The following is a 72,089-nucleotide window of genomic DNA, read 5'->3' on the forward strand; positions in this document are numbered from 1 at the left end:
TTGACTTTCCAAATACATCTTAAATAAAAAAAATGATTATACGTTCTTAAAAACACATCGAGTGTGTTTGGACACTAGTTACAAAATAATTGAATGAAAAAATATTTACGAGGGTAGTAAGTAGTTATAAGGAATTTTATTTCTTTGTAATTATAAGGATACATATGACGTGACGTTACCGTTTTATACAATTTTTTCTCAATCCAAACATATCGCAATTACATTGAAATTGTTGGACAAAACACATTAGCGAACAAAAATATATATATAAATAAAAAAGATTTATATATATAATAAATGGAATAATTTATATTTAAATTATCAGATATGAAAAACCAATAAATAATATAACAAAAAGCATAAAACAAAAAGAAGAAATGAGTTTTATTAGATGTTGAAGCCTGTTTTACATAGTTTTCTTAAGACAGATTCGGCCGCTCCTACGGTACTTAGAGAAATGTTGGTCGAATGTCTCCTAGGATACAACAACACGATGATCGAAGTAATAGTACCTCTGCAGTGATCAACAAACAAGCGATGCCTTTTTCTATCACTGAAATGTTGGAAATTATAAAGAGGAAAAGAGAAGAATTTTAGAGAGAAAATAATCTCGGTGTGAGAGAGTGAGATTAAGCAAAAAATTTTGAAGAAGTCTTAGCCTTTTATAGGCATTCAAAGTGGAGGAATTTTTGGAAATATTGATGTATAAGGAGACAAAATCTGCATTAAATGGGCAATTAAATCAATTTGATTAGAATCAAATCAAATCTGAGAAAAAAAATTAAATTTCATGTTTTGCATTAATATTCATAAGCCAAGCCCATATTGGTCCCAACACTTCGCATCGCCCACGTTGTACTAGTGTGCACCAACCTCAATGAGTTTAAACTTACACCCCCTACATACGAAATAAGATTCCAAGCTTAATCATTTAATTAATTTTTAAGTGGGTTCTCATATATATACACATTTCACACATAGTATTTAATCAATGTGGGATTTAAACTTTTCGTTTCCTCAACAAATATTTCCGAGTAGCTTACTTTGAGCATCAATTTCTCATTCGTCACTCAACCATTTTGAGCATATGATATACCGTTGTAAATGTCTCATGGGCCTTTGCATTAGTAATTGTTTGAATAGAATTGGGTAAAGTAGATGAGATTTAATTAAACTTAGATAAGGTAGCAAGTAATACCTGGTAGGAACAATGGGAAAAATGGTTTCTCTCCCCTTGTTGTCAAATTAGCACATGTGGATTTTGTTAAATTAATATTCCCACATGTGCTGTCTTAATCCCATGTGGGAGTATGATGATCCTAAGCCACTTTTGACAGCACAAACAAGACAACATCAACCAGTCCGTTATCCACCCCCATTTCCATGTCCTTTTCTTCACTCACTTCCCCTATAGATTTATTATATTTAATAGTTAAAACGTATTGAACTAAATGGGTTTACAAATTAAAAAAAAGGTTAAAAATAATAATTAGATGAATTTTAAATAGAAATCGAGTTAAGAGAATTGATTCTACATATAAAAGAAAGATTTATATCCGTTTTTAAATTAAATGAATTACTATATTGATTAAGATGTGTTATCCAACAATTATATTAATATATTATAAATAATCGTATGAAACAGAGGGTTATTTTCTTAGATATTTATATAATTTTGATACATAAATAGTTCATGTATTTTTATTTTATTCCGTGTTATATTAATATTGTCTTTAATTTAATCTGAGTTAGGGTGCGTTTACCGTTATCTTTTAGAAGCATTAAAGAAAAAAAAACACTTTTGAAATAAAAATATTACTAAATAAGATATTTTTAATTTTTTTTCAAAAATGCTTATGAGATAAAAAAATTTAAAAAAATTTTTTTAGTCAAAAACAGAAGTAAAAAATTTTATTAGTCAAAAGTACCTTTTAACTCAAAATTATTTTTAAAAAAATTGCTAAACTAACTTTAATAACGAGTATATCAAAGCCTAAAATTTTGTTAGTTATATATGTGATGTATTTTTTTTAATTTAATGTGAAAGCGATATCTTACGTACTTTTGTTCTTTGGTATTGGCAAACACTAACCTGGGCCTATTTTAAAAGGTTTGCCCTCTTTATTGACCATGATCCCTTATCACCATCCCCCCCCCCCCCACAACACACATGTATATATAAATACCCTTATGTTTCACCCACCGTGAATTAATCTTGTATGCTTTAAAGAGAAACCAAGCCAGTTTTGTTGTTAAATAATCCTGAGTGGTTGAAAATGGGGAATAGTTTGGGTGGGAAAAGGAGTAGCAAAGTGATGAAGATAACTGGGGAAACATTCAAGTTGAAGACACCAGTGACAGCTGAAGAGGTTGTTAAGGATTATCCAGGACATGTTTTGTTAGAATCAGAGGCGGTTAAACGTTATGGTATTGGAGCAAAGCCATTGTTTCCATTTCAGAAACTGGAACCCAACAGGCTTTATTTCTTGGTAGAGTTGCCTGAGGAAAGGGTTCCAAGGAGGGTTCGATCGGGTTTAAGCATGAGTGCCTGGAGATCTGTGTCAGATCTGTCACTCCTCAAACACAAAAGTGGAGCAGTGAGGGTTAAGATGAGGATTCCCAAGGCGGAAGTGGAGAGGTTGATGAAAGAGAGCGAAAACGAGGCCGACGCTGCTCACAAAATCATGCAGCTTTGCATGGTGAAACCACAGCTACTGCATTGGAAGGGTGACCATGGAAGCGCCGTGGCACAAGGTTTCAAGGGCAGACAGGTTTGTTCTCACCACCAATTCTTCCTCTTTTCATTAGCTTTGTTTGTTTGTTTGTTTAAGGCTATGTTTAGCATTTTCTCTGAAAAAACTCTTAAGGTTGTTTTCACACACTCAATAATAAATATTGGGTGCGCTAATACAATATATTATATTTTAAAGAAAATAATATAGATTTAAATTTTAAAGATAATATTATTGAAAGGAATAACCATAAGTCTCATATATAAACAATAATAAAAATATTAAATTTGTTTTCCTATAAACCTAATTTTGTTGTAAACTAAACTCTCTATAAAAAAAATGCTAAATGAGCCTAACTCATAACAGTTGACATTTATTTAGTAATGTTTATCCGTTTAGTTGCAAAGTGTGAATGGTATGACGTAAGGAATGGGAAGAAATTAAGGGATATTTGGAAGTGGGTGTACCAAAACAAAGCACACTCCTAAGTACAAAAATTACAATAGGTTTAGGACGACTTCATATCATTAACTAATGAATCGGGCTTTTCAATGCATTTGATCACATCTGGATATTCGCTCTACAACTAATTACATGCATCTCTTATTTGAGATTTCTTTGTGTCATGTAAATTTTTAGTATGCCATATTAATCATATTTAAAATCATCACATATCTCTTTATACTTTAGGTGATAAATTTTGGATTTAATTTCTTCTATTTCAACTTTCAAGACGTGCATGCACGCATATTATTTTATTAAAACAGAAATTAAAGATGAAGGTGAAAGTGAAACACCCATACCTAATGCAAAATAAATAGTTAAAAGCATCAAAACCTTACATTATCATGTTGTGTTTCTTATTACCTCGAAAATGGTTCGTATTTTCAAACTGAAATATTTGATTCATGCAGAGAAGGGTGAGTTTCGCGCCAATCAATGAAGGAGGGAGCCAAATCCCGGTAAATTCTAAATAAATAAACAAATCAGAGCAATGGAAGATAAGGGTTCATTCATATATATTCAATTTTTCGCATCCTCCCCAACCTCACCCTACATTTTCATTCTCATATGTACATACATTAAATTCATAAGCTATGATCAAGCTTTTCTTTTTGGGAATTTATGAAAGAGCTTAGAGTGAGAAATGTAACCTTTGCTCGGAATGATTATGGAAATCTTGTGAAATCATTCTATGTATTTTATTATGCATGGAATGAGATTTAAAAATTGAAATAAATTAAAGAATTTTATTTGTAAAATTCGAGTTTCTGTTGTAATAAATCCTTTATTTTTCTCTTCAATGAAGCTATGTCGATTAAACTTGATCTTGAATGACAAGTTTATTTGATGTGGCTAGTGCCAATGGTAGTGGCCACTTCGACTAATATTGCGATAGGATGTTACTTGCCATATACGATGTTACTTGCCATATACGAAGTTAACAATTTATGAAATTAAATATTTGGAGTTTAAATATTGTTGATGATGTGAAGAATGCAAGCCCCTCTATAAAGATCAATCTATTTGAAACGACATATCTTGAAAATTGGGCTGCATTAGATTAGATCAAATAATTGGATCCATTAGATTGTGAAGATTGGATCGAGATAACATTAAAGTTATATCTCCAAACAGCCCACTTTATATTTATGTTTATTATTATTGTTGACACCATTTTTTTGATAAAACGGGGTCGACTTGGATCTTGAAAATAAAAACGAAAGTGGGAGTCGCCACCAATCTTTTTTTGATGAGGTGTGATCGGGTCACCTCAAAAAACGATGGTTTTAATAGACGATTTGCTTTTATTAAAACAATGCTTTTTGGTCTGCGAAATTCAGAAAAACAGGTTCGGGAGTCGGTTACGTACGAGGAAGGATTAGCACCCTCATAACGCCCAAAAATTGGTACCTAGTTGATTAATTAGTGTCTTAGTATCGAAGATTGAAAACTTTGAAGAGTTTTAAAAATACGATCCTAAAAAAAAACTCAAATAACATGTATTGAAATTTAAGATTCTCTTGTTCAGAAGGGATATCACATCCAGCACGTTAGGACGCGATACTTTAAACCATCGAAGCCAAGATCACCTTATGGTTTCAAAAAAAAACATACTTTGAATTTTTAAGACGATATTTGGCTATTTGGTCAAACGAGAAATCGAAACCCAGCACGTTAGGACACGCTTTCTCGAATTTCCAAATGAAAAATATTACCTTTATTAATTTTTTTTTAAAAATCCTCATATCGAGAAAATAACATGTCACATCCAATGCATTAGGATACGACGTATCGAATTCCCGATATGAGAATACATGTCGAAAAATTTACTTATTTGAAAGACATTCGATTATCTTGATTTTAGAAAGAAATCATACTCCGTAAGTTGGAATACAATTTTCTTAATTTCTGAGATTATTTTAAATTTTTTGTTAAAAAACATTCGTTTATTTGAATATATTGAGAATATCGAAACTCCGTAAGTTAGGGTACGACCTTTTCAAATCAAAATACGAAATTTTAATTATTTTAAAGTCGCAATTCATGGATCAAAATAGAATTAATCTAACGTGAAATGCTAGAAATAAACATGGTATTAATATGCGTAACAAAACGATAATGAATACGGTAATGCAAATAATAGAAAATGCAAATCAATCATACCATAACAAGTAAATAAATGAATAGTTAGGACATTCTTTTAAAATAATAATGAACATATACGCAAATAAATAAATAAACATCGAGTAAAAAAAAACACAAAAAATAAAAATATTTGTGTATCTATATACATATTTTAAAATTAAAATATAACATATATATAAATTATAAGATATAGGTACATATATGTATTATAAAAATGTATAGATGTACGTATAGTTTAAGATTATAAAATATATAAAAGAATATATGTATGTATATATATATTTTAAAGTTATGAAATATATAAAAAAATATATATGTATGTATAAATATATATATATATATATATAAAACATTAAATATATGTACATATGTATGTTAAAAAATGTGTATGTATGTGCAGGTATGCATTATAAAAATGTATGTGTATATATATTATAAAAATGTATGAATGTATATATATAACAAAATTTGAAATTTAAAAGGTATAAATGAGTAAATAATAATAATAATAAAATAATAATAAAAGAACAAAATAAAAAAATAAAAAATTAGGGGACAGATTTTAAAATGAAATAAAAAGATAATAAAGGACTAAAGTAAAATGCGCGTCAAGAAGGAGGCACTAATCGCGCAATATCCCCATTCCTTATACGCATCATTTTGCGCGGGACTAGATTGGAACAAACATGGAAGAAATGGGGTCAAAGTGAAAATATTGAAAAGGACAAAACGACCGAATTGAAGCCGAGCACCAAAGCAGAGGGACCCGCAGCGCAAATAGCCCATTCGGCCTTGAAAATGCTCGGATCCTCCGCTAAACAGGTCGGGTATTCGGGTCTTATTTGAAACGACGTCGTTTTGGCTATCATCACTTAAGCCCAAAACGGCATCGTATAGATACCCATATAAATAGCCAAATTAAAACAAAAAAAATCAACCCCCATTTTCAAAAAAAAACTCTAAGGATCTCTCAAATCCTCTCAACCCATCCCTCGGCCAGGACTCCGGCGAGCACTGGCGGCGACTCCGTCTCATCTCTTCCGTAACGCCACCGTGCCGGAGGGCCAAAAGTGACCAAAACCCAAGTTTTCAGAAGATCTCCTTTTTTTAAAACAAAATAAACCCGATTTGGGTGTTTTCAAACTAGAAAATGAAGGGAGAAATAGAAAAGGGTCTTTCGGCTTCACTGCTTCCCTTCTCGGTGAAGCCCCGAATGAAACCCTAGGGGTTTCCACAACTCGGCCGAATGGACAGAGGCCCCCAACGGTGGCGCACGTAGAATGAGAGGTACTTCAAAACCCTTTTCTTTTATTTCACTTTTTGTTTATTTATTTAGTACGCGAAAACCAAAATAAAAATAAAAAATAAAAAAAATAAGAGAATCGAACAAAAAGAACATAAATATAAGTTTCCCTTCTGAAAATCAGTATTTTGTTTCTTTTTATTAATGTTTGCCGAAGCCGAAGAAGAAGATACATTGATATTTCATGGCTTTTTATAGTCGATTTACAGAACTATTCATTTCTTCCTTTTGTTTTTGTCTATTTGCTATTTGTTGGTTTCTGTCTTTTTCTTGCAGGTGGTCTGACACGCGTGGAGGGCCAGCGATTGGCGATCAGCAGCAGTAGGCATGCGAGGAGGCGTGTGGCGCTGGGGCTGGGCAGAGGCAGGAGCGGTGCCCTAGGGTTTGCTGAAATGTTTATGTTGTGGGCCTGTTGGGCTAGGTTTTGGTTAGATTTTGGGCTGTTGGGTTTGGGTTTAGTTAGGTTTGGGTTTTAATTTTTGTATTTGGTTTTGTTTGGGTTTTATTGGGCCCGGGCAAAAATGGGCTCTTACAACTGCCCCTTTTTGCTCATTTTCGTGTAACAAGAATAGAGCAAAGACCTTAAAAGAGCCAATTTTGCCTGGCTTTGCCTAGTCTTGACTTCTTTAGGTGCTTTTATTCTTCAAAGCCTCCATTCTAGTCCACTGCATCTTATTGCTTTGATCCACTTCACGGCATCTTTAGAGAGATATGTCTTCAATCTACTCTGCTGTAACTTCATGGGGATGAGGTTTGTAGTTTTAGTCTGTTCCACTGCAACTTCAGGGAGATAAGACTTGTATCTTCAACCTACTCCACTACAACTTCAGGGAGATAAGGTTTGATATGATAATATCTAATTCAACCTACTGCAACTTTAGAGGTATATGATTCATCGTTTTAATCCGCTCCACTGCAACTTCAGGGAGATAGGATTGGTTTCAGTCTGCTCCACTGCAACTTCAGGGAGATAAGACTCGTTATCTTCAACTTGCTTTACTGCATAAAGTCTGATGTGATCTGCTCTATTGCAACTTTAGAGAGATAAGATCTATCATTTTAATCCGCTTCACTGCAACTTCAGGAAGATAGGATTGGTTTCTTCAATCTGCTCCACTGCAACTTCAGGGAGATAAGATTGGATACGATCTGCTCTATTGTAACTTCAAAGAGATAATATTTGTGGTTTTAATTCGCTCCACTGCTTAGGAAGATAAGACTTGATGCGATCTGCTCTACTGCAACTTTAGAGAGATAAGATCTGTGGTTTTAATCCGCTCCACTGCAACTTCAGAGAGATAGGATTGGCTTTTTCCGTCTGCTCCACTGCAACTTCAGGGAGATAAGACTGGATGTGATCTGTCCTACTACAACTTCAGAGAGATAAGATCTGTGGTTTTAATCCGCTCTACTACAACTTCAGGGAGATAGGATTGGCTTCTTTTGTCTGCTCCACTGTACCACCAGGGAAGTAAGATTCACCGTTGTGGCTTCAATCTTTTTAATTGCAATGTCGGGGAAGCAAGATTCGCCGTCGCAGCTTCAATCTTTTTAATTGCAATGTCGGGGAAGCAAGATTCGCCATCGTAACTTTAATCTGTTCCACTGCACCACCAGGGAAGTAAGATTCGCTGTCGTGGCTTCAATATTTTTAATTGCAATGTCAGGGAACAAGATTCGCCGTTGTAGCTTCAATCTGTTCCACTGCATCGCCAGGGAAGTAAGATTCGTTGTCGTGGCTTCAATCTTTTTAATTGTAATATCGGGGAATAAGATTCGCCGTTGTAGCTTCAATTTATTCCACTGCATCGCCAGGGAAGTAAGATTCACCGTCGTGGCTTCAATCTTTTTAATTGCAATGTCGGGGAACAAGATTCGTCGTTGTAGTTTCAATCTGTTCCACTGCATCGCCAGGGAAGTAAGATTTGCCATTGTGGCTTCAATCTTTTTAATTGCAATGTTGGGGAACAAGATTCACCATTGTAGCTTCAATCTATTCCACTGCATCGCCAGGGAAGTAAGATTCGTCGTCGTGGCTTCAATCTTTTTAATTGCAACCTCAGGGGTATGAGTAATTCCATTGATCTGTTATTTAGGGAACATGACCTGCAAAATCCATTTCATGGACCAATTTATGCCTAGTGTTTAGGATGTCATGATTAGAATGAATCAAATGCGCCTAACTAGATATGTATGAATGATATTCGTATGAGTGTAGAATGTCATGAGAATGATCCCTTTTTTAATGCTTAGGTTGTCATTACTCGTTGTTCATCAAGGTTTTATTACTGACGTGTTACCATGCCCTCTTGTTGAGCTGGTATCTTTGTAAAAAAAAAATAGTCGTAATTTAGACTATTCTTTCACAAATGTCTCTAACCATTAGGTTTGGTTAGTTCTAAACAATAGTCCTGTTTCAGGTCTTCATATTTTTTAGAAGCTTTCAGAGTAATATGCAGAACTCCTTCTGCTTGAATATTTTCAGTCCATTAATCGTTACCTCAATGAAAAAATCTTGGAAAATATTATCAAAATGGACAAGATGAAATTTTGTCGAAAGCAAAACTCGAAATGAGTGAGTCAATCAATATAGCAAATTTTGCTAGAATACAAAATGAGAATAAATTAATCAAGATGGCGTATTTTATCAAAAATACAAAAAAATGAATAAAATGGAAATAGGTGCCCCAGATATTGTAGCATGAGCTTCTCTGCCCCAAACTTCTTGAGGACCCTTTTGAACTTGATACGTGTTTAGAAGTCCTAGAAGACTTTGTTGATGCCCCAAGATGTGCATCTATCCTTCTTATTAATTCAGAGAGAGGACAAGACTACCGCATGCCCCACATTTGATAAAAATTTGAACTGCCCATTCCTGGGTTTTCAATTCAAAACCCCTTTGGTCTCAAGGCGCCCTTTGCGGGTTTTCACGTTGGCCTCTCCTTTTTTTTAGGCGAAGTACTTTTTCACTGAATCTGAATTCACAGGATTAGGTAGTCTTTTCCCGTCCATCTCAGTCAATATCGACGCTTTCTCAAATAAGACCTTCCACATAAGGTTCTTTCTAGTTTGGCATCCACTTTCTTCTGAAGTCCTTTTGTATGGAAAGGATCTTCTTCGATATTAGGTCCCCCTCATGGAATTCTTTAGTACGAACCTTTTTTGGTGAGCTCGCATCATTTGTTGTTGGTACGTTTGACCATGACGAATAACTTTCAACCTTTTCTTATCAATCAATTTTAATTGATTATATTGGGCCTAGATCTATTCTGTTTTATCCAACCTCAGCTCTGACAAGCCTCGAAGGGTAGGAATATCAACTTCAATGGGTAAAACTGTCATTATTCCATATGCCAATGAGAAATAAATTGCCCCGGTAGAGGTTTTTTTGTTTTATTTTTTTGTTTGTTTTATTTTTTTTGTACCGTTCATTTTGAGGTAACATGGTGTTAGTCTTGAACAGACTGCAAACTTCTGATATCATGCTGTTGTTCAAATTTAGTGCATTATCTGATACGAGCCCTTTGGCATTCTATACTGACATATGATTTCTTTTTCAAGAATTTGCTGACTGTCGAATTTGTGACATCGGCATATGAAGCAACCTCTACCCACTTAGTGAAGTAATTGACGACCATAAAGATAAGTTGATGGCCGCTAGAATCTTTTAGCGCGATCAACTCAATGACCTCCGTGCCCCACATAGAGAAAGACCATGAAAAAGTCATAACATGAAGAGATAAAGGAGGCACATAAATCTTGTCTCTGTGAATTGGGCACTTGTGGCGTTTCTTGGTATAATTGATGCAATCCCCTTCTGTGGTGGACCAGCAATACCCTAATCTTATGATTTTCTTGGCCATTGCGAAACCATTAGCATGTGTTCCTCAGACACCCGTATAGACCTCTTCCAAAATCTTCTTAGCCTGAAAAGCGTCCACACGTCTTAGTAGCTCAAGCATATCTTGGTTCGATCATGCGAAAACATCTTTGAATTCTTGGAGTAACTCAATGACGTCTCGCTTTGTCTCTACGGTGATACAGGCTCTGATCTTCACCTTTTTCTCTTCTCCTAAGCTCACGGTTTCTAACTAATTTTTGTAAGGTAGGATCTGTTTTTTGACTTGCTCTACCCTCCTTAACAAATCAAGAGATAAACTACAGTCTCGATCATCTTCGAAGTCTTGAGGTTTCTCTAGACACATATCTTGCTCAAAAGAAAGTTCTGAGTCAATAGCAATGTCGCTCATATAATTGATATTTGGAGACCTATTCTAGGGACGAAGGAAGACTCAAAGAGCTAATGAATCAAAGGGTAATTATCTGTATGGTATGAGTATGAATGGAAATGGAATGAACAAAAGAATGTTTGCCAAGACAAAATACGAAGATGCATTTTATTGAAATAAAAAAAATAGTGGACACGCGCCTTTTTCACAAAAGAAATTTCTATTGCTCCCAGGCTTAAAGCAATATATTACTCTGAAATGGTCCTAAAAATTACAAGAATCTCCTCCACAGTCCAGTTATTTAGAACGCCTCTAGGGATATAGAAACAAATTTTTGATAGTTTTTTTTAGTTCATTCTTCAAAGGCACAAACATCTTTCCATCGATATCTTCAAAGAATTCCAATTCTTTATCATCCATCTAGATCCCTACTAGATTTCTGAACTCAATGTACTTTTAGATTTTAGGAAAATTATTGTATGTACTGAAATGTAATGTTAATGAATGAAAAGATGCATGCAATGAAATGTAATGGCAGATGCATAAATGCAGAAAAAGAGATGTTGATTCTGATTCAATTCTATTAGAACAACTTTTCTAGAAAACAAGTCCCTTTACATAAAATGGATATTTACATATACAACCCTGTCCTAACACTCAAAGTAGAGACATCGATCCTTTTCCTCAAATCTGTATGTTAAGATTGAATCTTGAAAACTCTTCAAAGGGGCACCTCCTTTATCTGTTTTTGCTTGATCTGAGCTGCGACCCATTGTTCATTCATCCTCATAATGCTCATTGGCTTCTTTAAGAAAGTTGGCGTTAGCGGCTCTCGAATAGTCTTCTTCAGCTTGAGTCTTCGGGCAATGAGGCAAAGTCGTGTACTCATTCATCAGACTATCACCCTTCTCTCATTACGTTTTCTCGGACCATATTCGGATGACCGAATTGTCTTTTATTTTATCAAGAAACTTATTTTATTATTAAAATCTCTCTACTTAGATACTTGAACGTGAATCAACACCTCTCTTCTATTATGAAAATGCAATGTAGTCATAACCAAAACAAAAGAAAACATGTTAGTACAAAGCAAAACCAGGCGAGAAAGAAACAAAAAGAGCACCTATTTAGGTGACCGCTAGGGGTTTGAAGTGATTCTATCCATGGTAGGCTCTTAGGTTCACTACGTGCAGTTCGGCTCTAAAGTAAATGTACCTGAACCAGCATATTCCTCGATCCTCACCCATTATAGGCTCATATGAACCAAGTTCAGTTCAGGGGAATACATTTTCCTATGGCTGCACGGAGATAAAAATCTCACGAAGACATAAGTACGGATGTATCCCGAAAGTGATCCGCTATCCTGCACGGAGGTGAAGACCTCACGAAGGAAATAGCCTCTCACTCCCACTTAAAAGGATATAATCAAGTGGTTATGCAATGTAATATGCAGAAGCACATCAAAAGTTCACATCAATAGAGTAATTACAAACCGAAGTAATGATAATCGTAACAAAACGGATGAAATATAACAAAATAATTACAAATTTAAACCAAGTTTTCAGGTGACCTCTAGGCATTCGGTGTGGTTCTACCTAGGGTAGGCTCTTAAGGCTTATTATATGCGGTTTGGTCCTAAAGTAGGGGTACTCGAACCAACAGATTCCTTGATCCTCACCTATTATAGGCTCATACGGACTGAGTTCAGTTCAGGGGAATACATTTCCCTATGGCCATGCGGAGATGAAAATCTCACGAAGACATAGATACAGATGTATCTCGAAAGCGATTCACTATCCCACACGGAGGTGAAAACCTCACGAAGGCGTAGTTTCTCACTCTCACTTAAAATGGTAAGATCGTACGATCATGTAAATGCAATATGCAAAAACTATATCGAGACGTAAACAAATAAAGTAGATATAATAAAATGATGTAGACTACGTGCAACAAAATGATCGTAAATTTGAACCAAATTTTCCATTTTCGGCCAAAAGACGAGAAATAATCAACTCGTGGCTTGACTCTCTTATTTTGGTTCCCCAGTGGAGTCGCCAAGCTGTTGACACCATTTTTTTGATAAAACGGGGTCGACTTGGATCTTGAAAATAAAAACGAAAGTGGGAGTCGCCGCCAATCTTTTTTTGATGAGGTGTGATAGGGTCGCCTCAAAAAACGATGGTTTTAATAGACGATTTGCTTTTATTAAAATAATGTTTTTTGGTCTACGAAATTCAAAAAAATAGGTTCGAGAGTCGATTACGTACGAGGAAGGATTATCACCCTCGTAACGCCCAAAAATTGGTACCTAGTTGATTAATTAGTGTCTTAGTGTCGAAGATTTAAAACTTTGAAGAGTTTTAAAAATACGATCCTAAAAAAACTCAAATAACATGGATTGAAATTTAAGATTCTCTTGTTCAGAAGGGATATCACATCCAGCACGTTAGGACGCGATACTTTAAACCATCGAAGCCAAGATCACCTTATGGTTTAAAAAAAAACATACTTTGAATTTTTAAGACGATGTTTGGCTATTTGGTCAAACGAGAAATCGAAACTCAGCACGTTAGGACACTCTTTCTCGAATTTCCAAATGAAAAATATTACCTTTATTAATTTTTTAAAAAAAATCCTCATATCGAGAAAATAACATGTCACATCCAATGCGTTAGGATACGACGTATCGAATTCTCGATATGAGAATACATGTCGAAAAATTTACTTATTTGAAAGACATTCGATTATCTCGATTTTAGAAAGAAATCGTACTCCGTAAGTTGGAATACAATTTTTCGAGATTATTTTAAAAAAAATTGTTAAAAAACATTCGTTTATTTGAATATATTGAGAATATCGAAACTCCGTAAGTTAGGGTACGAACTTTTCAAATCAAAATATGAAATTTTAATTATTTTAAAGTCGCAATTCATGCATCAAAATAGAATTAATCTAACGTGAAATGCTAGAAATAAACATGGTATTAATATGCGTAACAAAACGATAATGAATACGGTAATGCAAATAATAGAAAATGCAAATCAATCATACCATAACAAGTAAATAAATGAATAGTTAGGACATTCTTTTAAAATAATAATGAACATATACGCAAATAAATAAATAAACATCGAGTAAAACAAAAACACAAAAAATAAAAATATGTGTGTATCTATATACATATTTTAAAATTCAAATATAACAAATATATATAAATTATAAGATATAGGTACATATATGTATTATAAAAATGTATAGATGTACGTATAGTTTAAGATTATAAAATATATAAAAGAATATATGTATGTATATATATTTTAAAGTTGTGAAATATATATAAAAAATATATATGTATGTATAAATATATATATAAAACATTAAATATATGTACATATATATGTTAAAAAATGTGTATGTACGTGCAGGTATGCATTATAAAAATGTATGTGTATATATATTATAAAAATCTATGAATGTATATATATATAACAAAATTTGAAATTTAAAAAGTATAAATGAGTAAATAATAATAATAATATAATAATAAAAGAACAAAATAAAAAAATAAAAAAATTAGGGGACAGATTTTAAAATGAAATAAAAAGATAATAAAGGACTAAAGTAAAATGCACGTCAAGGAGGGACTGATCGCGCAATATCCCCATTCCTTATACGCATCATTTTGCGCAGGACTAGATTGGAACAAACATGGAAGAAACAGGGTCAAAGTGAAAATATTGAAAATGACAAAACGACCGAATTGAAGTCGAGCACCAAAGCGGAGGGACCCGCAGCGCAAATAGCCCATTCGGCCTTGAAAACGCGCGGATCCTCCACTAACCGGGTCGGGTCTTCGGGTCTTATTTGAAACGACGTCGTTTTGGCTATCATCACTTAAGCCCAAAACGGCGCCGTATAGATACCCATATAAATAGCTAAATTAAAACAAAAAAAAAAAACATCAGCCTCCATTTTCAAAAAAAACTTTGAGGATCTCTCAAATCCTCTCAACCCATCCTTCGGCCAGGACTCTGGCGAGCACTTGCGTCGGCTCCGTCGCATCTCCTCCGTAACGCCACCGTGCCGGAGGGCCAATAGCGACCAAAACCCAAGTTTTCAGAAGATCTCCTTTTTTAAAACAAAATAAACCCGATTTGGGTGTTTTCAAACTAGAAAATGAAGGGAGAAATAGAAAAAGGCCTTTCAGCTTCACTGCTTCCCTTCTCGGTGAAGCCCCGAATGAAACCCTAAGGGTTTCCACAACTCGGCCAAACGGACAGAGGCCCCCAACGGCGGCACACCGCGAGGGACAGGTACTTCAAAACCTTTTTCTTTTATTTCACTTTTTGTTTATTTATCTAGTACGCGAAAACCAAAATAAAAATAAAAAATAAAAAAAATAATAGTATTGAACAAAAAGAACAGAAATATAAGTTTCCCTTCCGAAAATCAGTATTTTGTTTCTTTTTATTAATGTTTGCCAAAGCCGAAGAAGAAGATACATTGATATTTCATGGCTTTTTATAGTCGATTTACAGAACTGTTCATTTCTTCCTTTTGTTTTTGTCTATTTGCTATTTGTTGGTTTCTGTCTTTTTTTTGCAGGTGGTCTGACACGCGTGGAGGGCCAGCGATTGGCGATCAGCGGCAATGGGCATGCGAGGAGGCATGCGGCACTGGGGCTGGGCAGAGGCAGGAGCGGCGCCCTAGGGTTTGCTGAAATGTTTATGTTGTGGGCATGTTGGACTAGGTTTTGGTTAGATTTTGGGCTGTTGGGTTTGGGTTTAGTTAGGTTTGGGTTGTAATTTTTGTATTTGGTTTTGTTTGGGTTTTATTGGGCCCGGGCAAAAATAGGCTCTTACAATTATATTGCATCTTGCTATTTTAGCTGTTGTTTAATAATGATTTAAGTTGTAATTGATCTCTAGTATGTTAGTAAGTTTCGAAACTTTTATATATTTGACAGAAAGTTTGTATTGAGTATTGGTAGCACTTATTCATTCATAAGGTTTTTTTTTATTGCATTTGCTATATTTTTCCAAATTGGTTGTCTTCTATAATTTTTAAAAAGGAGTTGGTTTTTTTCATTACAGAAATACTGATTAGAAACAATTTTCTTTTTTTTTTACAACATCGCTGGAGATAAAGGCTTGGTTGAAGACAAATATTTTTGGCATTGAAGGCTACGGAGATGAAGGCTTTATGTTGTAGATGCTGGGTTTTTTCTTACCAATTGATAATTTATTAGATCAGAAAGTCTTCTAAAATAAACTTTCTAAATACAAATAGATTATGTTGAAATTTTAAAAAAAAACTGAAAATTAAGATATTAAAAAAAAGTCGAACTTGTTTTTGAGTCGAAGAACTAGGAGAAATTTGAGAATTTTTATTTGGAGTTTTATTTTGGTTAAAAATAAATTTGGAATATTTAATTTTGAGGTCGAAGCATATTTTAAAATAAAAATTATCGCAAAAGTGGCACTTGGCATCTTAAAATTGGGTCACATGCAAAAATCTGATAGAATTTAACACCGTCAGCCCAAGGTATGAAAAAGTTGGGCAGAAGAAATATTGAGGTACTAAATCAGACAAATTAAAAGTAGAGGTACTATATTGACAATTACATTAAAGTAAGGAGTTTTTTGTCATTATCCCTTGTAGAAATAACCTCTAAGCAATAAATTCAGTTTTAACTAGCTTTTTGATAAGTTTAATAAATTCTACAATTTTTTTTAATATTTTTAAAATAATGTTTATGTTTTTTTAACAATTTTTACAATTTTTAATATTTTGACCAACCATCAGCAACATTAATGATCAATGATTGACACGTGGTACATCTTCATTGGTTGAGGATTTTTTTTAATAAGATTAATTTTAGGGGCCAAAAAGTGTAATAGATAATTTAGGTACCAAAATGAGACAAAAAGAAATTTAGGTACCAATGTGAAAAATTAGGTTTAGTTCAAAGGTAAAATTATGAATAAAGCCTTTTTTTTAATGGGATAATGACAGGAAAATCTCCCTCTACTTTGACAAAATTGTTAATGTGGTATCTGTAATTTTTTGATATTTTAACTTTTTTACCCTCTAATATTTTGGTATGTGAGGTAGACGGTATTAATTTTTTGACATACAAGGACGTGTGGCTCACTAAAACAATGACACGTGGTTTTGTGGGACACACTGAAAAGGCAAAACAGAGAAGAAAAAGAGACTCGATAAAAATTTACCTTTTTTATTTTTGGTAAAAAAATTTTAGAAAACATAAACAAAATAAGAACCATCTCCACTTCCATGGTCTCAGTTTTTTTTTTTTTTGGATTGACAAAGGAGAAAATGAGGTTAATTCATCTTGGAACCAAAACTTGTGTAGAATCATCTATAACAACATTGAAAACTTGAACATCCAGAGCCAAATTAAGCCTTTACAACAAACATCAAACAAGAACAAGAATCATTATCATGAAATTAGTATTTTTCTTTTAAAATGTTTAAATCCCTTTTAGTGAACAATCAACTTATTTGCATTAGCAATTGGTATAATCATTTATTATCAAAATAGTACTTATTTTGGTAAATAAATATAGTAGAAACTATTACAAATAATTTATTCAGTCCTCATCATGAATGAGCTTCAAAACATAATCAGTTAGCTACAAGAATTTGTAAAAATTTAGCTCCCATTTAAGGGTTTGTTTAACCAAACTATCCGCAATCCTATTATCTTTCCTATTAACATGTTGTATTTTCAATTCCCGTTGATTTTTTTTTTTAGAACTATATCATGCTTTGCTTTATTTGGGAACTTTTCAAATCTTATTATTTGGGGAGGAAACTTTGTACCAACGTAACTATCGAGCAAATTGCTTGGGTACCATAACATATATACTTACATTTCTCTAATAATTATATGAAATAAGATTATATGACGCTGATGAAAGCCATTTCTCACCCACCATACCTACCGATCGTGACATTAGTCTGTACATGCTCTCTTTAGCAAAGAATCAAATAACTTCTTTTGAAAGTTCATTCAAATAAGTTATTTTTTTATTTAGGTTTAAATATACCAAATTACTTGTATTCTTTTGGAATTTAATGTTGACACCATTTTTTTGTGAAACGGGGTCGACTGGATTTTAAAAATAAAAACAAATATGAGAGTCGCTACCGATCCTTTTTGATGAGGTGCGATCGGGTCACCTCGTAAAGTGATTATTTTTAATAAACAATTTAATTTTATTAAAACAACGATTTTGGTCTACGAAATTCAGAAAAATGAGTTTGGGAGTCGGTTACGTACGAGGAAAAATTAGTACCCTCGTAACGCTCAAAATTGGTACCTAATTGATTAATTAATGTCTTAGTGTCGAAGATTGAAAATTTTAAAGAAATTTAAAATACGATCCTTTATTGAAATGTTGAAAATTTTCAGGAAAAGGGCATATTTCACGTTAATCGAAAAAGAGAATTATATCCAATAAGTTAGGACACAATGTCTTAAATTCCTGATGCGCGAATGAGTGCCAAAAATTTATTTATTTAAAAGATATTTAGTTATCTCGAATAAAAAAAGGATCATGTCCAATAAGTTAGGACACAATCTCTTATTAATTCCCGAGATCGTTTAAAACTTGAATTTGAAAAGATTCATATATTTAGATTTATTGTGAAAATCAAAACCCAGTAAGTTAGGGTACAATTTTCTTGAATCTAAACACGAGATTTTGCTTATTTGAAAGTCGAAATTTATACATCGAGATAAATTAATCTAACTCAAAATAGTAGAGATGAAACACGAGGTTAATATGCGTATAAAGCAATATTGAATGCGGTAGTATAAAAATAATACAAGCAACAATAGTAAGAATGAATGAATAAAAAGGGACATATTAATAACATGCAAAATAGCAAATATAAGCAAATAAAATTAAAATATTATTTTAAAATAATAATAAAAACATGAAGATGCATAAAATTATAAAAAAATATAAAGTATGTATATATATATGCGTATTAAAATTATGAAATATAAAAAAATATGTGGATACATATATATGTATATGAATTGTAAAATATACGAAAAATATGTATGTATTTATGAATTATAAAATATAAAAACTATATATGTAAAAGAGGTGTATGAAACGATTTTAAATAATAAAGCAATTTCAACTAAATAATGCGTAAAATAAGTTCAAAATGAAAATGAACAAAATGACAATTTAAAAGGAAATGGCATAAAACAGTTTATAATAGTTAATATATATAATACATCTTACTATAAAGTAAAATAAATGATAATAAATCATTTATAAAAGCAAGTCAATATATATAATATAAAAAGTTTGGAATGTAATATAGAAGAGGAAATTCAAAATAATATATACAAACTAAAACAGTTTAATATAATTGATACGTAAAAAAAACTTAAAATAAATAATAGTAAAACTGTTTAAATGAAATAATATATATATAAAAAATCCAAACAGTTTAAAAAAGTAAATAAAACAAAATCAAAACAAGCAAGAAAATTAATAATAATAAACAAAAGCAATTAAAAAAAATACACAAAAAAAACTTATGATAAAAGATTAGGGACTGCATCGCAAATCAGCATAAAATTAAGGGGTGAATATTAAACATTGCGAAAATAATAAAACCCTAATCTGGGCCGAAATGAATGCGCATAAAACATCCAAGGACTGGTCCAGCGAATATTCCTGAAGTCCTATGCGCAACGTTTCACTTGGACTGAAAGGAATTAAACGCGAAATCCTCGGGGTCAAATTAAAAAAATGAAAAAACTTGATTATGAAACAGAGAAAAAGCAGAAGGGTCAGGCAGGAAAATAACCCATCAGGCATAAAATCACGCGGACCTTCATTGGGTCGGACTCGGGCGTGCGGGTTAAAGGCCTTATACGACGCCGTTTTAGAGCCACTGAAGCAGGCTCTATACGGCGTCGTTTAATCCCTTTTTAAACCACTTCAGAAAACCCTAATCCAAACATTTCATCCCCCCTAACTGAAATCTAAACCCCTTATACCCATCAGCCGCCTCAAAGCCGGAAACTCTCCTCGACTCCGACGAAGACCGACCGAGAGGGTTCCGATGGCGCGCCCAGGTAAGGTTGCTTCTCATCTTTTCTCTTCTTATTTTATATTCTTATATATGTGATTAAAATAAAAAAAAAACGAAAAGGAAAGAAAACCATATTAAGAAACAGTATGAAAAAATAGAGAAGAAAAAAAAAACCTTCTTTTCAATTTCTGATATCTCGATTTTATTCTCTTCAAAATGTTTTTTTTTTTTACATTCGTTCCCCCCTCGAAATTACATTATTTGTGGCTTTTTATAGCTGATTTTACACTTCAATGTTGACTGTTTTTGGCTACTGTTTCGCTTCATTTTCGTTACTATTTCTATTCTGTCTCTTTTCCTTTTCTTCCGCTGTTTCTACCTCTTTTCTCATGTTCACAGGCGCTGACGGAGGAGAAAGGCTGACCCTTACCATTTTGGTGCAAGAGAGGCAGCCCTCGAGCAATGTGCACGCCGACACTGCACACGGAGGCAGCGGCGCAAAGGAAAAGAGGGAACCCTAGGGTTCCCTGATGCTGTTTAGTCTTTTGGGCCCCATTGGGCCGTTTAGGGTTTTAAAATTTGGGCTGTGGATTGATTTGGTGTTGGCCCGGGCTAATATTGGGCTGTACATTTAAAATTTAGTCTACATTCTTTAGTTTTGGGACAATAAGTCTCTATACTTTTTTCATTTAAAAATCTTGATCCCTCCGTCAATTTTTCTGTTAAAATTGATGATGTGGTTGTTATAAAAAAAATAGAACAACTCTTTTAGCTCTAATTATTTATATTTTTTTTATCGATTTAGTCCAAACTCTTTAAAAATATATGAACAATTACAAAAAAATAAAATTAAAAGTTAAATGATTTTTCGCATTTTCAATAAAAATTTGGAAATTAAAATCTATTTAATTTAAAATAAATTGAAATTATATTAAATATTCAAAGAAAGTTAATAAAATCTCCCAAACTTAAAATTATTAGTAGGGTACATATTAAATGTAGTTTAATAAATAAAATGATAGAAATCCGAATGCAATCCAAGCGATTGTTGACCTCTTTGAAGTTTCAACGCCAGCTTCAAGTCTTTTTCGTTAAATCACTAATCATATGCAAATTGAGTTAAAATCAATTCATTTAACAAGAACAAATTAAAAGGATAAGCCATATATTTCTTTAACACGTTGATTGATTTGAATGGCATCCCTGGTGTGTAGTTATCAAAACTTGAATGATTAGACCTCTGTTGCAATGAACTCATCATGCCATGTGTGCTCAACATGAAGCATTCCAAAGTGGATTCATACTGTTCATAGATAATAAATGTTGTATTTGGGTTTATAAACTTCATTATTGATATGCAAATTAAGATTGTCGGTGATTATGAATTAAATACTCTACCGTCACTTCAAACTCCCCCATACGTATTAGTTTAGATGGTGGGGGCCTTTACTTTTGGACCATCCTATTCCTATTCCTCCTCCTTGTAGAAATTGAAAAACAAAATAAAGACCCCCTAACAAACCCTCTCATTCACTCCATTTACAAACTCCCATAATCTCTTCTTCTTTCGCAAATTAATTTCCTCATCTTCAGTTCGCCACCATGTCGGCGAAATCGACCCGTTTCAATCCGCCGGCAATAGCAGTAACCATATTCTTGGTAATCGCCACCTTTGCATACCCCATCAACGGCTTGAAATCAAGGGAGCTTGATGAGAGTGGTGATCAAGGCGTCAAGTGTACCCCGTCATGTACACAAACTCCTCCTCCACCACCTCCGCCATGCCCTCCCCCACCATCACCACCGGCGCTGTCTCCGCCACCTAAACCGAAAAAGCCGCCAACCCATTGCTGTCCACTTCCCCCTACTCCACCATCTATTATATACACAACTGGTCCACCAGGGAGCCTGTACCCTATTGACCAGAACTTTGGTGGTGCGAGCCGGAATTTCCAGGTGGGGTATTTGGCTTTGCTTTCTGGATTCATGCTCCTTCTGGCTTTTTGAATGGGGATTATATTAATATAGATTTAGAATTGGGAGGGTTCCTAGGATCTTGTTCAAGAATTTGATATGGTAAGAGAAAATAATTTGTCGGAATAGAAAGTTTAAGGAACTATTAGTTTCTTTACCTGCTCTTTCATTTGATATTGTTCTGTAATAACAAATTTACCCACTTTTCATTTTACCTCCTCAACCAATCAATTTATAAATTTGTTTGTCAATGTTGGAAAAATAAGCTTCGAATACGTTAAAATTTTTCATAAGTCCCTGTACTTTTCATAAATTCAGAATTTAGTCTATGTACTTCTTATTTTCTAGAATTTAATCTCTTCACTTTCTAAAATTTTAAATTCAGATACAATTATTAATGTTCTTGAAATTATTTTGTTAAATTTAAAAATAAAGTGAGTATATTTTTATTTTAAAATATCACACCAATAAATTTAATCAAAAAATAATTATAGTATTACCATTTGGACATGAATTTTAAAATATGAAAAATAGAAAAACTAAATTGGTACCTATAACCTCGAGTCTAAGTTTTATTTATTACTTGATAGATTTAAAAGGCATTAATAGTTAGTGGAAAGTTGCGGATAGAGGATGCAAAGTTAGGTTACGGGTGGACTCAATCTATTCATTTAATGTTAATATTTTGTAATTACTAAATAATAGTAAAGAGATTGTTGGCTGGATTCTTTCTTTCTCTTTTTGTTTTTTTGGTCAATTCAAAATTCTTAAATTTTTATTGATTTTAAAATAAATTAGTCAATTGAACAAAAAAATCATTCCAAAATTTAAATATAAAAATTTCACTCACTCCACAAAAATGAAAATCCTGATTTTTAATTTTATACTTCAACAAAAAAGAAGAAGTTAAAGGTGGTACAAGGAATCATTAACCAACAACACACATAACTCAGTGCGACAAAAAGTGATGATTCTAGATGAGATCAAGATCAACATCGATTATCACCAACTGCTGGGTCCCATTTTAGCACTTCAGTTTGGTATTCCATGATGACTTATGAGTTGAATCTACGGATTAAAACTCTGGGTTGTGCGAGGCTCAGTCTTAAAATTCTTTTTAAGTTTAATTTAATTAAAAGTGTTAAATCTCTCAGTTTGCATCTTCCATTATAGTTTGGAATTTTCTTAGGGTTGGAAAGATGCATTGATTTGATTTTTTTGAAGCTGAATTTATTGACATTTCTTGTTTAATCATTTTTATTGTGTGTGCTCAGTGCTCACTCTATTTATTTCAATTTCCCTTCCTCGGAAAAATGGACTGAATTCTCTGAATTTACTTCTCTCAGATAGAAACTTGCATATGTGAGTTTCAGGCAATTAAGAAAAACAAGAAAAGGAAGTATAGAAAATGAGTCTTATTTTTTTATCTAAATTTATTTTTTAGGTCTATATTTTTTAAAACTCTTCCATTTTTTGTGCGAGTCTTAGTGACCCAACCTATAATTAGGTCTTTTATACCTTTACTATTTAATCCTAAATTTAAACTCTTAAATAAATAAAAATCTTCCTTGTTACTCAATCTATAATCTTACTACATAAACTGTTATTTTCATTAAAAATTCTCTTAACCAATTAATTTACATTGTCCATCATCTTCTTCAACATTTAAACTCAATCACCATGCAAACCACAACCTTTTACATCTAATTTAAAAATGAAAACAGTGAACATAACCATCAGTAAGAAACAATCAACAATGGGTTTGAACAGTTGATGCCTATCAGCCTCCTCATTTGTCTCCCTCCAGTAAAACTTATTCTTACACTTAAAGGAGAGTCCAATATACGAAAAGACGAGCTTCCTGAACAACTTCATAGTAGAAGCTTGATGATTAATTCAGTCCAGGGGCGTAAGGGATTTGGCCCCTTGGTTAAATTAAAAAATTGCTTTATAATCCTTCCTCAAAATTAACAAATTTAATTTAATCCTTTAACCTTTGATTAAATGAAAAAAATTATAATTTTAATTATTTTAAATAATAATTTAATTTAAAATATCTTTAGTACAAAACGTTTAACTTTGACCCCTCAATTTTTATAATCTTTAACTCAACATCCCTTAACAAAATTTTTGGCTTCGCCATTCATCTAGTCAAAGAATATTACCACTGTCACATTCAACAACCAGTTGGAAGCTAACAACTTTACAAGTAGCAGGCTAGTGGTGCTATTTTACTTTGAGAAAGAAATTAACTCTTCACCTGGGTCGTCAAAGAGGATACCTCCAATTCCAGCTGGACTGGGGTTTTCTACAGTTGAACTTCAAATAGCTTGAAGGTGTAGGCCTTTTCTTCATCATTGGGACTGGGAAAGCTACACACATCTTCAATGAAAAGATTTGCGCGAACTCGTAAGCCATTCTCAATCTAAAACTTTACCATTCAAATCTGTGGTTTCTGTAAGAAAAAATAAACAAGAAATAAAATAAAATAAATAGAATGTAATGAGTTTGAGGTGCTTCTTTCAAAAATTTTATATGCCTTCAAGATATAACAAAGCCTCAATATTTTAAACAGAACAATAAAAATGACTAAATTTTATATGCCTTCAAAATATAACAAAGCCCTCAACATTTTAAATAGAACAATAAAAATGACTACGGACATTTAATAGGTGTATATCATTTCATATAAAATTATATTTTTATAAAATAATTTTATGTAAAAAAAGATTATATCTTTATAAAACATTTCAACAATAATAATAATTCTACATAATAAAATATTATTACTATCAACAACAGTTTCTTCGTAGAAAAAAAGGGCACTTTTGGAGTTTGTTGCAAAGAGAGGAGGGGAAGTTAAAACAAGCAGATATTGGTTAGCTAGTTTTATTGTTTTTGCTCTTCTTCTTTGAAATTTTGTTGTTTAAGAAAATAAAAAATAGAAAATTGTTCGTGGCTGTTAAACAACTTATAAATTAAATTTAAAAATTGGGTTTTTACTTTTTAGGAGAAAAACTTGGGTATTTCTTTTTCAAAACGACATTGATATGAAAATTTGGGTGATAAAAATGAGACAAATAAATGCGGAAGTAGATTGTAAAGTTTGTTCAAGTCATAGATTTAACTTAGGGATCTAAACGTTGGGAAAGAAACTTAGATTAAATCCAAGTCAAATAAAACAATTAAAATAAATAACTAAGATAATTAAAATAGAATAATAAATCTACAATTAAAATAACAAGGAAGAAAATAAACAAGATAGAACGTGGTATGTAAAAGTAAAAAAAATTTGGTAAGAAAAAACTTGAAGATGATCCCCACAATCTGAAAAGATTGTTAAAACTCTTCTAAAAGAAACTCAAGAGAAATTCTTAAAAAAAAAACTTAATGAGATTTTATTAACTCAAAAAAGAAGTTGAATAATAATAAATTGTGTAATTTGTGTACAATACAAAGGCCTATATATAGGTTAGTTAAACAAATCTAAATAAAACTCTTCATTATACTAGAACTCTAATTAATCCAAGAAATAGTTTTAAACTAAACTTTCTTATTGACATAAAACTCCAAAATAACTTAAACTACTTAATAATTGTTAAAAATTTAGAATAATAAAATAATAAAACAATAAAAGCTGATAAATACAATATTATACTCATATATAATAAAAATTAAGCATCAAACCTGAACCCAATATGATTTAAACTCGAATTAAAAGCCTAAAACTCGTAACTCCCATCATAATCCTGTCTCGAAATTCTGCTCGCGCAATCTTCACTAAAACGGTCATAACTTGAGATCTTGAACTCAAAATCAAGTGATTCAAAGCGCGCTTCGAAGCTAAAAGATAGATCTTCAAACGCCATGAAGATATCTCAACCCCGAAATGCCAAGATCTCATCCAAAAAGTCGTCACAAGTCTGCTGATTTTCCAAACTTGAAAATTTATAAATTTCACTCTATTTAGACACGTGTCATTAGATTTGGAGATAAGTTGAAGGATGCAACCTAAGATGGCTTGTTTCTTGTCAAGAGAAGGATCGTGAAGTTTTGAGTTAAGCCATTACCATAGAAATTAAAATGTATTTACGATTTTGTATTTTATTTTTAATTAATTATATTAAAATTTTTTATTTCAAAATAAAAGAAGCTCACATCATGATGTGTCATGTTCTAACTGGTGAGATTATGAAAAGTATTGAGAATCACAATTTAGGTAAAAAAATTAATAAAAAATTTAGGTATTTAAGTGGGAAAACATTATAGTTTAAGAATCAATTTTTTGTTTAAACCTAGTTTATTTGAAAAAAATTATGCTTGTTTTAAAAAGAGACCAAGTTAAGGCTCAAAAATTCAAGATCCAAGCCCGATTTGGTTTGACCCATTTTCAATGTTATTTTTATATATTATGTAATTTATAATACATAAGAATTTAGTATATATAATATAATACCATAATATAAATATTAGACAATGTTAAGATTTTTATACATAAAATTTTAATAAATAAAAATTATTAAATTATTAAATATTAATTATTAAATTAAAAATATGAATATTTTTTTATAATTACAAAAAAATTAATATGAATAGACTTAAAATATTCTATAAAATTGAGAGATTTATATAAATTAAATATTCTATATTTTTCGTACATCTAAATAAATTGAATACAATATAATAATAACAAATAAGGACTAATGACAATTAGACTTAGTTTGGATGGGCGGTGTGTTTATCTCTGGTGAAGTTAAAAACAGCGGTGGCAGTGAGATTAGTTACTGTAGTGTTGAGATTGGACACTACAGCAATGAGATTAGAAACAACTGTGGGGTGTGTCTTTAGATTCAAACGCAACTGTAGCGGTGTAACGGTGAGGTGAGAATAGAAAATGGCTATTAAGGACATTAGATTAGAAATGACAAATATTATTTTATCATTATTAGAAATGATATATAATAGAAGTAAGATTAGATACTCTAACAGTAAGATTAAAATCAATGGTAGAATGCATGTTTGGATTCAAACACAACTATAGCAGTAAGGTTAAAATGAAAAATTACTATTAAAAACATTAAAATATCATGAAAGTATATATAATGAATATAATAAAATTATATTTATCTTAAATAGTTATTAAAATTTTCTAAATTATAATTGTATTTAATAAAATAAAAGCAAATAATTAAAAAAAATAAAAAGGAATAACGACACACGAAAATATTTGTATATTTTTAAATTATAGTTATAATATTAAAACACCTCAATTGTTATTTACTTTTTATCCTATAAATTATATGATTTATTAATTATTATAAAATATAAGTATTTATCCAGTCTAATCTAGAGATAAAATTGCGTGGGCTTTTCAACTTCAAACATTAGAAGGGAAAAGAAACATTAAAAAAGCAGAAAGGGCATGGGAAAAATTGAAAAAAAAAAGACTGTTGAGTGCATTTAAGCAAAAGCTTCCACTGGAGTTGCAACAAAGGGAGAATTAGTTCACTAGGAAACTTGAGAAATTATCTAAACACTTCATCAGTGAGATTGAACTCCAAAAGTGGCTCAAACACATTGAAATGGAGCTAATGGGCCATCCAAATGAGGCTTCGATCCAATTCAATTTTATTGATACAAGAGAATTGATAAGCATGAACCGATTCTCTATACATGTTTCTTTTAAGTGATATGATATTTATTAATAGGCTACATACATTCTATAATATCATCACAACCCAAATATCCGATTCAATAAATTGTCAATAACACAAATATGAAAACAATCCAGTCTACTGTAGTTGGCCAAAGAGTGGACACTCTTCAAAACACTTTTTTAATCTTTCTATATTTTTTAACAATAATTAATATAAATTTTACTCGGAAAAGTAAACATAAATTGGATGTGATTTAAATAAAACATTAAAAAACATCAATACACCAGTTATTATACTATGATATGAAAATCCGAAATCCACCAATACGCTAAACGATACACAATGATAGGTAGAATTTTGTTGTTAAAATTTTAGATTAATGTAGAGTTTGACTTCTTTTTATTCGTGATAACGGAAAGATAATCAAGGGGATCAATTATTGTTATTGGGAGGGAAAAAGTTGCAATTATTCATAGGCATGTGATGTGGTTGAACGTATGATTTATTTAGGCACGTTCTGAACTCATTTGTATAATCAATTTTATCATGAATGGGTAATAAATCAAAGGAAATGCTTACTAACCAAATCAATTTGGATAATTCGAGGCGGATAAAGGGTCGAGTTTTGTGGGCAAATGACCAAAAAAAGCTCTCTTTTTTTTTTCAAAAATTGTCGAAATGGGCCAATTATTTAATTATTTATCGGAATGGTCCATTTTCCGCGAAATCGCGCCCACATCAGCACGATTTGCTTACGTGGACACAAATCGCGCCCTCTAGGACGCGATTTGCTGACGTGGATGAACAGTTTCTCATTTTTAGCTTGGAAAACTTTGAAAGGCCATAACTTTTTGCTCGGTTGTCCGATTGAGACAAATTTTGTTTTGATTTTGAATAACTTTTCGAGATCTATGCGCTGACAAATAGCCGAAGGCAGTTTTCCACACTTTTCATCGAAAAATATCCCTTTTTGCCCCTAAATTTTGATTTTTTCGGTTTAAAATTAAATTTTGAAACACTCAAATCATTATTTTTCTTATTTATTTGAAGTAAACACCGGATTTTTTTTACAGAATTATTGTATTATTTCTTCTGATTTGACACGTGTATGGAATAGGTCCGATAAATCGTTAGAACGTAAGTAATATAATTAAGATAATAACAGTATTTTTATAATATATCAATTAATTAGTTTAGCTTAGTTGGTTAAGATGCTTATTCTTTTCCCTTAGTACTTTGGTTCGAATCTTGTTGGAATTCTTATGAAATTTGCTGTGCCATATCCTCTTTGCATTCCTCAAATGGCAGATTGTGATTTTCTCCAAGTTAGGAAAAGCAACCTGCATAATGATAGAAAGTGCTAATTACAATTAGAAATAACTTATATAAAATGTTAGCTCATCGATGCTTAGGCAAAGGCATCGGTAACTTATATAATTAAGACAGTTAGAATCATTGGTCGTTTGAGAAGAACTTAAATGAATTTAATATAAAATTATATTCAGTTGACTTTTCTGTACGTAACTATTAACATATACACATACTACAAATAATGATTTGAATGTTTCAAAATTTAATTTTAAATCGAAAAAATCAAAATTTAGGGACAAAAAGGGATCTTTTTCGACGAAAAGTGTGGCAAACCGCCTTCGGCGGTTTGTCAGCGCGTAGATCTCGAAAAGTTATTCGAAATAAAAAAAATTCGTCTCAATCGGACAACCGAGCAAAAAGTTATGGCCTTTCAAAGTTTTCCAAGCTAAAAATGAGAAATTGTTCATCCACGTCAGCAAATCACGTCCTAGAGGGCGCGATTTGTGTCCACGTAAGCAAATCGTGCTGACGTGGACGCAATTTCCTGGTGCGTACCCTGACATCGCGCTGACGTGGACGCGATTTCGCGGAAAATGGACCATTCCGGTAAATAATTAAATAATTAGCCCATTTCGATAATTTTTGAAAAAAAAGGGCTTTTTTGGGTCATTTGCCCAAGTTTTGTTGCTAAAATTTTGGATTAATATGGAGTTTGACTTCTTTATTTTCTATAACAGAAAGATAATTAATGGGATTGATTATTGTTATTGGCAAAAAAAACAAAGTTGTAATTATCATTCGTAGGCAAGGTTGAATTTATGGTTTATCGTGGGAGATTATGATAATTTATGACTCATGAGGTATATATTTTTGAGCGTGATGTTGTAAACAATTTTGCTAAAGGATTCGTAAGAAAGTTTATTGTTGATATGTCAGACAAACACATCTGCCACTTACCATATATGTGTAACTTATAACATATATATTTATATATTTGATATCACAAATAGGTAACCCACTCTATGTAAACCAGTCATGGAAACTCAATTGGCTAACTTATTCGTTTTTTAGCAATGTAGGAGTACCCAACCTCGCAAACGACCGACAGTCGGAGTAATGAGAATAACTACAATGAAGGAATACTCTACAGTCAACCATCTATTATAAGCCTGGCCATTTCTCTACTGCTGTATGAAAACAAACACGGTCTACATTCGAGGATCGGTTTCATTCAATGTACATTGAAGGCAGTAAATATATGATTCGAATTGAGGATACCTGATACATATGTTGGCTTGGTTGAACTGGAAAGGAGATGAATGAGTGAATACGCCATGGCCGCTCATTTCAGGAAGCGATAACTGCAAGTCGGCCCATCCCAGAATTACCGGCAATTCCAGCATTTTTCATGTTCTTTGTCCCCAGCTCACTGTTAATTCTATAGCCACCTACTTTTGGCCTGCTACCACCAAACTTATTAACAACCTGACCGCTTTCTGATATGCGATGTTTTTGTATACTGCTCTCTTTCTCTCGCTCTTTCCTTGAAAGGATCAGATTTCGGGTCACAGGTTCAGGGGGAATGTGACTTTCTATTGGTGGAATCGATGATACAGTGCTAGCTTGAGACGATTTAACTGTAGGACAATTCAACTCGCATTCTAATCCAGCAGCAGAATGTGCTTGTTTATTTGTTTCCATATAGCGTGACCGTGATCTTGGAATTGCTCTCATCCTACAATTTGATGAATTCTGTTGTACTTTTGCTGTTTTCATAGTAGATGTTGTAGTCTGGAATATAAAAAATTGAAGCAAGTTGGTGTTAAATCTATTAAAAAAAAGACATAAAATCATCATACACATGAATCACTCGAATGATAAGGATTTCATTAAGTTAATACCTTATCATTAGCTTAAAAAACCCCGCTACCAATTATTCATTATGTATTTATATATAAAAGTAAATAGACTATTCCGCGTGCAAGGTAAAAAATGTTAAAGCTTTTTTAAGATGATTACATAGAAATGAAGAAGAGTAACTTAAGTCATCCTGCAATGGTATGATTACATACGAACCAACAACGTAAGCACCTCCAAGTTAGACAGACTAAATACTCAAGAGTGCATGCTTCTCTATGATGTAAACTAATCACATCAGAAAACATATGAGCTGCATTATAAAATCAAGGATAGCAGACTCTAATTTACCTTGTTTCTAGTAGATCCTGATGTTGCGGAGACATGATAGAAAGAACGCATCGGTTTTGCTTTGAAATTAAGGCTTTTCCGCAACTGTTTAATCTCAGCCTCTGTCTTTTCCTGCAACAACAGTGAACAAAACGTGCAATTTATATATAAATTTAGCAACGCATTAATCCAGAAAATATCAGAGCGGTCCTTCAAATACTAAGAAGGAAGCATAAAGATAAAAACCAATTCATCTTCCTTTAAAATAGTAAAAATTCTGAATATTGTACTTTCCCTACCTGTGTTCTTGCTTGAATCTGGTTCATCTCTGCCTCTTTCGCATGCATTTTCTCTTCCAATTTCATATAGAACTGAAACCATAGTATGGAAAAAAAATGAACAGAGGAAGAGATTTAAGAGCATACCTTAAAGGCTTACACTAAAGAATAAAATAAATTTTCAGAATGACAGTATGGATTATTGCCTCTTTTCTCCTTTCTGCTCGTTCTCCACTTTTAAAGTGGAATCTTCTGGCATTTGACTTCGCGTCTCCCCTAGTTGAACTGACTGATTGGTTAATCCTACATAAAATAATACGTTAAGGTTTAAAATCGAAAGTCTGATGGCACAAAGAAATCGCGGTGATATTGCCACACACCTGTCTGGTGTCTGACGAGCAACAGTTTCAATCTTCTTGTACGAAGATGGTTGAGCTTCAATTACTTTCTTTCTTATTGGTTCCTTTACACTGTCAGGTGAACTAATCTTTTGAAATTTCCTTACAAATCAAACATACATATTCTTAAAATGCAAGAAATACCAAGTACCTTTTATTGCCGGTGTTTAATTTTGCATTGAACCTTGCAGAGTCCTGGACAAGAAAGACCAAAGAGAAGGAAATTAGAATAGCAGCATGAAATCTTAATAAAAAAGCTAAATAGAAATAAAAATAAAACAGATGTTTCCTTTTTTCCAGATTATATTTTTATCTTTTAAGTTTCAGGACAAAGTCTAAATCTTCACCTCTTGTTTTGGAGATTTGCGCATTGAACGTCGAGTTGGAAAGACTGTTTGTAGTGGTAGTTTCTCTGCTTTTATTTTCTTTGTGATCTCTTTTTCTTTTCTTTCTTGAACCCTTGCAGCTACTTCTGAAGGATCAGAAAAACTGTTTTTCGGGGAATGATCAGGACTCATGGGAGCAGGCTTCAACTAGAATGAAAATAGTAATAATAATCAGTATAAGTCACAGGGAGGTAAACACAAGGGAAAAGTTGAGTATCTTTATTAATATAGAGAAAGAGGAGATAAAAGAAAATGCAGGCATCACATCAGAAAACAATGTGAATTCAAGTTTCTATCTACTGCATGACTGGTGCCGTTCAGAATTATGATTTTGGTAATTCTGACATGTTAGTAATTTGTTTCAACTGAAGGCAATATAAATAAACTTATACCTTTGGAGAATGATTTAGCCGAATTTTAGAATTAGTAGTATCAACTTTTCTAGTGTTTCCAGTCTTGGGGCATTGATCCCACTCCGAGGACTTAAAGGATTCTTCAATGTTAACTACATCATCATCCAGGTTTTCTTCTACTTCATTCTCTGGATTATCACTGCTTATAAATGATTTAGCGTATCCAATTTGAATTTGACAAGTTTCCTCAGGTTCAACATTTATAGGGACCGGGACCGAAATATCTACTGGATATTCGCTTCCACATTCAATCAATGCACCCTCACCAAGATATTCTGAATGTTCCGGACTCATGTCAAATTGAGCACGAAGGCCACTTTGATTTGAATGATCAAAATGGTTCCCTTCATTTTCATGATCAAAGAAGCTCCCTTCATTTCCACAATAAAGATCTTCCCCATGATCTGTACTACATAATCCATTTTCATCAAAATGATTGTAACTGCTACCTTTACTTGTACTATCAGAATCATTTCCATAAAAAGTGTTCTCCGCAGCATAATTCTCGCCAGTTTGATATTGTCTATAATTCTCATTCTCCATAGCATCACTCTCACAGGTTTGATCTTCTCCTCCATTTTGGTCCTCAGATGATGAACTTTGAAGAAGAAGTGCCTTCTTCCTGAAGTGAGCTTCAAAATAAGCTTTCTTCTCAATAACTGAACCTGGCTTTGAGCATTTCTCAACCTCTTCAAGATATCTATTGTGTGAGAAAGAGGATTTCCTTTCCCAAGCTAGGGGTTCATTTGCAAATCTACCAAATGATATAGAACCACAATGAACAGATTCTGCCTGTCCAGTTCAAAAAAGATGGAGTTAAATACATTAAATAGGTGGAAAATTATCTGCTCAAGCATAAAGTAAATTGTATTTCCGAGCCAAATCACTGATAGGAAACTCATGGAAGAGGTTAGCATTGTCAAATTCCATCAGGGCTTGAAATGGTAGTGGGACTTGGGAGGCAATCGGGATACCGTAAGGCACTACAGTTAATGACAAATTTCTATGGACTGTCGACATTCCAGAAATAATACAGTAGAACTTTCTAACGGCACAAAACTGGTGCCACAGCCAATTTGACATATAAAAGAGAACTAACATATATAATAGTACTATTTTATCTGCTAATGCTGAAACAAGTGGTAAAATATATAAAACAACGTAAAGATAACAAGCAGTTTATAGTCTAAATAGATAAATTTATCTTCTATGCATTCTGCCTTCAACTCCTCTTGGTTACTTCCAATTAAACTCAATATTGACTTTTTATAGTCGTGGAGTTGAAATTAATGTCTAGTACCCACAAGTTTTGATGGTGATTCCGAGTTGCTATCCCTCTCGTTGCCAGATTCTTGTTTTCTAAACTACTTGTATTTTTTTTTTGTTCAAATATAAACTACTTGTATTTGTTCACACATATTTGGATATGGATATCATTCTCTGGTATATGAAAAAACTAACATGTTATATGTACATACCATACCCAACATAGCATCCAGGTTAAATATAAGATAACATTCTAGTCGGAAGACGTGAATAATACTACTATCTAAGGGAAAACGTAAAAAAATATATATATATATAAAAAAAAAACATTGAGCCTAAAATCCGAGTAATGTAGAAGATAACGACTCTGGTGCCAAGGCAGATGGATAATGCTATATGGAAAGAACGTATAGCAATAAATCAGTTTACAGAATAACTTGTAGTTGTATGAGAAAACTAGTAGCCGGCCTTGCCCCCAAATCAAAAACAAAAACTCTAAATTTTACTGAACCAAACAGATAAAGAAATAATCTAAAAAACATAGGATGAAGTCTAGTAAATCTTTTGAACTCTTTTACACATCAAATATAGAAAAAGGAAATAATTATCATGATCAAACTACAACAAATCAACTAATGAACTAACAGAAACTAACGTAAATAACAAGTACACAGATTTAAGAAGCTTAAACTTTAATCTTCAAACGGAGAAACAGATAAACGTTTCTTTTAAATAAAATCAGAGAGAGAGAGGTAATGCAAAAAAGATATAGATATTACCTGTAAACTAATGCTGAAAGTCTCTTCAATCTCTCCCGCCATTTGAAACCAAAATCAAGGTCGAAACGGAAAATACACTTGTAAAATCAAGATTCAGCAGCCGACATACTTAAATGCTTATCAAAGAAATCAAATCAATCGAATTCGCGAACAACCATTTCTTTAAAAACGTCAACAGTAATTAACGAATCTTAAACAAAAACGTGCTTTGCAATTGCGAGTATCACCGCAATAAAAGATGCCAAAACCAAAGCTCCAAGATTTTGTTTCTCTCTTATTTTCCTTAGCTTTTGCTTTTTCAGATCAATCTTTTCAGAAAATATTATTAAAAAAAAAAGTTTGTTGTGTGCAGTGAAGTGTAAAAAAAGATTGGGGAATTAGAAAGTTAGATCAATCAAATCAATTATTTTCATTTTTCTTTAAAAAGAAAAAGAAAAAAAAAGCTTTAATCATGTGGGGTTGCTCGCCTTTCTTGTCTTGTTCGCGGTTATAATCAGACGGCTGCGATTTGAGATCAGAGGAAGACGAGTGTGACAAGGCTAGTGGTCAGATTTAAAATGGATGGAAATGTAGGGGAAATGTCCCACATCTCAACTTTCCTAATCTCTTTCTTCATAAACTTTGTTGTTACTCGTTAATCTATGAAATTAGGACCGTTTCGCAATATATTGTAATTATCTCGTGAACGATTATGGATTCGGTTCTGTCTCAATGAAACTTAAATTGTAATCTTAATTAAATCAAAAAGTGGATGGAAAGGAACATCTATAAGTATTCTTTCAATCCTATTAAATTTTTCATATTTTTATTTTTATTGTAAAATAAAATCGATTTTGGCTTCTTATTTTTTTAGAAAATAATCGTGGGTAATATTTGAAAATATATATATCATAAATTTTTTTAATAGATTTAATTAATAAATTAAAATTTAAGAACTTGGGACAGAAAGAAATTAAAAGATAATGCATATAGCAGAAGAAAGGGATGTAGATTAATCATTAGAAGAGCCATAGTATGTGTATGATCTGATGTTGAAGGTAGGACCCAAAAACTTTTCGAGAAAATGATGGCAAAAGGTTATGATATGATGCAATGATTAGGAAGCGTTAGATTAAGGGAGTGTGGGAAGGATAATGCAAATTATATTTTTTATAAAGTGGGCAAAAGCAGGGCCAGGGCCAGGGCCTTGCACGTGCATGGACCTTGCATGTCTTTGCAGTCTCGACCCACATCGACGGTACCACCCTACGCGTCGTACGTACTGTCCTTCATAATATTTCCGATGCAATAGATCTTAGCCAAAGTATTTAATTTTTTAAAATAATAAATATATTTTTATTTTTTGGACCTCACGGCCATGTGATATGAGAATCATGAAGAATGGTCCCAACTCTTATGCATATCACAAATAGAACATTCGATGAGAGATTCACATCGAAAAGGAAGTCCACGTCCATGGGTTGGTGCCTGCTTGGTTTAAACCATTGACTTTTCTTGAAGAATTTACTTATATAGTAATATAAAGGAGACTTATTAAAGGGTGTCACATTGAAACACTGGCAAACGGCATGCATTGATTAAAGGCAGGCTTAGCTAGGCATGTATGGTGTGTGAGGGGAATGCATCTAATTCATGTCAGTGGGTGAGTCCATGTCTCCATGAGTTTTGGCCCATCTGATCGGCTGCGTCTAAAACTCATCCATACACATGAAAAGGACAGAAAAGAAAAGTGTGTTCGAAATATCTGTAATACAAAATTTTAATTCTAAAAATAATGTGTTGATGCAATTATGGAAGTGAAATGTTCACTATTGTTTCAAAATATTCACTTTCATAATTTGTCATATTTGGAGTTCACAATTTTTGTAAATAAATATTTTGAGTTGTGATATTTGTTGATACTTTTGACATGTGCAAGAATCTATCTCAAAGATTCGTTTGGATCAGATCAAGCAAATCAACTTCCTTATATTGAGAATATTGGATTGAATCGGGTAAACTTAAAAACATATCTTGAAAATTGAAGATTTATCCTAGACTTGTTGAAGATATTCATCAAGCTTATTAATTTCATGGAAAGATTGATTGTAATTGGATCTAAGTATATTAGCAAATCAAAAGTAGTTTAAATATTTGAGATTTGTATAAGTTTTGTATTGAAAATTTTAGCACTTATTTTTTATATTTGTATAGATTTTGTATTGAGAATTTTAGCACTTATTTACTCAGTGAAAAACTTGTAATTGTGGCTGCATTGAGTGTGAAAATAGGTGAATTACTTGGTTTTCAGCCTAAGTTTTAAATAGGAAAATTTAAAAGTGAGTGATCTAAATTTTAGATGTAAAAGTGAGGTTGCTAACCTAGCGAGTGTTAGAACTTGTAATCACTTATTGTACGAAGTGTGAAAATAGTGAATTTTCTCTTTGGGCAAAATCACGTAGACATAGGGAACCGAACTTAGCACTACTCAATTTTGTTGCAAATATTGTTGGTAATTAAGTTATTTCATAATGTTTTCAAAAATAAAATTTAAATACTGTTGCATGTCTTTTTTTTTAAATATTTTTTTATTTTCTTATCACATATTGCCTTAATCTTGAGGTGTTAATACATAACTTTAATCACTTGCTCTTTTCAAATTTTGAGTAAACTCTATTAGTAGTCATCCAATTATTTTTTTCTTTTTTGGTCACTCAATTATGAAAAGTTACAAAATGGTCACCCAACTATAAGTAAACTTCTTTTTTGGTTAACCAACTATGAAAAGTTACAAAATGGTCACTCAACTATTCAATTTTGTCTTTTTTGTAATGTCTTTATGATATATTTTATTTTCTTTACAATTTAGTCATTTTCTATTATAACAACATATTTATAACTAATTAACTAAATAAAATAATTTATAAATTAAATCTAAATAAATAAGATAAAATCCTTGAAGTACTTACAACCAAGATTTGAATGGAGTATTTTCTTCTCTTTTACTCTTTGGCTACTCCTTTTCCTTTGTCTTCAATTTGGTCTTCTCCTTTCTTCTCTTTTTCTCTATTTTCATATCAAAACACATAACATCTACTTGTTAAAATCATAATCAAATAACATATTTATGCTTAAATAATTATGGATTTCATGAAGAACTTATCATTCATTACCTTAATTTCCTGAATTCATAATCTAGTCCTTATTTTCTCTCACTTCCAAGACAAATATTGATTCTCTTTTCATGAAACTAAGGTGACTACTAGGTTCCTCTATTGATTTTTCTAAAGAAACATGAAAGAAATGGAAGAAATTGAGCTTGGAAAGGTTTTAAGATGGTGGAATGACCTAATTGTAATGAAGGCAAAATTTTGGATGTTGGCTTTAGGGGGTGATGTTTTGGCTTCTTTTTATGGAAGATGAATGTTTTTCATCTTTTCTACTCTTTTTTACACCATTCTTCCAAAATATCTACTAATTTAATATTTAATTTAATAATTTTGCAAATTAGTCCACCAATCCCATTTCAACACAATTTCATCCTTAATCATAAGTTTTTCGTAATTATCTAATTTAAGTAATTACTATTTAATCCTTCAAATTTATCTACAATACCATGCATGATCCATGCTTTATTTTGGTAAATTTTCACTTCTAATCCTTCCTCATTTTTCCCGATTCCATGTATTCTTTTCTAACATTTAATTTTCTACTTTTACCACAACACTTTTTATTCTTCTACAATTTAGTCAATATCTCAAATTAATTTTCCTCACCTAACAAGCATTTTCTAATTTCTTATTGGCTCTAACTACTTTCAATACTATTACTCTAAAGTTCTTATTAAATCTATTTTATAAAATTCTCTAATATTCCTAACCTGATCTGTTACTGTACCAAGCTCATTATACATTGAGGATGTCACACGTCTTAGGAGCTAAACGAGTTGGATCTTATTGCGGAAACTCTAAATGAAATTATTGATCTCAAACTGGAGATGAACTAGGTAAAGGTGAAAGTTATTGGGAACAACATGCTAGGGAAAATGCCTTAAGAATGAGGGATCGAAATAATTTTTTCTTCCATAATTTTTCCTCTCTGTTAAAAGGGTAAATCGGATTGAAGAACTTGTGGACGACTCGAGTGTTAAGAGAATGGATAATAGGGAAATGCTGAAAATTGCAAGTTGATACTTCATGAATTTGTTTACCTTTTAAGGGCCCACGTATCTTATCTTTTTATCGGGGGTCCACCAAGGGATTACTCAGGAGGTGAATTCTTTTTTGCTAGAGGAATTCCAGGCGAAGGAAAGTTTCAAAGTTGTTAAAGGTATAAGTCTTACAAAAGCGTCTAGTAATAAGGGTTTCCCAGCTTTATATTTTAAAAAATATTGGCATATAATGGGGAGGGATATTAGTAAGTGTTGTCTACCTATTTTGAATAGGGAAATTTACATGCAATCCATAAATAGAACTAACATTGTGCTTATCCCCAAAATTAGAAGTGCATGTTGTACTATCTCTCATTTTAAATCTATTAGCCTTTGTAATGTTTTGTATAAAATTGTTTCAAAGGCTATTGCCAATATAGATTTCAAGTTTTTTGAGAGGTGAATTGATGAAGCACAGAGTGCCTTTGTGCCTAGATTTTTTATTTCGGATAATATTTTGATTGCTTATAAAACTCTTCACTATTTGAAAACACACAAAACAAGAAAAAAGATTCTTTTGCCTTAAAACTTAACATGAGTAAGGCCTATGATAGAATAGAATGACATTATATTATGGAAATACTTTGGAAGATAGGACTGAATATGTAATGGCTTGAGCTTATTACGAGATGTTTGTCTGCTGTTTCTTATTCAGTTTCAATGAATGGTACAATGGGAGAGCTATTTAAACCCTAACGAAGGTTTAGATAGTATCCATTCAACTCGTATCTTTTTTTGATTTTTTGTGAAGGTTTTTCCTCTCTTTTAAATCTTGCCTTTAATAATTGTAACAGCCCATTTTCAATAAAATCGAAACAGTGGTTTCGAGACCAAAAATCTGAGGTTAGAATAAAATTTATTTTAATATTATTTTATGGTCTAAAATATGATAGGAATATCATATGAAAATATCGTTAAGAAATTTTACCGATTACATGTTTAATTTAATGTAAAGGACCAAATTGCATAAAATGTAAAAGTTGAATTCTAGTAGCTAAAGGTACGAAATAGCTATGGAATTCAAAATTGGAGGTCCTTATATGACTAATAGACCATTTAGAGGAGTTAGTAGATAAGGATGATTATTCATCATTGGAATTTAGTAAATTATTAAGGGTTAAATTGGCAAGATGATAAAATAATTATGATAAAAGAAATAAATAATTAAATTAAGTCATTTTCATCATCTTTCTTAAATGAAAATACATGGAAACCCTAGTTATGAAGCTTGAAGATAGACAAACTTATTTGGCTTAATTAGGTATGTATTTTTGTCCTGATTTTTAATGATTTTTATGTTTCCGATATCGTAATAGCTTAATCTAGCTATCTAGGGGATTGATTTGTAAAAGTATCAAAGTATTAGGGTTTTTTCATGGATGAATATAGTTTAATTATGAAGTTTTATGGTAGAAAATGAAAGGTTGTTGATAGATAAACAACTTTTGTAAAGAGAATTTTGATGAAATTATGATTTAGGGACTAAATTGAAAAGATGAAAAATTCTTGGAAAAATTTTAAATTTTATGAAATAAATGGGTTGTTATTGTTTTATATGAAAATCTGCTAGGCTTGGAATAAGGATTAAATTGTATAAATTTTATTTTCTGAGCCTAGGGACAAAATCATAATTAATTAAAAGTATAAGGGCAAAATAGTAATTTTTCCAAAGATGTGTATTGGATTGAATTGAATATGCATTGTATTAAATTGAGCTACATTCATTCGTATAGATTCGGATAGACCTAGTACGGAATTGGATCGAGGAAAAGAAAAAGTATCAGATTAGTAGCCTTTGTATTCATGAACATTGTCGAGGTAAGTTCGTGTAACTAAATTGTATGTTTCTATGTTTAAATTTAATTTTATGTTTGAGAAATGTATAATTGCCATGTATAAGCATTGATCACATATCCAAAAATATTTGACAAGTATCAAGTCCCGTTTGTGTAACACCCCTAAACCGTGTCTGTCACTGGATTGGGGTTACGAGGCATTACCAAACATAGCATAATTGAACACAATTAAATACAAAATCATAATTTACAAACAGTTTTAAATAAATAAATTTTTATACACTTATTTAAACATCTTGCATATAAACAATAAAACATATTCTATATTTGTCGAATTCAAAAATAATACAAGTACAGCTTATAAATTTAATCTTAAAAATAACATCATGATATGGCATATACATATTTTAGTTATCACAATGCAATGCACAAAATGTTCTGATCACATTTAATATTTAAATGCACAAATACAAAATTATATTATGTCAAATTTGCATTGTTTTACTTTAAATGCTAAATGCACATACTGAACCATTTCTATTAAAACAAGGTTGCATTACTTATTAACTCAACCAAATTTAATTGATCTAGATGTATTCGAATATATATATATTCAGCTTATAACTAAATCAAACAACTGCACATAACATTCATTTATATGACATAATTCAACAAACCGAATACATGCGGTAATTAAATTATAAGCATATTTCAATTTATAAATTTGTAACTTATTCTTACTTGATTTTGAAATCATTACTTACCATATATTTAATTTATATATCACTTAGTTAATATTACATAATCTATCCTTATTTATTATAACACATACATTAAGCATATTTTCTCCATATACTTTATTTGCTTAATCTTTTAAATAAAAACACCATCAAATGCATATATATATTCCTTATAAGTACTATCCATTTAGGCTTAAATGATTAAAATATACTTAAACCATAATTCAATTAAAACTGAATATAGACAAGGAACTTAAGCCGTTTTCGCATGGCTTTAATACAGACTCTTTCGAATTTTAAACTAAAACCAAGGCTACCTATACATGCCATTGTTTCAAAAGAAATTTCAGCTTAAAATATACAGTGATTATTTGATAGTGTGATGAGCTTTACTGACGATCTCCGAGCTCGTAACAACCTCAAAATCTATAAGACAAAAATAAGCAGACACAAACACATACAGTAAGCCATTAAGAGCTTAGTAAGTCAATAGCATAGATAAAATTTAACTAATAAAATAAAAGGGCAATTAACTTATTTTATAAAGACAATAGACAATATACATCTCTTGGTTATACTTTTAATTTCATGTACTTTTCTATTAATCCAAACATACCTTAACACATATGTATATATATAAGCCTTCATTATGGTAACTTAGTTATCAACTAAGCCGATTTACACCTATAAATAAACATAATAACTTACAATATTATAATCACTTATAATATATCATCTCAAATAGCCAACTTACCTCATTTCCTTTCATTCATTTAACTAATACATACCTGCAGATAAAATTCATTCACATGTCCAACTGCATTTAATATTACATTGGCAAGAACTTTCTAAACACATGTTTTGAACAAATTCACCGGCACATAGCCTGCTAGGCTTGAAGCCTGATCCAGTACACCGGCATTAAGCCTGCTAGACGTATAGTCTGAAATATTTCACCAGTATTAAGCCTACTAGGTACTAGCCTGAAAATCTCAGATACAAAGATGATTCTTTCGTATAGTTCTTTATATTTACATAAGTTTTACTCAATAACCGTATATCCACAACATTAAATTATATTCGATTCTTCATAGTAAACATGCATTCGAACCATATAGATATAACTCAAAAACATTAAATCCAGCTCAAAGTCTTTTGTAACCTATGTTCGAACCCCTTATGTATATAAAATACATACATCAATTCTCCAACTCAAGAACTTGAATATATGTATATATGTATGTTCGAGCCACATGCATATAAATATATGTAATTCATAATATTAAATTTTAGCTCAAGAACTTGTAATATACTTTCGAACCATATATTTATAACTCATAACTTTAAATTCAACCCAAAGAAATTAAGCCTTACATTCGAATTACATGTCTATGTATATATATATTCTACTATTAATTTCATATCATTAAACTTAAAGCATACTATAGCTAACATACATGTAATTTGTATCATTAAAATCAACCTACCAAGATCAATTCTATATTCGGCTATCAAATAGGAAAATTACAAAGTTTTATTCAATTTACATATTTTAAGTTCCAGCTTATCATATGTATGATAAATATATATATATATTCAATTTAGATAACATTTAATTGCTAATTGACTTACCTCGGATATCGACGGACATGATCGACTACTCGACTACTTTCGTTTTTTCCTGATTCAATTCTGTTTTCTTCATTTCTTGATTTAAACATATTCAAATTTAGTATTTTTATTCATAAAATCATTTAATTAAATCCAAAAATACATAAATGGGAAAATTACCATTTTGCCCCTAACATTTTACACTTTTTGCAATTTAGTCTTTTCTGCACAAAACACAAAATTTAAACACACCATGCTAGGGCTGAATGTTCCTAGTGTTCATACAAGTCCACACATTTCATTTATTGCACATTTTAGTCCCTCAAAAATTTATTTTCACAATTTAGCCCTAATTACTCAATTTCACCAAAAATTCAAAGACAAAACATGTTAATCTTTCACATATCTTTCATATTTCATCATCAACTATCAAAAATCTCAAAAATTCATCAATGGCATATCTCAAAATCACTATTAAATTCTAAAATTAAAGCATGGGCCTTGTAGTACACAAAGCAACGATATCAAAAATGTAGAAATTATCAAAAACCGAAACAAAACTTACCTTAAATCAAGCTTGTAACTTGCCGAACCTTAAGTTTGTTTTAATGGTTTTCTCCCAAGCTAGTTTCGGCCTAATGAAGATGAAAACCATTGAATTTTGCTTTGTTTTTTTTAATTAACATATATTAAGGTATTATTAGTGTACCTTTTTAACCTTTAAATAAATAATTTATATTTCATATAACATAAGGATAAAGTTGTCCATTGCCACCCACTATCTTGAATTTTGGTCTTATTGCATCTTTAAACCTCCCATTTAAAAAGACAACAACAATTAGGTGCTTTTAGATTTAACCCCTAAATTTTCATTTTACACAATTAAGCCATTTTCTCAAATTAAGCACTCAAACAATAAAATTATTTCACGAAACTTTCACACATATAATTTCACACATAATTAACACATAAAATAATATTAAAATATTTTTTGGACTCGAATTTGTGGTCCCGAAACCATTATGTCCGATTAGGGTCGAAATTAGGCTGTGACAGTTTGAACCTAAGAAATTCGACGGATACAAATGACATTGTCATTAAGGGTTCTCGAATTGGTTGTGGTCCTGCATGTGTTGCAGACACACCATAGCTCTTATGAGCGTCCCAATACTTGGCTCTCACAAGCTTTCTGTTATTTAGCTCTTATGGGCATCCCGATATATGGCTCACATGAGCTTCCCGATTAATGGCTCTTCGAAGCTTCTCGATATTGACTCGCATGAGCTTCTCGAATTTGGCTCTCTTGAGCTGCCCGTTTATGGCTCGTATGAGCTTCTCGATAATTGGCTCACAAGAGCTTCCCATTACATGGCTCACATGAGCTTCCCATTATATGGCTCGAAAGAGCTTCCTGATTACATGCTTGCACGGGCAGACCTGTATATGGATTGATGGATTACAGATTTGTACACTACCTGTGTATCCAACGATATTTAAATGGTTTAATGGGCAAAGTTCTTATATGAGACCATCTGAATTCGAGACGAATTATTATGGAAATATATTTGAAATACATTGATATGATTTGTACATATTATATGGACACATGATGTGTAAAGTATATGTATATAGAAATTTGATCATTGTTGAGCTCATACATGTTTATTGATATTCATATTAAATACAAGACTAACATGGTTGATGAGGATATGTGTTTAGGCTTTTGGCCAAATGAATTTGTAACACCCCTAACCCTTATCTGTCACCGGAACAGAGTAACAGAGCATTACCGAACTTTACAAATTAAATACGAACATTTCCCAACCTTTGTTGCACATACTAAGAATCAATCATATAACACTCATATTGTCCCTTAGATGGACCCTCGAGGCCCAATATTCACCTAAGAAGTGAATCAAGATTAAACCGGGTACTCAAGGAATTTTTCCCAAAATCTCAAAAATTTTCTTAGAAGTAGGGGACACACGGCTGAGACACACGCCCGTATCTCTGTCCGTGTGGACAAAAATAGGTCATTTTAAGGCCACTTTTCTCACCTATTTTGACATTAACCTGCACTCAACATTCACATACACCAATATATCCCAACCAAGCAATCAATACAAACTAAAACATGTTCTCGACATGACATGACATAACATCACAAATATTTCATTTACTTATACCTACCTATTTAACTCATTTCATTGATTTATCAAATTCTACTACTAATTACATAAACATACATACAATATATATAGCATTCACAACTACATTTCAAATTATATCATTGCCAATTCAACCCTATACATGCCATATAAACCAAAATTTACATTGCAAAAACTACCGGATTAAACTGGATAGTGTAGCTTGATGTGTTGATCCAATCTTTCGACTACACGTTAATCTACAAGAACACTAAACAACACAAGTAAGCTTAATGAAGCTTAGCAAGTTTAATAGGTTAAACATTGATCTTATCGAACTTAATATAATATAATAAATTAAATTGTAAATAAATCATACATTTTTCCCTGTCAAATACAATATAATCAATAAACAAACTTCCTTCAGATCAATATCAATAATAATCTATAATCTTTCAATTCAATCACATAAGTCTCTTACCATTTCTTACTGAATCAAAGAACGGCTTACAGATATGAGTACGTCGTTCTTTTTGTGCCATAGCCCAACTATGGCCTTACACATACATTGCCATGGCCCTGCCATGGTCTTACATTTGTAGTGCCATAACCTAGTTATGGTCTTATTATCAGAATGTCATAGCCCAGATATGGTCTTACACATGTATATATACTGCCATGGCCCAACCATGGTCTTACGTTCAAGATGTCATAACCCAGTTATGGTCTTTTCATTAAAATTCCATAGCTCAGCTATAGTCTTACATTTAAACACTGCCATGGTCCAACCATGGTCTTATCCGTCAATTCATTCTTTGCCACGGAACGATCGTACTCAATCCTGTGTTATACTCATTTTAAACATTCAATTCAATTTTCATACTTTTACAATAATCTTAATTTCAACAACAAAATATGAATAAATATATTATACCATTCCTAAATTAACAAATAATCATGAAAGTTTAACTATATGAACTTTTATACCTTAGAGACTACTCGGCTAATTTCCCTTTTTCTCGTTGATCTACAAACTCTTCATCTAGAATGTAAAATTTTTCATTCATTAGCATATATTTCAATTTCAGTCCACTTCACAATTTATACCCTTCAAATTTTGAAATTACACAATTGCCCCAACTTTTATAATTTTTACAATTTAGTCCATTACCAATTAACTCAGCAAATGAGCTAATTTTTCTCAATTAACACATTATATAAATATCATAAGCTATTACATAGCAATTGATAAATAGAATTTAATGTCAAACCCTAAGATTTAATCTTCTTCACAATTAGGTCCTAAAATCAATTTGTATTGAAATTTCTTGATAAAATCATCATATAACAAAATTAAAGCTTCAAATACATGTTAATTCATTATAAAAATCCAAAAATAATCAATGGTAACTTTCAAAATTACCCATAATATAAAAAACTAATGAAATAGATAGTTGGACCTAATTTAAAAGTCTCAAAAACATAAATATTTCAAGCGAAAAGCAAGAATTAAACTTACGTGAAGTAAAAATATAAACATCAGCTTAAGAAGCTCTCTAATGGCTATTTTTGGCTGAGAATTGAAGAAGAATTGCCTAGAAATCTTTGGATTTCTTTTTACTTAAGCTTAATTTCACAAAATTTACACTTTTTCCCTTAAATCACCTAATTCCAAGATTTTTTTCTGCTTATGCCGCCTCAGCCATTCTTTGGGTGTCTAATTTCCCTTTTAGTCCTCCCTTATTTACCATCTGTGCTATTTAATCACTTTAGCAAGTTTTGCACCTTTTTCAATTTAGTCCTTTTTAATTAATTAACTATCAAAACGATAAAATTTTCTAACAAGACTTTAATACTACCTTAATGACACTCCGTAAATATTTATAAAAATATTTACGACTCGATTTATAAAATTAAGGTCTCGATACCCCTTTTTCAGAACCAATTAACCTAATAATTCCTTCTGAACTCAAATCACTATTTCACAAATCTTTCTAAAATCACATTTAACTTGTAAATACTAAATAATAAAATTTACAAGCTTACTCATCGGAATTGGTGACTTCAAATCACTATTTTTGTTACCACTAAAAATTCAGGCTGTTACAGAATTGGATATTTTTTTGTATATTTACCTTATATGTTATTAAATGGTAAGTTAATTTCCATGTTATACAAAATTACTAAGCATTAAATGCTTACTTTATTTTATTTCCCTTGTTTTATAGTAACTCAAAAGTTCGTTAAGGTTAGAAGCTGGTCGGAGCCACATCACACTATCCATCGGCCCATTTCGGTATATGTAGTAAATCAATTTTGGTTATAATGGCATGTATAGGGAAATTTGGCCAATGTTAGCTTATAAGTGTTTTGTTGTAAATAGTCATTGGAATGACTTGAATTGGACATATTTTGATGTGTACATATGTGTGGCCTTATCATGTTTGTTGTGTGTTTAATATGGTTAAATGATGAATAATTTATAGGTATGTTGATGAGTGGGTTGAGCTAGTATGTTTGATATAAATAAGCATACATGTGCTTTTGATCAATTTGGTAAATTGGATAGTTATGAATAAAACTTGATTTTGGCTTAACTTGGGTGCCTCATTATGGTTTATTGATGTTCAAAAATGTTTGATTAGTTGATGGAAAAATTTGGGGTGAGAAATGTGGTTTGGAAATGACTATTTTTGTCTACACGGGCAGAGACACGGGCATGTGTTTCGGCCGTGTGTCCCCTGTATTTTTGAATTAGAGCAAAACAGAATGCTCACACAGCCTAGCACACGAGCGTATGGCTTCGCCATGTGACCTAAGTTAGAGAGCTCCCAAGTTTGGACACGGGACTGAGACATGAGCGTGTCTCTTGACCGTGTGAGACACACGGCCTGGTCACACAGGCGTGTGTCCGCTGCACCTTTAAAATTTTTTTATATTTTTTGAAAAATTTTCTGTGTACCTGATTTAGTTCTGACTTATTTCTAATGTGTGTTTTGGGCCTCAATGGCTCATATAAGGGACATTATGATTTATTTCTAATATAAATGCTATATTATATGAATTATCTATATTTTTTATCTGTAAATTTTTGGTAATGCTCTGTAATCCTATTTCGATGACAAATACGGGTTAGGGGTGTTACAATAATGGTGTTTTCAAGGAGACTCAAATTTGTAGAAGAGGTCTTAGTTTGACACACTTATTTTTTGTCGATAATAGTATGATTTTTGGTGAAGCATCGGCTATGGGTGTTGTGACTATAAAGGACATTACCTAATCCTATGAGTCTCACTCTGGCCAACGGGTTAATTTTGACTAGTCAAAGGTTTTTTTTAGTGCTAATGTCCCAGAAAATTGTTGTAATTTAATTGTGGACATTTTAGGGGTTCCATGTACTATGAATATTAAGAAATATTTAGGGTTGCCTACCCTTGTTGGACATAATAAATGTGTAACTTTTCAGGGTCTGAAAGATAGGATTCGAGGTAGAGTCTCGGGTTGGACTTCGCATTTTTTGTCTCGAGGTGGTAGGGAGGTGCTTATTAAATCCATTTTGTAGGCTATATTGACTTATACCATGTCCTATTTTCTTTTGTTGAAGTCTCTATGTGGAGAAATTGAAGCCATTCTTAACAGACATATACAATTTTAAAAATATATACATTTTACTTCATTGAAAGGTTTTTATAATATTTTTCAATTATTCATAATAAATTTTAAAGAAATAGAAGTCAAAGTTGAAATTTTTTACTACTAAAAGTTAAAATGTAACAAATTTATTAGGATGAAAGGAGTAAAAAATTTTCATATCCATAAACCATTATCTAAGTTATTGTAGGGTAAATCCAAAGAGAGTAGGTAGCGGCATTGCCCCTTTCCCCTTCCCGGATAAAATGATTATATCGTAATTTTAGACTCTTAAAAATTAGCAATTTAATTTAACTCTTAATGTGTCACGAAACTAACTAAAAATTTGACTAAGATAAGTACACCTATCAATTAAGTATAGCTACAGTGAGCAAAGATATCGTTCCCACAAGGGCTATAAGTACTAATAATTACCATCTTTCTATTATTTAACCGAATAATTCGAGTGATCAATTAAAAATTAAAATTAACTAACGAACAAGACAAATAAAAAAACACGAGAATAATCGATTAACAACCAAGAAGAGAAACAATACCCAAGAAAGAATATGCCTAGGTTTCATCTATCACTATCAATCTAAATTACGCAATTTCTTTAGTTAGCACCTTGATCCGTAGAAATCCCTAAATTATGCTAATATCTCTTTCGAGCATAAGAGCCACTGACTCTAGGTTGATTAATTAAAATTTCTTTCTAATTAAAAACCCCTATTATTGCATTAACTCGTGCTATGGATTCCCCTATTAGATTTGACTCTAATCCGGTAGATTTATGTCATCCTATTTCTAGGATTGCATGCAACTCCACTAAATCACACAAGATTTACTCTTAAACAGGGTCTATTCAACTACTGAACTAAGCACATAGAACATGGATCAATACTCTAGAAATATCAAACCAAGAATTAAACACACATAATTGAGAACAAGAAACTAGGTATTTATTTCATAAAATAAAAATCAAACGACAGAATCCATCGTAGGGTTCATCTCCCTAGGTATTTAAAAAATTAGTTCATGCATGAAAATAGAAACATTCAAGATACATTATAACTGAAAAAAATAAACTCATGATAACTTCCTAAGAAATCAATTGGGAGTCTTCAATCTTAATGAAAATCTGCTTCAAAGTCGACTTCAATGGTGTTTTTTGAGTTATTTTCTTAAATATTCTTTGACGGCTCACTCATATCTTCTTGTTTTTTTCATATATGTGTGTCTTAGAATGCTTGAAAAACCTAAAAATTGTGATGTTTCATTGTTTGGTATGCAATCCCATGAAATCGATACGGCCTACCACATGCTCGTGTGGGTCACACGGGCGTGTGGAATAATTCAGCCCATGTGGCTCCTATAGCTTGTTCTGATGCTCCAATTTTTTGCTCGTTTTTCGCTCTTTTTGTTCCCAAGTGCTCTATTAAGCATTAAAACATAAGTTTAAAGGATTAGAAGTATAAAATTCCCAATTAACGTCGAATAATCACCCAAAACCGCGTTAAGAATGAGATTAAAATATGTTACTTTTAGCACTTATCAACTCTTTTAGCATAGAATTTTTAAGTTTAACCTCCTAACTTCCAACCAAAAATTCCTAGCTTCATCACTATTTCATTGCAAGGTTTATAAGAAAAGAAAAGTGCTTGGAAGACTCCGTTGGAAATCCACCTATGTTTCTTTTATACGCTGTTTTTTTATTGATTCTTTTATGAATTTCTTTAAAAAAATTAATAGGAGGGGCGTCACTAAAACCTTAAATTACTATATTAAAATTATTTTATTTTTAAATGAAATCAAATTGCAATTAGGGGTATAGTATAGGAATTACTATGATACCTTTATCTATTTTAGCATATTAGATAACGATATATTACATCATTCACCATGTGACAATGTTTGTTTTGTCACTATAAGTTAAATGTTATTTCATAATTGGTGGATATTCCTATAATCAATGGTGATTTTGTATAAGATTTAGTGATGGAACTAGTTGTGACCAACTACTGATTATAAGGTGCCGTTAAGTATTATAGTTATTCATACTATTATTTTATCATATTAGATGACAATATAGTAAGTCACAAACAATGTGACATCTCTTTGATCTCCTATATGTTGAATGTTATTTTATTCTTGATGGCGATCCAAATAATAAATGATGAATTCGTATATAATTTGGTGATGAAACTATCTACCACCAAATACTTACTAAAAGTTGGTGTTTTACATTATCATCATTAACATCATTATTTTATTATATTAGGTGACAATATAAATATGTTATTAACACTATGATGATGTTGCTTTTGTAGCAAATACGTTTGATGTTAATTTATTATCAACAATGACACAGATGATCTATGGTGAAATCTTATATAATTTGGTGACACATTTGATTGTCACCTAATACTAATTATAAGGTGAAATTGTACATTACCATCACTACTTTTTTTTTTACAATAAATGACGAATATAATAAGTCATCACTATTAACCTTTAATGACGATGCTAACACAACAAATGCCTTAACAAAAAAATTTACGTCACCAAATATAAATAGTGACAAATATAATTTTCAATGACAATATTTTAGATCCAACTAGTACTCAAGTTTGTTGTAGTGTGCACATAGAAGGATGAGATATAGTTTAATTGCATGTTTACCTTTACTTCTTTATTCCTCAACTTTCGTGTCTATAAGATACTATAAACAAGATTCCTATAATTCGAGAAGTATAACCCATTTTCATTGTTGCAATTAGGGTGTGCAAAAAATTGTTGAACCAAAAAAATCGAAGTGAATTGAATTGAAAAAACTAATTTTTTTTAGTTTATTCAGTTTTTTAGTTTAACCAGTTTTCATGTTCGGTTTATTTGGTCGATTTTTTATTTTGACATTTTAAATCGAATAAACCGATTAAAGGCATAATCCATAAGCCCATAACTCATTTACATACTCAAACCCAAATTTAAATCTTAAACCCAAATACTTATTAAAACTTAATACTTTTAAAGCATAAACCCAATACTCATTAATATTTATAATCCAAATTGATAATTTATTTTTTATGATATTCATTTTAATTTTTATCAATTAATATATATATATATATATATATAATTTTTTTTGAGTTCATTAAAATTTGTTTAATTTTAATTTTTAATATTTTATAATGAATTTGAAATAAAAATAAATTTATAAGTGATACGATATAATATATTTAAAATTATGAATACCTCAATTGAAATTTTTTCAATAAAAAATAATATAAAAAATTGAACAGTATTAAAAGTAAAAATTTCTAATCGATTTATTCAATTTTATTCTCGGTTGGGTTTAAGTAATTAATTCGATTTTCTATATGAAAAATTAATCAACGGAAAGGACACCCCTAATTGCGATCATGCAAGACATTCAGGCAGAGGAGAAAATAACTGAATGAACCAAGTGGCGTAATTTTGGGATTCGGAAAAGATAGATGAGTCAACAAAAAGGGAAGTTGGGAAATCAGAAATTGGGTTGAAATAAAAGCCTGAAAGGATAGTTTTGTGTTTTCATACATCATTGGATGATTGGCTCTTTATTGTTGCTGAAAGAGTGGCAACAGCCTCCCCTACTGTCAAGAACAAGCAATCTGGTTTCATGAAATCACCTGCTTCATTTGATCTCTGCAATTTTTCCATCACCTCTCCCACAAGATTCACCAACACAAGCTGTTTTATATATTGAATAAAATAATATCAGCATTTTCAATTAAAAACACATGCATGCAGCATTATGTTCTAGTGATAAAATTGAATCGCTAGACTTAATTCTCAGTATTGGACTCACCTCGACACCTTTGTTTTCCATTGTTTGCTTCAGTTCTTTAAAAAATGATACACCACTGGTATCAATGGTGCTCACAGCTGAGAAAAAAAGGATGGAAAAAGCATCCAAAATGGATACATAATATGCAGAACTATGATTCAGAGTCGGATAGACTTACTTGACATCTCTAGAATCACAAATCGAAGGCTTGAGTTTGAGTGCATCTTAGGATCCTCTGCTTCATATTCTTCAATCCATCTTAAAACCCTTCACAACAGAAGCCCAGAATAAACAAGTGAATACTCACAAGACAGGTGAGACAGGATGCTCTCCTGTTCAATCGAGTCCAATCGGTTTATCATTCAATTAAAATTTGTCATCCTGGATTGGAGTGACAATTAGTGCAAACCAACCTCTCATTCAAATATGTTGAATTGGCGAAGTTGATTGGAGCTTTAATGCTTAGAATAAGGAAACCAGGGATCTTCACTGATTCCTTGCAATGGTGAAGATCACGATAAATATCTGTCCCTGGAATCTTCCCCAACAACACCGTCTTTGGCCTCGTAATTTGCATCAGGATCTTGAAGATCGACACTGCCACCTGTATTTTCCATCCATACTCCCATAACTTTTGCTTTAAATCACAACAAAGTGTGGGACTCCATTTTAGTATCTGAAGGTGAAAAGCAAAGAAAGAACTTACTGCAATGGCGAGACCATGTTGAACAGAGATGAAAATAACACCAAAGAATGCACACAGCATCACAATGAAATCGAATTTGTCCATCTTCCAAACATGGTAGGCTGCTGGGATGTCGATAAGGCCGACGACCGCAGACACAATGATGGCTCCCAGCACCACGTTTGGGGTGTATTGAAATAAGGGCATGAGGAAGAGGATGGTCACCATGACTGTAATAGACATTACTATGTTGGACGCTGCAGTTTTGGCTCCTGCATTGTGATTAACAGCTGATCGAGAGAAGGCACCTGAATGATATCATAGTAAATGGCGGCTTAAAAAGCAAATCTGTGCGACTGGGTCTTTCACCCAAACCTGAAATCTCATCTAATATTATATTTGAGAGGATTTGAATAAAAATATTATTATATTTGAAATGTTTGAGTTAGCAATTTATAAATATGAGTAGGTGAGACCTGTTGTGACATAGCAGGAAGTGGAGGAGCCAACAATGTTCATCAGTCCAATAGCCATCATTTCTTTGTTACCATCCACTTTGTAGTTCATAAGAGAAGCAAATGTCCTTCCTACTGCAATGCCTTCCTGTTTGATACTAGGTTGAATTAAAGCGATGGCCAAATAGATTTGTGTTCTTCTTCACCCAAATATAGTTACAAGTAAATTTTTATTATTCATTTTAACTGTAGATACAAGCATGTCACCTATGTTACTTATATCCAGTGATTTTTATTACTCTTTTGCTTTCAACTTAATTACGGAAAAGATTCGGATATAAGAACTTACAGTGAGGGAAATAATTCCAGTAACAAGGCCGGTTTTCATTGACAGTCCAAGGTGGCCCCCATGAAATTGCAGCATATTCCATGAAGGAGGATTTAATCCTTCTTGCAGCTTTCCAATCTAAATTATAAAACTATTCAAAGGTGTTAGCCAAGCAATATGTAGCACATAGTGGAATCCGTAAGTCCCCCTTGATACATCAAATTTAATTTTTTTGTGTGTATGTGAAGAAAACATTATATAAGAAATTTATATATAAAGAAAAAAGAGTTTTAGTTGAAATGATAAAGTCGAGATATTAAAGATTATAGTATTTAGGTTCAAATCTATTATATATATCATTAAATTATATAAAGAATACATTTTTCGTAATTTTTCAATTGAGTTGAGACATAATTCATGATTGACACCCACTTAATAAATAATATTCAATTTAATTTATCATAAAGAAAACATATTAAAACATTCAGTCATTCACCAACTCAATGAATGATATTTGGTGAACCCAAAATTAATGTTACCTTTTTATATAACTATTATTCTGAGATTGCAACTTGAAAGAAGGTGAGAGAGGCAGTAAACTTACTACACTGAAGCCGTGGTGCTGAGCTTTGAATGCAAAAACAAGAAAAGTAGAGAGGATAACACAAACAAGTGGAGCAGCTGCTGAGACCCAAAACAGCTTTGGCCTTCTCATGCTCTGCATGGCACACACCCCAAATTTGATAATCAATCTCTTTTCCAAAACTGTCGGCCAGAAACTACTCACTGGCCACAAGCATTATTTCATATGATTCTACTCATTTAATACTTTACATTCGCATTTGAAAGCATAAGGATAGACTGAAAAACTAGGGAGAAGTAATAAGGCCTACCAAATGTCTTGCTACTAGCAGAAACACTAGGAAGCTAAAGCCCATCAGTATTGTTTGCCATGACCACTGCATCCAAGCAATGAAATTTGTAAAGTTAACAAATATTTTGCAATCTCATTTGTGCTAAAAATAATAATAAAAAAAGTAGTGAAGCAAACTTATGGGAAGCAGCAGTGATGAATCTTGAAATACATTACCTCCTGTGAGTTGTGGAAAACAGAGGTCATAACAGGGATGAAACCCATTTTTTTAGTAAAATGAGTGATTCCAAGAAGGCTTTTCAGCTGCTGTAATGAAACAATGATAGCAGCACCAGCCATGAAGCCTATTAGTGTTGCCTTTGAAAGAAAATCAATGATAAATCCAAGCCTGCTCAAATTTTAGCACCAGATATCAGCAGAACTGTTATTTAAAGGAAAAACAAACATATAATGTATGAATGCTTAAAATGAAAAGCCAGCTTCACCTTAAAAATCCCAAAGAAGCTTGGAAAAGACCAGCAAAAAATGTTGCAGTAAACGCTAGTTGGAGAAACAAGACAGGATCACCGGTAGGGGATACTTGTTGTGTAAGCATGGATCCAAGTATAAGTGAAGCAATTGAAACAGGTCCAACTGCAATGTCCCTTGAGCTTCCGAGTACAGCTTATACAAGAGGGGGAACGAAGCTGGAATCTAAGACCAAATGAAATTCCAATCAAACAATAATCTTTGAAGTCTCAAACAGGCTTCAATAGAAAACCAGAGTTTACTCACAGAGGCCAACAATTGGTGGTAGACTAGCAAGCTTAGCATAACTTATACCCTGGGGGATGGCTAAGCTAGCTATGGTAACTCCTGAAACTATATCTGATTTGAAGAGTTTGAGATTATAATTTGGACCCCAGTGAAGAATAGGGAAGATGTATTGAGCTGCAAGAACCCATTTCTTCTTCGTTGGTTGTCCTTTGAATTGGCGGAAAGGATCATCAGGGAACAAAGTTTCTTTGAGCCTGGTTTTGAGCTTCTGAATGGTGCTCTTATGGGGTGGTGGAACAACACTGTGAACCTCCATCGTTATTTCTAGGCAGCTTGGAGACTGCTCCTGCATGGTGCTAGGATTAGACTCCATGGTCGTAGAATAAAGGTTCTATATTTTTTGAAGCAATAATGCTCTATTTTGTGTATGTCTCTGCTTGTTTTAGCTGGTTTTTCTTAGACAGATAACAAATAATTTTTCATGGATAAATTACATATAGAACTCAGTATATATAGTATGAAGGTGCTTGCGATAAATTGTTGTCTCTTGATATTGAGATGTAAACAAATTCTGCATAACGCTAGTATTTTTTTAATCTAGGCCTCGAAACAACATGGAAACATATATTAGATTCGGTAATTTGTATATACCTATAGTATTTTATAATTTTTTATGTCAACCCTTTAAATATATATTAGATTATAAGGCAACAAAAATATTTTTAGAGAATATGATATTTTAAGTTCAAATCTTATCATAATAATATTTTATATAAAAATAATATTAAATTAAATTACAGATAATTTCTAACACCAACTCAATCAAAAGATACTTATGTACAATAATTATACTTAATAATTGTGTTAAGTAAATTTGTTGTATGCTTAGTGAAGTGTGGGAATTGGGTAAAAAAAAATCAAGTAAAGGAAATAAAGATAAAAAGATTGCGCAAAAATGATGAGGCAACTAACAAATTTTGTTCATCATCAGACAATTAACATTGAAGTTAGTAAATGGTTACATAAAGGGGTGTGCCAATCCCATGCATGCAGAAGACGATGGAATATTTTGAGGTATATACCTCTCTGTCTCATCTCCATTTCTTAATTTATATATACATAGATAGAGGGGGGGTCTTTAATTAACGTAGTTCAGACTAAGAGGGAAAGAGAGAAGAACACGGAAAATGAGGCAGCGAGTCTTTCGATTTGCCTCATAAATATATGACTTTACAAAGGGAACAAACCGACTCAAGTTCTGGTTTATGCAATTATATTTAACATATAGCATTTAAAAGATGTAAGTTTTCCAATGGATTTCAAATGAATGATCACAAGAAATAAATTAAGATTTGGTTTTCTCGATTCATTTGTAAATCAATTTATTAGACCCTGCAATTTCCTATTCAAGGAAATGAAGCAGAAGTTATTTGGAAATCTTTTTGCAATATCAAATATGGGGAAAAAAGGAACTGTCATGTGTTATGCTTGATTTTGAAACAAGTAAAAGAAAAAGAAGAAGACGACGACGATGGCATCCAACATAGCTGCACATCCCACGGTTGATATTTTATCAAACATTATAAGTGGCTAATGAAGTTGGCAAGTATTGATGGGGTTAGGAGTAATGCGCTATCGAGCATCTTGTGGTGATGAAGGGAGACCAGATTCCGAATCACTTCAATGAGATCCTTGGAATCTCACAACCGACCCATACCGTATAACCCATCATCCACTAACTAATTAATGGACCTTGAAATTTGAAAAATGAAGCACTATAGCGACTTTTCATTTGGGACACAAGATCATCTCCTATCTTTCAGACACACACTTCAAAGAATCTTGAACGTCTTACTTATAATGCAATTATTTGCCTTGTAAATTCCCATTTTTATTGGACACAAGAAAAACAAGACTGTTAAATGTACAAAATGACATTTATACTCTTACTGCTTTGATACATTAGTTTTTCCTCCTATTAGTTCTCTCTCATTTCTACCATTATCAGTTTTGCAATCAGCGGGCATAGAAAAAGTCACATTACTTCATCTTCCACCTTTTCTCCTGTTCTATTCATATCAATTCTGATTTTTCATTCAAAATTATCAAGATTCAAGAGTTTTAAAAAGAAAGCTTTGCTGAAGAAATGAAATTTCAAAATGAGGCAAAATTCTCATATAGTCAATATAGGAGGAGTTAATTCATGGATTGAAGAATAAAAAAGCCAACGCCATAACCAAAACAGTGATGCCGCTGAAACCTTGAATGATTTGTTTTGGTTAAGAAATGGCTTAAAATTGGTAGTGGATTGTTGTTGTTGGTAGTGGGTTGTTGGTGGTAGTGGATTAGTGGATGGTTGTTGGTGTCCATTTTCAACCACAAATCTTTGCCAAAGTTTTGGACAATTATGTCCTTGAACTCTCTTATAAATAGAGAGGTTCATTAGCCATATTCATCATCCCAAACCAAGAGAGAGCAAAGCTTGTTCTTTGAAAGCTAGGATTTTAGCTTTCGGGTTTTCTATAGGGGTTGAGAGTTGTGAGGTTCTCGGGTTGTGTCTTGAGTGTAAAACACTTGTAATCTTCATCTTGTTATAGTGAAATTTCTTTTCGCCTCTGCCCGTGGACGTAGGCATTAAAGCCGAACCACGTAAATCCTTGTGTTCACTTTATTTTTTCGTTCCGGTCAATTTACTTGTAGTCATATCGGAGTTCTCGAATCGATCCTTTCCGCAACAAATTGGTATCAGAGCGTAGTTGAAGGAGTGATAATATTTTCTGAATTGCCCTGTGACTGCAGCTTTGTCTGATCTTTCACATCAGGAAGAAAATATTATCATTCATTCAAAGGTTCCAAATTATGGCTACAAGTGTTTCATCGACTAAGTATGATGTCGAGAAATTTACCGGGAAAAATAGTTTCAGTTTATGGCGCATCAAGATGCGGGCAGTGCTGGTTCAACAAGGATTGCTAAAAGCATTGTCTGGTAAAGATAAATTACCAAGCACGCTTTCGGAAGAGCAAAAGGATGACATGCTAGAAAGAGCACATAGTGCTATTCTGCTATGTCTAGGAGATGAAGTGCTACGAGAAGTAGCGGATGAGAAAACCGCGTCCGGTTTGTGGCTCCGGTTAGAGAGCAAGTACATGACGAAGTCATTGACGAACCGGCTCTACCTCAAGCAAAGACTCTATGCCCTGAAGATGGAGGAAGGTACACCTGTTTCCCAGCACCTGGATAAATTCAATTCCATTATCATGGATTTGAATAATATCGATAACAAAATCGATGATGAGGACCAAGCAATAATTGTTTTGTGTTCTTTGCCTCCCTCGTATGAGAATTTTGTTGATACAATGATGTACGGTCGTGATGACCTGACTCTAGAGGAGGTGAAAAATGCCTTAAGTTCCAGTGAGTTGAGGAAGAAAATCACTGGTAAGGTGGTCGAAAACAATGAAGGCGAAGGCTTGGTTGCTCGAGGAAGATCCAAGGCAAAGGGTGGAAGTTCAAGTAAAAGCCATCCTAGATCGCAGTCCAAGAAGAGAATACAGTGCTACTACTGTAAGAAGTACGGGCACATGAAGGTAGATTGTCCGAAAAGGAAGGAGAAATCAGAATCACAGGAGCAACAAAATGATCGTGCGAATGTAGCTGATGCAGATTCTTCAAGTGATGCCGAGATCGTTCTTGCAGTATCCGACTCTTACGCTGGTGGGAGATGGATTCTTGATACGGGAGCTACATTTCATATAAGTACTTCGAAAGATGCATTCTCAACATACGAGAAGCATTCTGGTTCAGTACTAATGGGAAATGACCACGCATGTCAAGTCATGGGGATTGGCACAGTTCGTATAAAGATGTTTGACGGTATTGTTAGAACTCTAACTGATGTTCGGCACATTCCAGAAATGAAGAAAAATTTGATCTCTTTGAGTACGTTGGACAAGAAAGGCTTTCGGTACTCTGCTGAAGGTGGAGTTCTCAAGGTATTCTCGGGTGCTTTGACTGTGATACGTGGTAATTTGGAGCGGGGCCTTTACTTCCTCGATGGTTCCTCGGTTACAGGTGTTGCGGGAGTGTCATCATCAGATGATCTAGATTCTGACACCACGAAGTTATGGCATATGCGGCTCGGGCATATGAGCGAGAGAGGCTTATCGGTGCTAAGCAAACGAGGATTATTGTCTGGGCAGTGTACAGGAAAGTTGAATTTCTGTGAGCACTGCGTCTTCGGTAAGCAGACTCGGGTAAAGTTCAGCACTGGGATTCACAAGACAAAAGGCACAGTGGATTACTTCCATTCTGACCTTTGGGGGCCTTCTCCGACAATTTCTAAAGGTGGTTACAGATATCTGCTTACCTTTATCGATGATTACTCGAGAAAGGTTTGGGTGTATTTTCTGAAGAGCAAGTATGAGGTTCTCATCAACTTCAAGCAATTTAAAGCTTTGATCGAAAATCAAACAGGAAAGAAGATCAAGCGATTCCGGACGGATAATGGCTTGGAGTTTTGCTCAGGTGAATTCAATGAGTTCTGCAAAAATGAAGGAATAGTGAGACACCGCACTGTTCGTCGAACACCACAACAAAATGGAGTTGCAGAACGCATGAATAGAACTCTCTTGGAGCGAGCTCGTTGCATGCGATCAAATGCTGGGCTCGGTGAAGAATTTTGGGCTGAAGCTGTTAATACTGCTTGTTATTTGGTTAACAGATCTCCATCAACAGCTATTGAGCTGAAGACTCCTGAGGAAGTATGGTCTGGTTCTCCTGCTGATTACTCTGGTTTAAGAGTGTTTGGCTGCCCTGCGTATGCTCATGTAAATGAGGGAAAACTCAAACCGAGGGCGAAGAAATGCATATTTCTTGGATACGGCCAAGGGGTGAAAGGATACAGGTTGTGGTGTCCTGATCCGGTTTCGTCCAAGTTCATCATCAGCAGAGATGTGACTTTTGATGAGTCATCCATGCTTCGATCCACCACAAATTCCCGGGAAAAGGAGGTGTCAGATAGAATGGGAGATCACGGTGTTGAGAAGCAGGTGGAGTGTCAGGTGGACGCTCCAATTCCTACGGAAGGTACTTCAGTCCAGGATGATCAAGTTGAGGTGCAAGATTCCGATGAAGATGAGTCACCTCAAGAAAAACCATATAGCATTGCCACTGGAAGAACGAAGAGACAAATCAAACCAAATCCGCGTTACGCTAATCTGGTGTCTTTCGCGCTCAGTGTGGCGGAGTCCATTGGTATAGAACCTTCCAGTTATAATGAGGCTGTCACGTGTGATGAGTCGGCACAGTGGGCAATTGCTATGAGTGAGGAGATAGAATCTCTTCACAAGAACCATACTTGGGAGTTGGTTAAGCCGCCAAGTAACCAGAAGATAGTTGGTTGCAAATGGGTCTTCAAGAAAAAGGAAGGCATCCTAGGGGTTGAAGCAACTAGATTCAAGGCACGATTGGTTGCTAAAGGCTTCACTCAGAAAGAGGGGATTGACTACAATGAAGTTTTCTCCCCAGTCGTAAAGCATTCTTCCATTCGTGTATTACTTGCCATGGTGGCCAAGTCTGATCTAGAACTTGAGCAGCTTGACGTAAAAACGGCGTTCTTGCATGGTGAGCTCGAGGAAACAATCTACATGCGTCAACCAGAGGGTTTTACAGTTCCTGGTAAAGAAGACCATGTCTGTCTATTAAAGAAGTCTTTATATGGATTGAAACAATCCCCAAGGCAGTGGTACAAGCGGTTTGATAGCTTCATGATTCAGCATGGTTACACAAGATGTGACTATGATGCTTGTGTCTATCATCGGAAGCTCTCAGATGGTTCGCACATTTATTTGTTGCTGTATGTTGATGACATGTTAATTGCTTCCAAAAACATGTCGGAAATCAACAAGTTAAAGTCGCAGTTGAGTGGTGAGTTCGAGATGAAGGATCTGGGTGCTGCCAAGAAAATTTTGGGCATGGATATTCACAGAGATCGCAAGGCGGGCAAGCTTCGTGTGTCGCAGAAGAACTACATTGAAAAGGTTCTTCAACGCTTCGGCATGGATAAAGCGAAAACTGTGAGTACTCCGTTGGCACCACATTTCAAACTCTCTGCAGAGTTGTCACCACAATCTGATGAAGAAAAGCAGCAAATGTCTCACATTCCATACTCGAGTGCAGTTGGAAGCGTGATGTATGCAATGGTTTGCACTCGTCCAGACATTTCACATGCAGTTAGTGTGGTCAGCAGATACATGAGTTGTCCTGGCAAGGAACACTGGCAGGCCGTGAAATGGATTCTCAGGTACTTGAGAGGTTCTGCAGATTTATGCTTGGTATATGATCAGAGTGACTGCACTAGCAGTGTCACGGGCTATGTGGACTCTGATTATGCTGGAGATCTGGACAAAAGAAGATCTCTGACGGGTTATGTTTTCACTTATTCTGGAGGAGCCATTAGTTGGAAAGCTGTGTTACAGTCTACCGTAGCCTTATCTACGACTGAGGCGGAATATATGGCGTTAGCAGAAGCAGTGAAAGAAGCATTGTGGATGAAAGGTCTAGTAAGCAGTTTGGGTTTACAACAGGATTTCACTGTTGTATTTTGCGATAGCCAGAGTGCCATACATCTGACTAAAAATCAGATGTTTCATGAACGGACCAAACACATTGATGTCAGATATCATTTTGTTCGGGAACATGTTACGCAAGGTGACATTGTTATCAGCAAGGTTGCTACCGAGAAGAATCCTGCAGATATGTTAACTAAGGTGATCCCTGCATATAAGTTCAAGCATTGCTTGGACTTGATAGGTATTCGGGATTGATTAGCGCCAGAGAGGCGTTTGGAAGAGGTGATCCAGTTCGAGGAATTCACTATGATGTTCAGCTTGGTAAATTTCAAGCCAAGGTGGAGATTTGTTAAGAAATGGCTTAAAATTGGTAGTGGATTGTTGTTGTTGGTAGTGGGTTGTTGGTGGTAGTGGATTAGTGGATGGTTGTTGGTGTCCATTTTCAACCACAAATCTTTGCCAAAGTTTTGGACAATTATGTCCTTGAACTCTCTTATAAATAGAGAGGTTCATTAGCCATATTCATCATCCCAAACCAAGAGAGAGCAAAGCTTGTTCTTTGAAAGCTAGGATTTTAGCTTTCGGGTTTTCTATAGGGGTTGAGAGTTGTGAGGTTCTCGGGTTGTGTCTTGAGTGTAAAACACTTGTAATCTTCATCTTGTTATAGTGAAATTTCTTTTCGCCTCTGCCCGTGGACGTAGGCATTAAAGCCGAACCACGTAAATCCTTGTGTTCACTTTATTTTTTCGTTCCGGTCAATTTACTTGTAGTCATATCGGAGTTCTCGAATCGATCCTTTCCGCAACAGTTCCCTTATGATGATAGTTTATTGAATAGAGAAGGAAGAAATGACGAATCATCTAATGGGAGCTCTGATTTAAACAAAAATGGTGCAAATTCAATTCAATGTGAAAAACTTAAGGATTAAGATGTTGATGTTTATAGGAGGTTCCAGCGTTGGTGAGAATCAAATAGAGGTTGATCATGATAGGGAATTAGCAGTTGGTCCAACCAAATGAATGAATTTAGAAGCCTTGATGAATTGTTTGGCTTCTATTGATTACATGCGAAGTTGAAAGGGTTTAGTGTTGTGAAGGGATCAAGGAAAAATGCTTATATCCCTAAGTATTCCTGATTAGTGTGTTAATAGCATGACCACCAACATACGTTGAACAAAAATAACACTGCAAGTCTACAAGTCTAGTTATAATATTTGTATTACAAGTATATGGTGAATTAGAGCTTCCACTCAAAGTAAGTTGAGGTTCAAAAATAGCAAAGAAGAATGTGTTGGTTGAAAGTCAAGATCATACTTTACTATCTATTCTAATGCATTTATACGAATTTAGTAAAAAATTATTTGCTACAAATAACACAATCACGTGAATTGAATTATTTTATGTAAAAATTAAATTAAATTAAATTAATGTGTAGATATTGATAACCAAATTTATGAGTATGCCAAATTTAAAAACCATCACGTGAATTATTTTGTGAGAAAAGTCAAATAATTGAACCACAATTTTATAATTTTTAGCTAGTTAAACAAAAAGGATACATAATTATGAGATCTAAATAGTTATTGACATGCTTCAGTCTAAGGGCTCCTTTGGATGCCCGTTTTCTTCTGGTGTAATGCGATTGAGTGTTATTTCAATGAAATGGTGCTGATGGAAGCTGTTTGGATTGCACAGCATCAGTGCATTGAACGCTACACAACACAAGTAAAAATGAAATTTTTCATTGATGAAAAAATTGGCAGTGAGTTCAACACAGGTATGCTTTTACCATTTTGTCTTTGTCATGTGTTTTTTTTTCTTTTTTATAATTTATATACTTTGGGTAAAATATATCTCATTTTATTTTTTATCCCAATCTCTTTTATATTTAAAATTTTAGTTTTATTAAATTTAAGAATAATGTTTCATTATAATAATATTGTTTGTATTTTCATGATAATAAATAATATTTTTAAGTAGATTTTTATAAAAAATAATTATATAATTAATTAAAATATTTATAATAAAATATCAGAATATACATTTTAATATTTTATTAAATGAATTTATAAATTCATATATTTTTAATAATTTCGTAAAAGTAAAATAATTTTAAAAACTTCTATTATATATCCTTTTTTTAATCTGATGTCCTCAATAATCATTTTTTATTCTCACCACACTGTTACAGCTGCGTTTGAATCCAAACACACTCCACCGATGTTTCTAACCTCACCGCTACAATATCTAATCTTACCACTAAATTAACTAATCTCACCGCCACTGTTGTTTTTAACCTCACCGGAGGTAAGTACACTGTCCATCTAAACTAAGCCTAATTTTAAAAATATCCGATCTCAATACTGCCTTCTTGTCAATAATAATATTCTTTTTCTGAGATTAATAATTATTTATTACACTTGGCAAAATAAAAATAAAAATTTAAGTCTAACTCACATGGTGACCACAAGAAATGAAATTATGAGTGAAACGTGCAAATTTCTTCGTTTGGCTCCTTTCATTCCTATTCCAATGCCTCAAACATCAGACGTATCTATTCATATATTTTCAGAGTCATAAAGCATAGATAGAGATTGGTTTTATCTTTTTTAATTATTATTTAATTAGTGTTAGAGTTATATATCAATTAAAATTAAAATTAAAATTTATAAATAGCATCCACTAGAAGTATTTGTATTTCAAAAAGAAATATTCGAATAACAATGGTATCGAAGAGTACTGGATAAATATGTAATATCATTTTAATTAAATATTTATAAGTTGTTTATTCCATGCAAAGTGAGTACTCTTTTATATATATTTTTTTAACTCATTATTATATGAAATTTTAAATAGATGAGACAGATATAAAAAAAAAGTAAAAAAAATTGACCATATAAGATTTCAATAATTATTTTTTAATCACTATTAATAAATTTGTTAATTAATTTAATGTAAATACATTTCATATTTAATCAATGTAAATATCTTCCATACTTATCATGAATCATTCTTATAATTGATGTATGTTGTTTTACCTTTTTTATTTTAATTTAATATTATAATTTACTTTCTAATATAATTCTAAATTTCTATATTATTTTCAATTTTTTATTTATAAAAAATTATTTATTTTAAGCATTACTTATATTAAATATGTTATATATATGATCTTTTTTTATAAAAAATTAAATACGTAAAATCACATGTAACGCGTGTGTCATTAGAAATTAGTATTTTTAGTCAAGTTGAAATCATATCATGTGTCAATAAAATCATATGTGGATTCTCTTTATGATTTATTCTAGTTAATTAATTAATTTTACAAGAGTTAATTGTTAAGTTAATTAGAGAAGGGATTGCATGAAATTATAATTATACGTCATCTCTATCTCTTCCCAATAGGAGAATGACAAATTAGATTTTTCCTCCTAATTTTTAGGATTTTTAGTTGGAATTGAATTTCTCCTATTGATAAGGGATAGGAATCACAATTTCATACATATTTTCTCAAGTTAATTATTTAATATAAAACTTGTAATAATCAATTTTAATTTAGCATAGCTTAAGTATTTTTTTAGTATATATTATTGTTTCTACAGATGCATTTCCCAAATTATCTTTTAGTAAATATGAATAGTTTAAACGTTTTGGATGAAAAATATCTAGGTTTCATATTAGACATTTGTCAATTATAATTACAAAATACATTATTTAATATTAAAAATTTTATCATACGCGCCTAAAGAAATTAAATATTTAAAAAATAAAGGTGTGTTTAAAAATAACATGTATTAAATAATAATAAAATATAATTTAAAATTAATTAATAATAACACAAGAAATATATACATTATTACAATGAAAAAATTGGACTAAATTGTGAATAAAACTAAATTTAAACACAAAAAACACATCATACTAAGAATACCAAATAAATATAATTATTTATCATTTTTTTGTCATCATTTTTTTTAAATACCAGACTAGACAATATTATTAAATAAAATAGAGTATACAGATCAAAAAACCCAAAACAACAAAAAAACGAAAGCAACAGATCGACCCATACCCACTGAAAAAAATAAAAGATAAGGCCCAAACTTTTAAAAAGAAAAACAACCCAGTCCAGTCCGATACTAGCTAGCACCCACTATCAAATCCTCATCCTTATCCCTATCTGTCGATACCAGCTTCCAAAAACAATAGTTTCCAAAAAGAAAAAAAATACTTTCCCCTGTTGTCCGTTCATCTGCCACATCCTCCATGAAAGAATCACCCTTAGGGTCAGTTCTTCGTTACTTAAAAAAAATATTTCTGACTCTAAAAACACTTTTGAAAGAAAAACTGTGAAGAACAAGCTGCTTTTGGCTGGAATTTTTAGCTTTTCAGAAGTACTTTTGAAAAGCACTTCTGAAAAGGAGTTGAAAAGGAGAAGCTAAAAATTTTAGCTTTTCCTCTCCCAAAAACACTTTTAGTGCTTAATTACTTTTTCACCCCTCCAATAACATAGTATTTTTCTTTTTTTTCTTGGTGCTTAATTACAATTGTGTTAAAATCATTAATTAAAAATAAAAATAAAAATATTTTTTAAAATATTAATTACAAATATTTAATGGTTATATTTAAATATTTAAAATATAGTTTATATATTCTAATTAAATTTTATAAATAATTAATATTTATTAATTAAAAATATTTACAATTTATATTTTATATATTAAAATATTAACAACAAGTTATAATAATTTTTTTATATTATTACTAAAATATAATAATATTAACTAATTTAAATATTATTTAAATACATATTTGTTACTTTATAATAACATGTCTAAAATGTATATTTTATTTCTCAAAAGCACTTTTTGACAGCAATGCTAAACACTCAAATTTTAAACCAAACTTTTCAAAAGCACTTCTCAAAATCACTTTTCCACAACACTTTTCAAAAGTAATTAAGAACTGGCCCTTAGTCTGGTTCCCTCAGACTTCTCCTCTCCAATACCCTTCGGACAAACTCAGGCAACCCTCCTTCAAGGTAAACATCCTCTCCCTTTCTCAATCCTTGTGTAGCTAGGGTATGAGCAGGACAGTTTTCCGATCTAGGTATATGATTAAAAGAAATCCTTCGAAAATGGTGCTTATAATGTTGAATATCTCTGATTATGGATCCGGTTATAGATTTGTTTAGAGAGTCTGATTCACATTTTTTTATTGTCGTCCCCAAATCTCCTTCGATTACCACTAAATCAAGGCCTAGTTGTTGCCCCAGCAGTAACGTTTGAAAATAGGCACGAGCTTCCTCCGCGAAGAGTGTTGGAACCCTTCTATGTATTACTATTTTTTAGGCCAAAACTTCACCTAAAGCATTCCTAGCCACCACCCATGGTCCCGACCTGGCTTGGTTCAAATCAAATGCTGCATCGAAGTTAATCTTCACATCTGCGCCGATTAGGGTCTTCTATCTCACCGGAGCGTTAGATTTAGTATGTACATTCTGCTCTATCTCATCAAGTTCACACAAGTATCTCGAGATCCAATCTGAGATCTCTTTTCCAGTAGATATTTTTCCCTCATGCACTAACTTGTTTCTACTTGACTAGATTGCCCACATGCCACAATAGAACACCCTGTACTGCTCCTTGGTACTATTTTTTAAAATCCAGGTAAACCATTCCCAATAATGTTGAATCGGATTTTGTAAAATTCATGAGAGATTTAAATTCATCCATACCTCTGTTGTTGTAGGGCATTCCCTGAAGATATGATCAATTGATTCCACAGCTTCACGACACCTAGGATACACAATATCTGTTGCTACTCTTTTTTTATTCAGATTGAATAAAGTAGGAATTCCGTGATATGCGCCAAACTGTAATTTTAATTTTTGAGGGGATTTGTAAATTCCATAGTCTTTTGTAGAATTCTCTAAGACTGTCGTGTCTAATCATCATTAGGAAATAGTGTACCTTCTTGTAATGGTTTATGTAACAGTTTATGTAACGACCCGATAGTCGGGGTGTCAAAAAGTACATTTTTGAGACTTCGTTCTCGTAAGTCATACTCGTAAATATTTTTAATAAATATTTACGAAGTTAGTTGTGTAGTTAATTAGGTTTTGGTTAAGTAAATTTGCATGAATTAAGACTTATTATAGTATAAGGACTAAATCGTGTATAGAATAAAAGCTGAATTATAGATTAAAAATTAATTAAGCGATTAAAGTATTAAATATACCTTTATATATGTATAGTGGACGGCATTGATGGTTGTAGTAAATATACATATGGTGATTTAATATATAATATGTTTAATGAATGAAATATAATTTCTATTTATAAGTTATAAAATAATAATAGTTATAATAATAAATAAAATTAAAGTAAAATGAAATGAATAAGCAGAAAGTGGCATGAAAGAGAACGAACATTCTCTTTTGCATGCAATTTCGGAAACAAAAAGAAAGAAGAAAAAGCTTGGACGGCACTTAAAGGGTATTAGACTTTCAAAAGGGTATTAGACTTTTAAAGTTGAATTGGTTAGTTAATTTAGTTTTTTTTTTGTAATTTTTATGTTTTTAGAATCCCGGTGTTTAGTAATATCCGACTCATGTTGTAATTTTAGTATTGATTAAAATTTTAAATGTTGTTATTATTAAATAGTTTTAGTATTAGGGATTAAATTAATAGATTTTTAAGCTAGAAATGAAAAAGGATTAAATTGTAGAATAAATTGTAAATTTTGAGTAATAGGGACTAAATTGTGAAAAAAATTAAAATTTAGGGGTTTAATAAAAAAATAAGGTGTTAAATTTAGTTTAAAATGGAATTTGTATAAAAACATAGAATTAATTGTAAAGAATAAAAATTAGTCTCGATTTAGGGACTAAATTGGAATTTAGGCAAATATTGAGTAAAAATATTCAATATTCAATATTCAATATGAAATTGAATTTTGTTGTATTGATGAATTTTAACTGTTCTAATTCCGTAGCTAACGTCGTACCGGAATCCTCGACTAAAAAGGAAAAGGATAAAATCGACGTCGAATAGCTCGGGATTCACGGTTTGTAATTTTATAATCCGAACTTAGTTAATTGTTGTAATTCAATGTAATTCACATGGTAAATGTTGAGGTGAGTATTTGACATTTTGATCATTGATTGAAATGGATTGAATTGGTAGATACATTATGAATGCATTAGTTATTGAATTGAAATGAATATATGTGTTAATGTGAAAGTTGGATAATGGATATTGGTTGTATATGAAATGTGAAATTAAACCCTATTAACTATATCGGGCTGAGTTGGATATAGATGGCATGTCACATGATAGGAAGAGTTTAGATATTTCTTTGACTTCAAGTCGATGAGGCACTGGGTGCCAATTTACTTCGGTTTAACCAATGAGACACTGGGTATCAATTTATATAGCGCTGGGCGCATTTACTACTTCCGAGTTATCCGATGAGGCACTAGGTGCCAAACTGGTGTGTTGGTTGGATCCGTGTATCCATCCGAGTCCGAGTCCAAGTCCGAGTCGTGTTAATAGGGGTAATTTAATAAAACGGTTCTATAATTGATATGGATGATATTGTATGAGAATTGAAAATGGGATAGTGATTTGAAACATGAAAATGAGATATGTTGTGACTAAATGAGATACATGACTTATGTATTCATGAATTGGATATGGAATGGAAATGCCATTGTTTAAATGAAATGTGAATCAAATTGTGAAAAGATATTTATATAGAAATTGTATTAATTCAAAAAGGTTGGCATATGATAGTTGTGATCTTAGACAATAATATGTGTTTAAAATTCAATTGTGCATTTTATATCATCTTGACTTTAAATGTTCAAATTATAGAAATATTACTGAGTTTTAATCAGCGTACGGTTTTGTAATGGCATGTACCTAGGATATGTTTGAGTTTTAATATGTGTTTGGAGCCTTAAATTGGGTATGTTGTATTAAACTAAGATGGGTTAGATGCTTGTGAATTTTAGTTGATGTTTAGGTGGCTATGAACTAGGCAAAAAAATGGAGTGATTTTGGTATGTCTATAATTTGGTTTTGAATGATGCTTTGATAATTTGATTTGATGATATAAATGTGGTACCAATGAGAGTACATTGGTTAGGCACTTAGGATGATTGTTTTGACATGTTTTAAGTGTGTTTGATCGTGTTTTAAATAGGTTAAACGAATGGTTTTTGAGTTGCTTAATGCCCAAGGAAGTAGGAATGGTAAACTTGTGGTTTAAGACATAATTTAAGTCCACACGACTAGCACAAGAGCATGCGAGGCCATTTCGAATGGTACACGGCATGACACACCGGCGTGTGGCTTGGTCGTGTGACCCAAGTCAGTGAGTTACACGGGCACGGACACGGGCTGGGACATGACCATGTGTCCCTACTTTGAATGCCCACACAGCCAGACACACGGGTGTGTGACTTGGCCGTGTGAGACATGGTCGTGTGACCCCTGCAGTTAAAGTTTTTGTAATTATTTCCTAAACTTCCAAATTTGTTTCAAATTAGTCCCTGTCTATTTTTAAACTATTTTTAGGGTCCCGTAGACTCGTAATAGGGGCTGTAAGAGTAACTTTTACTCTGAATTGGGGTGGATTAGCAAACCTAAATTAAGTGCATTTCACTAACATCATCGAAGATAAATTAAAAAGATAATTGTAGACGGAGTATGGACTAATACTCTGATGTTAATAATTGGAATAGTCTTGTATGTATCCGAATTCTGACATTTTAGAAGGGATAAATAGTGGTAAGAGTGTAAACAGTGGAAGACCAAGTTTAGAAATGCATAGCTGGAAACACGAAAATTTATGTGTTTTCACATGCCCTTTTTAACTTAAAATCATGTTATTTCGGTTAAATTCTTGTCGAAAAATAATTAAATATTATAAAATAATTAAATTATGTTTAAAATATGAACATGATGAATTTTAATTGATTTTACAGTTAATTTTGACTAATTTTGACTATTTTCGACAGATTTGCACAAAGGGCGAAAATTGGCTCGGCAGACAATGCTCGAAGAATAAAAACGAGAAGCAATTTGAAGCATCGAGGCAAATTTATTTCCAGCCTAAGATGATCCAAAAATGTGTGTTAATTCATAATATAATTAATTTTAATTTATTCTCAATTTAATTTAGTAATTAATTATGGAAAAAAAGGGTCCAGTTGAATCGCATTGGTTGAACCGAATCTAGTGAACCGAACCAGACACCAATTAAGCTGCCCAAAACCGTTCATATGCTGACCCAAATCAGCATTTTAGCTGACTAAATAAGCTTGCAAAGAAGCCCTTGAAGAACTTTCAACCTTGCATTCAAACACCTCCAAAAAATGTGGCTTTATGGATTTTCCCCAGGTTATTTTTAACAAAGTTGAATCTCTCAACTTTGTCATGTGTGTGGCCGGCCAAGGGGGGTCTCTTTGGCTGATGGAATTTGTTATTTTTCGCAGCCACAATCAGCTATAAAAGCCACCCATTGCTGATCATTTAACTGATCCCTCACACTCTCATTCTCTCTTCTCCTCTCTCATTTTCTCTCAACTTTTCCTTCCCATTTTCCCTTTTGTTCAAGTGCCGATTTCTTATCTTGGGAAAGAGGTCCTCATCAGTCATTGTTGAGCAGCAATTAAAGTGTTCATAAGCCACCTTGATAGCCGAGGACAACGGAGAACGAAGAACGGAGAAATCAGTCAAGCCACGGAGAAACACTGGATTTGCTCCTTGTTCCTTATCTCTTTAAATTTCGTTGCTGTTTTGACAAACATGTTTATGAATATTT

At 32.5% G+C, this 72,089-nt stretch overlaps 3 protein-coding genes, 1 long non-coding RNA gene and 1 pseudogene across 4 annotated transcripts; 3 read left to right on the top strand and 2 right to left on the bottom strand.

Annotated features, from left to right (window-relative positions):
* The first annotated feature begins 2,159 nt into the window (after positions 1–2,159).
* LOC107943642 (uncharacterized protein At1g66480) lies at positions 2,160–4,021 on the top strand. The gene is made up of 2 exons (XM_016877426.2): positions 2,160–2,771; positions 3,647–4,021. The coding sequence occupies exons 1-2, from the start codon at positions 2,277–2,279 to the stop codon at positions 3,707–3,709; spliced, it is 558 nt and encodes a 185-aa protein (XP_016732915.2). The 5' UTR covers positions 2,160–2,276; the 3' UTR covers positions 3,710–4,021.
* A 15,532-nt stretch (positions 4,022–19,553) lies between these two features.
* LOC107946280 (uncharacterized) lies at positions 19,554–20,778 on the top strand. Its single transcript, XR_001696895.2, has 2 exons — positions 19,554–20,043; positions 20,400–20,778. It is a non-coding gene; the product is annotated as an uncharacterized lncRNA (long non-coding RNA).
* A 590-nt stretch (positions 20,779–21,368) lies between these two features.
* LOC107946281 (uncharacterized proline-rich protein) lies at positions 21,369–22,188 on the top strand. The gene has a single exon (XM_016880538.2). It carries the CDS (start codon positions 21,603–21,605, stop codon positions 22,005–22,007), a length of 405 nt encoding a protein of 134 aa, XP_016736027.1. The 5' UTR covers positions 21,369–21,602; the 3' UTR covers positions 22,008–22,188.
* Positions 22,189–29,989: 7,801 nt separating this feature from the next.
* Positions 29,990–35,040, bottom strand: LOC107946282 (protein WVD2-like 7). Its single transcript, XM_041106937.1, has 9 exons — positions 34,650–35,040; positions 32,584–33,396; positions 32,153–32,338; positions 31,957–32,000; positions 31,788–31,877; positions 31,614–31,710; positions 31,429–31,500; positions 31,151–31,261; positions 29,990–30,733 (listed from the first exon to the last, which is right to left on the bottom strand). The coding sequence occupies exons 1-9, from the start codon at positions 34,689–34,691 to the stop codon at positions 30,290–30,292; spliced, it is 1,899 nt and encodes a 632-aa protein (XP_040962871.1). The 5' UTR covers positions 34,692–35,040; the 3' UTR covers positions 29,990–30,289.
* Positions 35,041–52,183: 17,143 nt separating this feature from the next.
* Positions 52,184–56,145, bottom strand: LOC107947584 (probable sulfate transporter 3.3; annotated as a pseudogene).
* Positions 56,146–72,089: the final 15,944 nt, after the last annotated feature.

Source organism: Gossypium hirsutum, chromosome D12 (assembly GCF_007990345.1).
Source record: "Gossypium hirsutum isolate 1008001.06 chromosome D12, Gossypium_hirsutum_v2.1, whole genome shotgun sequence".
NCBI classification, from domain to species: Eukaryota; Viridiplantae; Streptophyta; class Magnoliopsida; order Malvales; family Malvaceae; genus Gossypium; species Gossypium hirsutum.

Coding starts and splice junctions, on each gene's coding strand:
- LOC107943642 (XM_016877426.2), top strand. CDS start 2,277: ATGGGGAATAGTTTGGGTGGGAAAAGGAGTAGCAAAGTGATGAAGATA. Junction 2,772..3,646: donor AAGGTTTCAAGGGCAGACAG/GTTTGTTCTCAC, acceptor TGATTCATGCAG/AGAAGGGTGAGTTTCGCGCC.
- LOC107946281 (XM_016880538.2), top strand. CDS start 21,603: ATGTCGGCGAAATCGACCCGTTTCAATCCGCCGGCAATAGCAGTAACC.
- LOC107946282 (XM_041106937.1), bottom strand. CDS start 34,691: ATGGCGGGAGAGATTGAAGAGACTTTCAGCATTAGTTTACAG. Junction 32,339..32,583: donor GGCTAAATCATTCTCCAAAG/GTATAAGTTTAT, acceptor TTTTCATTCTAG/TTGAAGCCTGCTCCCATGAG. Junction 30,734..31,150: donor CAGGATCTACTAGAAACAAG/GTAAATTAGAGT, acceptor TTTATATTCCAG/ACTACAACATCTACTATGAA.